The 72,089-nt window shown below is 43.7% G+C and overlaps 1 protein-coding gene and 1 pseudogene across 1 annotated transcript; one reads left to right on the forward strand and one right to left on the reverse strand.

The window, feature by feature from the left end:
- Positions 1–3,299: 3,299 nt before the first annotated feature.
- Positions 3,300–43,403, forward strand: LOC124022891 (transient receptor potential cation channel subfamily M member 1-like; the record flags this gene model as incomplete). Its single annotated transcript, XM_046337585.1, has 9 exons — positions 3,300–3,434; positions 6,039–6,290; positions 18,422–18,596; positions 29,889–29,909; positions 30,378–30,522; positions 33,042–33,247; positions 34,332–34,464; positions 34,881–35,114; positions 42,432–43,403. Coding segments are annotated over 9 exons (2,199 nt in total), but the record flags the coding sequence as incomplete, so codon positions are not given.
- Positions 43,404–65,411: 22,008 nt separating this feature from the next.
- LOC124022892 overlaps positions 65,412–72,089 on the reverse strand; it is a 10,821-nt pseudogene continuing 4,143 nt past the window's right edge.

Here is a 72,089-nt window from a genome sequence, read left to right on the forward strand (position 1 = left end):
TGTGCATACAGTACTTCCATTCATTTTTTCAACTGGTACCAGGGGACCAGGACTTAGATGAGTCTTGTGAGGCTTGTGGACATCCTAAAGCAAAACAACCAACTTCTACGTGTTCGTGAGAGTCTCACTTTTCCACAGATGGGTCAGATTAGTGTGTAACCCAAACGGTTCGGAGGCTACAGACAGAAGTTGTCAGATCAGCTGTACCAACTTCAGAAAAGTCCCAGGATGCTTGTAGGGGTCCTAGAGCAAGTCGGAGAACACCATCTTGTTCATGAGAGACTCATCTTTCCATAGCAGGATTTGTAGGCCACAGACAATTTTATGAGAAGATTGATTTTCAGGATGTCTCATGGTCTGACAAACACCGCGCAGCTCTGTCACCTTCACCGCAGATGGTATGTCTCATGGTCTGACAAACACCGTGGCAGCTCTGTCACCTTTCACCGCAGATGGGATGTCTCATGGTCTGACAAACACCGTGGCAGCTCTGTCACCTTTCACCGCAGATGGGCTGTCTCATGGTCTGACAAACACCGTGGCAGCTCTGTCACCTTTCACCGCAGATGGGATGCGGTGGGTTGAGATGCATCCAATGCAAAAACAGATACACTGCTCGTCGATCATCTCAGTCCAAAATCATGGACGTTAATATGGAGTTTGTCCCCTTGCGGCTATAACAGCCTCCCCTCTTCTGGGAAGACGTTCCACTAGATCCTGTAACATTGCTGAGGTGACACTGTTGTTGGGCGATTAGACCTGGGTCGCAATCGGCATTCCAATTCATCCCAAAGGTGTTCGATGGGGTTGCGGTCAGGGCTCTTCGCAGGCCAGTCAAGTTCATCCACAAAGATCTTGACAAACCATTTCTGTATGGACCTTGCTTTGTACACGGGGCATTGCCATGCTGAAACAGGAAATGGCCTTCCCCTCAAACTGTTGCCATGAAGTTGGAAGCACAGAATTGTCTCAAATGTCATTGTATGCTGTAGTGTTAAGATTTCCTTCACTGGAACGAAGGGGCCTGAACCATGAAAAACAGCCCCGAACCATTATTCCTCGTCCACCAAACTTCACAGTTGGTACTATTGCATTGGGTCAGGTAGCGTTCTCCTGGTATCTGCCAAACCCAGATTTGTCCGTCGGACTGCCAGAGAAGAGAACGCATTTCCACTGCTCCAGAGTCCAATGCCGGTGAGCTTTACACCACTCTAGCCGACGTTTGACATTGCGCATGATGATGTTAGGCTTGTGTGGTTGCTTGGCCATGGAAACCCATTTCATGAAGCTTCCAACGAACAGTTCTTGTGCTGATGTTTTTCCTCAGGCAGTTTGGAACTCGGTAGTGATTGTTGTAACCGAGGACAGACCATTTTTACTGCTACGCGCTTCAGCACTCGACGGTCCCGTTCTGTGAGCTTGTGTGGCCTACCACTTCACGGCTGAGCCGTTGTTGCTCCTAGACGTTTCCACTTCACAATAACAGCACTTACAGCTGATCGGGCCTAGCAGGGCAGAAATGTAATGAACTAATAACTTTCTTTGAAAAGGTGGCATACTATGACGGTGCCACATTGAAAGCCACTGAGCTCTGTCCGTAATGGGTGTGGCTGAAAAAGCCAAATCCACACAATGCTGATGTATGTGGTGTATCTCTAGCTTAAACTAACAGATTTTTATTGGGATTTTTGTATTACTCCTATTGGATTTCCGTAGGGTGCAGACATTGACCTTAAGGGGTTAAAACCTCTACAGGATCTGTGGGTCCCCCGCGGGATGGTTGAGCTAATCTAGGCTAATGTGATTAGCATGAGGTTGTAAGTAACAAGCATATTTCCCAGGATACAGACATATCTGATATTGACAGAAAGCTTAAATTCTTGCTAATCTAAATGCACTGTCCAATTTACAGTAGCTATTACAGTGAAATAATACAATGCTATTGTTTGAGGAGACTGCACAGTTATGAACTTAAAAATGTATATAAACCAATTTGGCACATTTGTGCTTGATACAACATTTTGAACTGAAATGCAGTGGTTCATTGGACGCATCTAAAACTTTGCACATACACTGTTGCCATCTAGTGGGCAAAATCTAAATGCACCTGGGCTGGAATAATACATTATGGCCTTTCTCTTGCATTTCAAAGGTGACGGTACAAAAAAATATTTAAAAACACCTTTTTTTCTTTGTATTATCTTTTACCAGATCTAATATGTTATATTCTCCGACAGTAATTTGACATTTACACAAACTACAAAGTGTGTCCTTTCAAACTGTATCAATAATATGCATATCCTTGCTTCAGGTCCTGAACTACAGGCAGTTAGATTTGTTTATGTTATTTTAGGTGAAAATTGAAAAAAAAGGGTCAGATCCTTTAAGCTAACTCACTGGTAACATTTTACATTAAGCTAACACATTGGTAACATTTTACATTAAGCTAACACATTGGTAACATTTTACATTAGGCTAACATATTGGTAACATTTTACATTAAGCTAACATATTGGTAACATTTTACATTAAGCTAACATATTGGTAACATTTTACATTAGGGTAACATTTTACATTAGGCTAACATATTGGTAACATTTTACATTAGGCTAACATATTGGTAACATTTTACATTAGGCTGACATATTGGTAACATTTTACATTAAGCTAACATATTGGTAACATTTTACATTAGGCTAACATATTGGTAACATTTTACATTAGGCTAACATATTGGTAACATTTTACATTAGGCTGACATATTGGTAACATTTTACATTAGGCTAACATATTGGTAACATTTTACATTAAGCTAACATATTGGTAACATTTTACATTAAGCTAACATATTGGTAACATTTTACATTAGGCTGACATATTGGTAACATTTTACATTAGGCTAACATATTGGTAACATTTTACATTAAGCTAACACACTGGTCACATTTTACATTAGGCTAACATATTGGTAACATTTTACATTAGGCTGACATATTGGTAACATTTTACATTAGGCTAACATATTGGTAACATTTTACATTAAGCTAACACACTGGTCACATTTTACATTAAGGTATACTCAATGTAAAGTATTTGAGTATAAGCTATACTTTATACTAGGTTTGCAAATGATTTATAAGGAGTTTATAGCCCGTTAATAATTGGTTTATAGATGGTTTATAAATATGTAATACACTAATAACTGGTCGAGAATGTGTGGTTTTGTGTCATTTTGGTGCTGGAGACAAATAGCAGTCCAACTGAAATCCTTCTTCTTCTCTCGTCTCTGTGTCCCACAGGTGATATTTGGCATCATTTTCCCACCTTCGATTCTCCTCATGGATTTTCGACTCGGGGAGGAAGTGACATGTCAAGCCCCAGCGGAGAACGAAGAAGAAGCGAAGGACAAAGACGATGACAATAAATCCAGCAAGGTGAACGCTGACAGTAAAGCAATCTGATTGGTTGATTGATTGATTGATTGATTGATTGATTGGTCGGTCGGTCATCAGTGGATTGCTTGATTGGTTTATCTGTTTTTAAATAATACTTAATACTACTTTACATTTAATCCTGTATGTAAATTCATGGCGGTTGTTTCTGTCGACCGTGGTTTCAGGAAGTGAATGTAAATTCATGACGGTTGTTTCTGTCGACCATGCTTTCAGGAATGTAAATTCAATGTTTCTGTCGAAAGTGAATGTAAATTCATGGCGGTTGTTTCTGTCGACCGTGCTTTCAGGAAGTGAATGTAAATTAATGGCGGTTGTTTCTGTCGACCGTGCTTTCAGGAAGTGAATGCATGACGGTTGTTTCTGATGGGGTGCTGATGGGGTGTCCAGAAAGGGGATGAAGAAGAAAGCACCGTAAAAAGAGAAGAGTTCCAATCGGAAAGAAGATCTATGAATTCTACAACACTCCTTTCACCAAATTCTGGTTCAACACAGCAAGTAGACTTTTAATACAAACTAAAAACACCACACACTTTGGAAATTTACTTTTGTGAATCCTTGGTTTTGTTGTTTTGAAATGACTATCAGCATAGAGGTGACAAAGAGACCTTATCCACAGATAATATACTACTATTTAATATAATGATAATATGATATCAGCTAATGTTGATCTGAAGATGTGTGATTATTGATCGACAGCACTTTGTCTTGTGTCCTAAAATACCACTGGTGCCCCGACCTCTGGTCTTGTGTCCTAAAACACCACTGCTGCCCCGACCTCTGGTCTTGTGTCCTAAAACACCACTGCTGCCCGACCTCTGGTCTTGTGTCCTAAAACACCACTGCTGCCCCGACCTCTGGTCTTGTGTCCTAAAACACCACTGCTGCCCCGACCTCTGGTCTTGTGTCCTAAAACACCACTGCTGCCCCGACCTCTGGTCTTGTGTCCTAAAACACCACTGGTGCCCCGACCTCTGGTCTTGTGTCCTAAAACACCACTGGTGCCCCGACCTCTGGTCTTGTGTCCTAAAACACCACTGGTGCCCCGACCTCTGGTCTTGTGTCCTAAAACACCACTGCTGCCCCGACCTCTGGTCTTGTGTCCTAAAACACCACTGTTGCCCCGACCTCTGGTCTTGTGTCCTAAAACACCACTGGTGCCCCGACCTCTGGTCTTGTGTCCTAAAACACCACTGGTGCCCCGACCTCTGGTCTTGTGTCCTAAAACACCACTGCTTCCCCGACCTCTGGTCTTGTGTCCTAAAACACCACTGCTGCCCCGAACTCTGGTCTTGTGTCCTAAAACACCACTGGTGCCCCGACCTCTGGTCTTGTGTCCTAAAACACCACTGGTGCCCCGAACTCTGGTCTTGTGTCCTACATGGTGCTCCTAAAAGCTCTGGTCTTTTCCTAAACCACCAGATCTCCTACCTCTGGCCTACCTGTGTTTGTGTCCAACTACATCATCCTGGTCAAGATGGAACGCTGGTCTTGTGTCCTGCAGGAGTGGATCTGGTCTTCTCTCCTAAATCATCACTCTGGGAATGGAGAAAGTCAGACTGGTCTTGTGTCCTAAAACACCACTGGTGCCCCGACGCCTGGTCTTGTAACGTCCTCAAACACCAATGTCTCAGACAGGTAACTGGTCTTGTGACATGTTCTCCATCATCACAGTCAGACAGGTAACGTGCCTCCTCAGACAGGTACCTGGCCTACCTGTGTTTGTACAACTACATCATCACAGTCAGAGAGGTAACGCTCAGACAGGTAACCCTGACAGGTAACGTGGACAGATAACGCTCTCACATCATCACAGTCAGGGAATGGAGAAGGTAACGTCAGACAGGTAACGTCTCAGACAGGTAACGTCTCAGACAGGTAACGTCTCACATCATCACAGTCAGACAGGTAACGTCTCAGACAGGTAACGCCTCAGACAGGTAACGTCTCAGACAGGTAACGTCTCACATCATCACAGTCAGACAGGTAACGTCTCAGACAGGTAACGCTCACATCATCACAGTCAGACAGGTAACGCCTCAGACAGGTAACGCCTCACATCATCACAGTCAGACAGGTAACGCCTCAGACAGGTAACGCCTCAGACAGGTAACGCTCAGACAGGTCACGCCTCACACCATCACAGTCAGACAGGTAACGCCTCAGACAGGTAACGTCTCAGACAGGTAACGCCTCAGACAGGTAACGCTCACATCATCACAGTCAGACAGGTAACGCCTCAGACAGGTAACGCCTCACATCATCACAGTCAGACAGGTAACGTCTCAGACAGGTAACGCTCAGACAGGTAACGCTCAGACAGGTAACGCCTCAGACAGGTAACGTCTCAGACAGGTAACGCCTCAGACAGGTAACGCCTCAGACAGGTAACGTCTCAGACCATCATTAGAAAGGGAATGTCTAGAACAATTGAAGAAAAGGTTCAGTATGTGGGGTCCTCAAGTTTAAAAAAGACCGGTGTGAGGGCCTCCAGGGAAAATATGGGTCGATGCAGGGGTCTTACGCCCAGGCCCGATTTCTCAGTTCTGATCCTAGTCCGTCCCTGCTGTTGCTGCCCCAATACAGATCCTGATGTCAGAGCCGGGGAAGTTGAAGCAGAAGATCAACGTTTGGGCCGAAGAGTACTGGAACATCACAGACGCGGCGGCCATCTTTACCTTCCTCCTGGGCCTGATGCTGAGGCTGCAGAGCGAGCCCCTGTTGGGCATCGGACGGGTCATCTACTGCGTGGACATCATCTTCTGGTACATCAGGGTGCTCGACATCTTCGGGGTCAACAAATACCTGGGACCCTACGTCATGATGATCGGGAAAATGGTGAGGCTTTGGTTTGGTTTTGACTGTCTTGGCTGGCTATTGTAATATGAAATGTGTGTGTATATATAGGTAATTGTCAAAATAAAGGAAACACCAACATAAAGTGTGTTTATAGGGGCGCTGGGTCACCACCAGTCAGAACAGCTTCAATGCACCTCGTCATAGATTCTACAAGTGTCTGGAACTCTCTATTGAGGGATGAGACACCATTCTATTGGAGGGATGAGGCACCATTCTATTGGAGAGATGAGACACCATTTTATTGGAGGGATGAGACACCATTCTATTGGAGGGATGAGACACCATTCTATTGGAGGGATGAGACACCATTCTATTGGAGGGATGAGACACCATTCTATTGGAGGGATAAGACACCATTCTATTGGAGGGATGAGACACCATTCTATTGGAGGGATGAGACACCATTCTATTGGAGGATGAGACACCATTCTATTGGAGGGATGAGGCACCATTCTATTGGAGGGATGAGACACCGTTCTATTGGAGGGATGAGACACCGTTCTATTGGAGGGATGAGAAACCATTCTATTGGAGGGATGAGACACCATTCTATTGGAGGGATGAGACACCATTCTATTGGAGGGATGAGGCACCATTCTATTGGAGGGATGAGACACCATTCTATTGGAGGGATGAGACACCATTCTATTGGAGGGATGAGACACCATTCTATTGGAGGGAGGGATGAGACACCATTCTATTGGAGGGATGAGACACCATTCTATTGGAGGGATGAGACACCATTCTATTGGAGGGATGAGGCACATTCTATTGGAGGGATGAGACACCATTCTATTGGAGGGATGAGGCACCATTCTATTGGAGGGATGAGGCATCATTCTATTGGAGGGATGAGACACCATTCTATTGGAGGGATGAGACACCATTCTATTGGAGGGAGACACCGTCCTATTGAGGGATGAGACACCATTCTATTGGAGGGATGAGACACCATTCTATTGGAGGGATGATGAGGGATGAGACACCATTCTATTGGAGGGATGAGACACCATTCTATTGGAGGGATGAGACACCATTCTATTGGAGGGATGAGACACCATTCTATTGGAGGGATGAGACCATTCTATTGGAGGGATGAGACACCATTCTATTGGAGGGATGAGACACCATTCTATTGGAGGGATGAGACACCATTCTATTGGAGGGATGAGACACCATTCTATTGGAGGGATGAGGCACCATTCTATTGGAGGGATGAGACACCATTCTATTGAGGGATGAGACACCATTCTATTGGGATGAGGGATGAGACACCATTCTATTGGAGGGATGAGACACATTCTATTGGAGGGATGAGACACCATTCTATTGAGGGATGAGACACCATTCTATTGGAGGGATGAGACACCATTGGAGGGATGAGACACCATTCTATTGGAGGGATGAGACACCATTCTATTGGAGGGATGAGACACCATTCTATTGGAGGGATGAGACACCATTCTATTGGAGGGATGAGACACCATTCTATTGGAGGGATGAGACACCATTCTATTGGAGGGATGAGACACCATTCTATTGGAGGGATGAGACACCATTCTATTGGAGGGATGAGACACCATTCTATTGGAGGGATGAGACACCATTCTATTGGAGGGATGAGACACCATTCTATTGGAGGGATGAGACACCATTCTATTGGAGGGATGAGACACCATTCTATTGGAGGGATGAGACACCATTCTATTGGAGGGATGAGACACCATTCTATTGGAGGGATGAGACACCATTCTATTGGAGGGATGAGACACCATTCTATTGGAGGGATGAGACACCATTCTATTGGAGGGATGAGACACCATTCTATTGGAGGGATGAGACACCATTCTATTGGAGGGATGAGACACCATTCTTCAACGATAAATTCCATCGTTTGGTGTTTTGTTGATGGTGGTGGAAAACGCTGGTCTCAGTCACCACTCCAGAATCATAAGTGTTCAATTGGGTTGAGATCTGGTGACTGAGACGGCCATGGCCTATGGTTTTACATCCTCATATAACCATTCAGTGACCACTCTGCCCTGTGGACGGGGGGCGTCCATGGCCTATGGTTTTACATCCTCATATAACCATTCAGTGACCACTCCTGCCCTGTGGACGGGGGGCGTAGCCATGGCCTATGGTTTTACATCCTCATATAACCATTCAGTGACCACTCCTGCCCTGTGGACGGGGGCATAGCCATGGCCTATGGTTTTACATCGTTTACATCCTCATATAACCATTCAGTGACCACTCCTGCCCTGTGGACGGGGGGCGTAGCCATGGCCTATGGTTTTACATCCTCATATAACCATTCAGTGACCACTCCTGCCCTGTGGACGGGGGGCGTAGCCATGGCCTATGGTTTTACATCGTTTACATCCTCATATAACCATTCAGTGACCACTCCTGCCCTGTGGACGGGGGGCGTAGCCATGGCCTATGGTTTTACATCCTCATATAACCATTCAGTGACCACTCCTGCCCTGTGGACGGGGGGCGTAGCCATGGCCTATGGTTTTACATCCTCATATAACCATTCAGTGACCACTCCTGCCCTGTGGACGGGGGCGAGCCATGGCCTATGGTTTTACATCCTCATATAACCATTCAGTGACCACTCCTGCCCTGTGGACGGGGGCGTAGCCATGGCCTATGGTTTTACATCCTCATATAACCATTCAGTGACCACTCCTGCCCTGTGGACGGGGGCGTAGCCATGGCCTATGGTTTTACATCCTCATATAACCATTCAGTGACCACTCCTGCCCTGTGGACGGGGGGCGTAGCCATGGCCTATGGTTTTACATCCTCATATAACCATTCAGTGACCACTCCTGCCCTGTGGACGGGGGCATAGCCATGGCCTATGGTTTTACATCGTTTTCATCCTCATATAACCATTCAGTGACCACTCCTGCCCTGTGGACGGGGGGGCGTAGCCATGGCCTATGGTTTTACATCGTTTACATGCTCATATAACCATTCAGTGACCACTCCTGCCCTGTGGACGGGGGGGCGTAGCCATGGCCTATGGTTTTACATCGTTTACATGCTCATATAACCATTCAGTGACCACTCCTGCCCTGTGGACGGGGGGGCGTAGCCATGGCCTATGGTTTTACATCGTTTACATGCTCATATAACCATTCAGTGACCACTCCTGCCCTGTGGACGGGGGCATAGCCATGGCCTATGGTTTTACATCGTTTACATCCTCATATAACCATGTAGCCTATTTGAAAGGTTACGCTACACAGACCATGTTTATCAGTTTAAACCTGGAGCCTGGCACACGGTTCACAACGACAGGACCGTTGGCATCACGCTTCCATGATTAGTGAGGATGATTAGAGTAGACTCTCCAAACCAGTTTGTTATTATTATTCATAACCCTAAATAATATACAAGGTCAGAGTATTTTTAAATCTGCCAACTGGTGCTGAAAAGGAGACCAATATGTGTGTATTAACATGGTTTAATTTCATTGAAAAGGAGACCATGGTTTAATTTAATAATATAATAATAATATATGCCATTTAGGTCAAAGCGACTTACAGTCATGTGTGCATACATTCTATTGGCGTGCGCCATGCTCTACCAACTGAGCTACAGAAGGACCATCATTGAAAAGGAGACCAATATGTGTGTATTAACATGGTTTAATTTCATTGAAAAGGAGACCAATATGTGTGTATTAACATGGTTTACATTGAAAAGTTTAATGGTTTAATTTCATTGAAAAGGAGACCAATATGTGTGTATTAACATGGTTTAATTTCATTGAAAAGGAGACCAATATGTGTGTATTAACATGGTTTAATTTCATTGAAAAGGAGACCAATATGTGTGTATTTACATGGTTTAATTTCATTGAAAAGGAGACCAATATGTGTGTATTTACATGGTTTAATTTCATTGAAAAGGAGACCAATATGTGTGTATTTACCTGGTTTAATTTCATTGAAAAGGAGACCAATATGTGTGTATTTACCTGGTTTAATTTCATTGAAAAGGAGACCAATATGTGTGTCATGTTTTGTCTTATATTGTCTTGTCATTTTGCTTTTCCTTCTGTTCGTTTTCCCCCTGCTGGTCTTTTTAGGTTCGTTCCTTTTTTTCTCTCTCCCTCTCTCTCTCTCTTCTCTCTATCGTTCCGTTCCTGCTCCCAGCTGTTCCTATTCCCCTAATCAATCATTTAGTCTTCCCACACCTGTTCCCTATCTTTTCCCCTGATTAGAGTCCCTATTTCTCCCCTTGTTTTCCGTTTCTGTCCTGTCGGATCCTTGTATACTGTTCACCGTGCTGTGTCTTTGTATCGCCCTGTCGTGTCGTGTTTCCCTCAGATGCTGCGTGGTGAGCAGGTGTCTGAGTCTGCTACGGTCAAGTGCCTTCCCGAGGCAACCTGCAGTTCATTATCGAGTCTCCAGTCAGTTCTCGTGATTACGAGTGAAATTGTTTCTTATGCTTTATTTACCGCTCCGATTTGTCTAGGAGTATTGCTATTTCCTTTAACTGGATTAAAGACTCTGTTTTCGCCAAGTCGCTTTTGGGTCCTCATTCACCTGCATAACAGAAGGATCCGACCAAAGAATGGACCCAGCGACTACAGACGCTCGTAACACTGCCGTCGAGATCCAAGGAGCCATGCTCGGCAGACACGAGCAGGAATTGTCTGCTGCTCGTCATGCCATGGAGAACCTGGCCGCTCAGGTTTCCGACCTCTCTGGACAGTTCCAGAGTCTTCGCCTCGTGCCACCTGTTACTTCCTGGTCTGCCGAGCCTCCGGAACCTAGGGTTAATAACCCACCTTGCTACTCCGGGCAGCCCAAGGAGTGCTGCTCGTTTTCTGGAGGGACTCCACGCAGTGGTTAAAGATGAGATTCTCTCCCGGGAGGTTCCTTCCAGTGTGGACTCTTTGATTGCTCTCGCCATCCGCATAGAACGACGGGTAGATCTTCGTCACCAAGCTCGTGGAAGAGAGCTCGCGTCAACGGTGTTTCCCTGCTCCGCATCGCAACCATCTCCCTCCTCTGGCTCAGAGACTGAGCCCATGCAGCTGGGAGGTATTCGCATCTCGACTAAGGAGAGGGAACGGAGGATCACCAACCGCCTGTGCCTCTATTGCGGATTTGATGGACATTTTGTCAATTCATGTCCAGTAAAAGCCAGAGCTCATCAGTAAGCGGAGGGCTACTGGTGAGCGCTACTACTCAGGTCTCTCCATCTAGATCCTGTACTACTATGTCGGTCCATCTACGCTGGACCGGTTCGGGTGCTACATGCAGTGCCTTGATAGACTCTGGGGCTGAGGGTTGTTTCATGGACGAAGCATGGGCTCGGAAACATGACATTCCTTTCAGACAGTTAGACAAGCCTACGCCCATGTTCGCCTTAGATGGTAGTCATCTTCCCAGTATCAGATTTGAGACACTACCTTTAACCCTCACAGTATCTGGTAACCACAGTGAGACTATTTCTTTTTTGATTTTTCGTTCACCTTTTACACCTGTTGTTTTGGGTCATCCCTAGCTAGTATGTCATAATCCTTCTATTAATTGGTCTAGTAATTCTATCCTATCCTGGAACGTTTCTTGTCATGTGAAGTGTTTAATGTCGGCCATCCCTCCCATTTCTTCTGTCCCCACTTCTCAGGAGGAACCTGGCGATTTGACAGGAGTGCCGGAGGAATATCATGATCTGCGCACGGTCTTCAGTCGGTCCCGAGCCAACTCCCTTCCTCCTCACCGGTCGTATGATTGTAGTATTGATCTCCTTCCGGGGACCACTCCTCCTCGGGGTAGACTATACTCTCTGTCGGCTCCCGAACGTAAGGCTCTCGAGGATTATTTGTCTGTGTCTCTTGACGCCGGTACCATAGTGCCTTCTTCCTCTCCGGCCGGGGCGGGGTTTTTTTGTTAAGAAAAAGGACGGTACTCTACGCCCCTGCGTGGATTATCGAGGGCTGAATGACATAACGGTTAAGAATCGTTATCCGCTTCCCCTTATGTCATCAGCCTTCGAGATTCTGCAGGGAGCCAGGTGCTTTACTAAGTTGGACCTTCGTAACGCTTACCATCTCGTGCGCATCAGAGAGGGGGACGAGTGGAAAACGGCGTTTAACACTCCGTTAGGGCATTTTGAGTACCGGGTTCTGCCGTTTGGTCTCGCCAATGTGCCAGCTGTTTTTCAGGCATTAGTTAATGATGTTCTGAGAGACATGCTGAACATCTTTGTTTTTGTCTACCTTGACGATATCCTGATTTTTTCACCGTCACTCGAGATTCATGTTCAGCACGTTCGACGTGTTCTCCAGCGCCTTTTAGAGAATTGTCTCTACGTGAAGGCTGAGAAGTGCTCTTTTCATGTCTCCTCCGTTACTTTTCTCGGTTCCGTTATTTCCGCTGAAGGCATTCAGATGGATTCCGCTAAGGTCCAAGCTGTCAGTGAGTGGCCCGTTCCAAGGTCACGTGTCGAGTTGCAGCGCTTTCTAGGTTTCGCTAATTTCTATCGGCGTTTCATTCGTAATTTCGGTCAAGTTGCTGCCCCTCTCACAGCTCTTACCTCTGTCAAAACGTGTTTTAAGTGGTCCGGTTCTGCCCAGGGAGCTTTTGATCTTCTAAAAGAACGTTTTACGTCCGCTCCTATCCTCGTTACTCCTGACGTCACTAGACAATTAATTGTCGAGGTTGACGCTTCAGAGGTAGGCGTGGGAGCCATTCTATCCCAGCGCTTCCAGTCTGACGATAAGGTTCATCCTTGCGCTTATTTTTCTCATCGCCTGTCGCCATCTGAACGCAACTATGATGTGGGTAACCGCGAACTGCTCACCATCCGCTTAGCCCTAGGCGAATGGCGACAGTGGTTGGAGGGGGCGACCGTTCCTTTTGTCGTTTGGACAGACCATAAGAACCTTGAGTACATCCGTTCTGCCAAATGACTTAATGCTCGTCAAGCTCGTTGGGCGTTATTTTTCGCTCGTTTCGAGTTTGTGATTTCTTACCGTCCGGGTAGCAAGAACACCAAGCCTGATGCCTTATCCCGTCTTTTTAGTTCTTCTGTGGCTTCTACTGATCCCGAGGGGATTCTTCCTTATGGGCGTGTTGTCGGGTTGACAGTCTGGGGAATTGAAAGACAGGTTAAGCAAGCACTCACGCACACTGCGTCGCCGCGCGCTTGTCCTAGTAACCTTCTTTTCGTTCCTGTTTCCACTCGTCTGGCTGTTCTTCAGTGGGCTCACTCTGCCAAGTTAGCTGGTCATCCCGGTGTTCGAGGCACTCTTGCTTCTATTCGCCAGCGCTTTTGGTGGCCGACTCAGGAGCGTGACACGCGCCGTTTCGTGGCTGCTTGTTCGGACTGCGCGCAGACTAAGTCAGGTAACTCTCCTCCTGCCGGTCGTCTCAGACCGCTCCCCATTCCTTCTCGACCATGGTCTCACATCGCCCTAGACTTCATTACCGGTCTGCCTTTGTCTGCGGGGAAGACTGTGATTCTTACGGTTGTCGATAGGTTCTCTAAGGCGGCACATTTCATTCCTCTCGCTAAACTTCCTTCCGCTAAGGAGACGGCACAAATCATCATCGAGAATGTGTTCAGAATTCATGGCCTCCCGTTAGACGCCGTTTCAGACAGAGGTCCGCAATTCACGTCACAGTTTTGGAGGGAGTTCTGTCGTTTGATTGGTGCGTCCGTCAGTCTCTCTTCCGGGTTTCATCCCCAGTCTAACGGTCAAGCAGAGAGGGCCAATCAGACGATTGGTCGCATACTACGCAGCCTTTCTTTCAGAAACCCTGCGTCTTGGGCAGAACAGCTCCCCTGGGCAGAATACGCTCACAACTCGCTTCCTTCGTCTGCTACCGGGTTATCTCCGTTTCAGAGTAGTCTGGGTTACCAGCCTCCTCTGTTCTCATCCCAGCTTGCCGAGTCCAGCGTTCCCTCCGCTCAAGCGTTTGTCCAACGTTGTGAGCGCACCTGGAGGAGGGTGAGGTCTGCACTTTGCCGTTACAGGGCACAGACTGTGAGAGCCGCCAATAAACGTAGGATTAAGAGTCCAAGGTATTGTTGCGGCCAGAGAGTGTGGCTTTCCACTCGCAACCTTCCTCTTACGACAGCTTCTCGTAAGTTGACTCCGCGGTTCATTGGTCCGTTCCGTGTCTCCCAGGTCGTCAATCCTGTCGCTGTGCGACTGCTTCTTCCGCGACATCTTCGTCGCGTCCATCCTGTCTTCCATGTCTCCTGTGTCAAGCCCTTTCTTCGCACCCCCGTTCGTCTTCCCTCCCCCTCCCGTCCTTGTCGAGAGCGCACCTATTTACAAGGTACGTAGGATCATGGACATGCGTTCTCGGGGACGGGGTCACCAATACTTAGTGGATTGGGAGGGTTACGGTCCTGAGGAGAGGAGTTGGGTTCCGTCTCGGGACGTGCTGGACCGTTCACTGATTGATGATTTCCTCCGTTGCCGCCAGGATTCCTCCTCGAGTGCGCCAGGAGGCGCTCGGTGAGTGGGGGGGTACTGTCATGTTTTGTCTTATATTGTCTTGTCATTTTGCTTTTCATTCTGTTCGTTTTCCCCCTGCTGGTCTTTTTAGGTTTGTTCCTTTTTTTCTCTCTCCCTCTCTCTCTCTCTTCTCTCTATCGTTCCGTTCCTGCTCCCAGCTGTTCCTATTCCCCTAATCAATCATTTAGTCTTCCCACACCTGTTCCCTATCTTTTCCCCTGATTAGAGTCCCTATTTCTCCCCTTGCTTTCCGTTTCTGTCCTGTCGGATCCTTGTATACTGTTCACCGTGCTGTGTCTTTGTATCGCCCTGTCGTGTCGTGTTTCCCTCAGATGCTGCGTGGTGAGCAGGTGTCTGAGTCTGCTACGGTCAAGTGCCTTCCCGAGGCAACCTGCAGTTCATTATCGAGTCTCCAGTCAGTTCTCGTGATTACGAGTGGAATTGTTTCTTATGCTTTATTTACCGCTCCGATTTGTCTAGGAGTAGTGCTATTTCCTTTAACTGGATTAAAGACTCTGTTTTCGCCAAGTCGCTTTTGGGTCCTCATTCACCTGCATAACAATGTGTGTATTAACATGGTTTAATTTCATTGAAAAGGAGACCAATATGTGTGTATTAACATGGTTTAATTTCATTGAAAATGAGACCAATATGTGTGTATTAACATGGTTTAATTTCATTGAAAAGGAGACCAATATGTGTGTATTAACATGGTTTAATTTCATTGAAAAGGAGACCAATATGTGTGTATTAACATGGTTTAATTTCATTGAAAAGGAGACCAATATGTGTGTATTAACATGGTTTAATTTCATTGAAAAGGAGACCAATATGTGTGTATTAACATGGTTTAATTTTATTGATCGATATTCTGAACCCGATGTACAGCGCCTTCGGAAACTATTCTGACCCCTTGACTTTTTCCACACGTTGTTACATTACAGCCTTATTCTAAAATGTATTAAATCGTTGTTTCCCCCTCATCAATCTACACACAATGCCCCATTATGACATCACAATGCCCCATTATGACATCACAATGCCCCATTATGACATCACAATGCCCCATTACGACATCACAATGTCCCATTATGACATCACAATGCCCCATTATGACATCACAATGCCCCATTATGACAAAGCAAAAAACGTTTTTTTTAGACATGTATGAAAATGTATTAAAATAAAAAACTGAAATATCACATTTACATAAGTATTCAGACCCTTTACTCAGTACTTTGTTGAAGCACCTTTGGCAGCGATTACAGCATTGAGTCTTCTTGGGTATGATGCTACAAGCTTGGCACAACTGTATTTGTCAAAGTGACCATCGGGTTCTGGATCACCTCCCTGACCAAGGCCCTTCTCCACCGATTGCTCAGTTTGGCCAATCGGACAGCTCTAGGAATAATCTTGATGGTTCCAAACTTCTTCCATTTAACAATGCTGGAGGCCACTGTGTTCCTGGGGACTTTCAATGCTGCAGACATTTTTTTTGGCACCCTTCCCCAGATCTGTGCCTTGACACAATCCTGTCTCAGAGCTCTACGGACAATTCCTTCCACCTCATGGCTTGGTTTTTACTGTCAACTATGGGACCCTGTATAGACAGGTGTTTACCTTTCCAAATCATGTCCAGTCAATTGAAGGTGGACTCCAATCAAGTTGTAGAAAACATCTTAATGATGATCAATGGAAACAGGAAGCACCGGAGGTCAATTTAGTTTATCATCGGGGTCTAACTACTTATGTAATTATGACATTATGGGGTACTGTGTGTAGATTGTGGAGGATTTAAAACATTTTTTTTTAGAATAAGTCAAGGGGTCTGAATACTTTCCAAAGGCACTGTGTATTCCAGTGAGTCTGTAGAGAACATTCTAATTAAAGACACATTGTATTTAAAAGGGTTGGCTTTAGATAAAAGTACTGAAACCCCCATTGAATGAAAACTCTACGAGGAAGTATGTTGGGCCAGCAAGTGGGAGGGGTTTCAGCGGTTTAATTCCATTTATTCAGTGCGTGCAAGGGAACCATGCCTGCAAATCCTGTTAAGCACCTGCATACGGTAAATCTGAATACCAACTACTGAGAAGTGCTTAGATCAACAGGAGTCAAAAAGGAATAGATTTTATCAGTCTGAATCGGCCCCAGATGTGTTCTATTTCTTTAACATTTATTTAACCAGGCAAGTCAGTTAAGAACAAATTCTTATTTTCAATGACGGCCTAGGAACTGCCTGTTCAGGGGCAGAACAACAGATTTGTACCTTGTCAGCTAGGGGGTTTGAACTTGCAACCTTGCGGTTACTAGTCCAACGCTCTAACCACTAGGCTACGCTGCCGCCCCACTAGGCTATGCTGTTTTATGTCCTCCAGATGACAGACATGTTGTGTTCTATGTCCATGTTGTGTTCTATGTCCTCTAGATGATTGACATGTTGTGTTCTATGTCCATGTTGTGTTCTATGTCCTCTAGATGACTGACATGTTGTGTTCTATGTCCTCCAGATGACTGACATGTTGGGTTCTATGTCCATGTTGTGTTCTATGTCCTCTAGATGACTGACATGTTGGGTTCTATGTCCTCCAGATGACTGACATGTTGGGTTCTATGTCCATGTTGTGTTCTATGTCCTCTAGATGACTGACATGTTGTGTTCTATGTCCTCTAGATGACTGACATGTTGTGTTCTATGTCCTCCAGATGACTGACATGTGTTCTATGTCCTCCAGATGACTGACATGTTGTGTTCTATGTCCATGTTGTGTTCTATGTCCTCCAGATGACTGACATGTTGTGTTCTATGTCCATGTTGTGTTCTATGTCCTCTAGATGACTGACATGTTGTGTTCTATGTCCATGTTGTGTTCTATGTCCTCTAGATGATTGACATGTTGTGTTCTATGTCCTCTAGATTACTGACATGTTGTGTTCTATGTCCTCTAGATGACTGACATGTTGTGTTCTATGTCCTCTATATGACTGACATGTTGTGTTCTATGTCCATGACTGACATGTTGTTCTATGTCCTCCAGATGACTGACATGTTGTGTTCTATGTCCTCTATATGACTGACATGTTGTGTTCTATGTCCTCTATATGACTGACATGTTGTGTTCTATGTCCTCCAGATGACTGACATGTTGTGTTCTATGTCCTCCAGATGACTGACATGTTGTGTTCTATGTCCTCTAGATGATTGACATGTTGTGTTCTATGTCCTCTAGATTACTGACATGTTGTGTTCTATGTCCTCTAGATGACTGACATGTTGTGTTCTATGTCCTCTATATGACTGACATGTTGTGTTCTATGTCCTCTATATGACTGACATGTTGTGTTCTATGTCCTCCAGATGACTGACATGTTGTGTTCTATGTCCTCTATATGACTGACATGTTGTGTTCTATGTCCTCTATATGACTGACATGTTGTGTTCTATGTCCTCCAGATGACTGACATGTTGTGTTCTATGTCCTCTATGTGACATGTTGTGTTCTATGTCCTCTATATGACTGACATGTTGTGTTCTATGTCCTCCAGATGATTGACATGTTGTGTTCTATGTCCTCCAGATGATTGACATGTTGTGTTCTATGTCCTCCAGATGATTGACATGTTGTACTTCGTGGTGATCATGCTGGTGGTGTTGATGAGTTTCGGCGTGGCTCGGCAGGCCATCCTGCACCCTGATGAGATCCCAACATGGCGTCTGGCCAGGAACATCTTCTACATGCCTTACTGGATGATCTATGGGGAAGTGTTCGCTGACTCCATAGACCGTAAGAGTAGCATTAATAGTAAGATTCTGTTTCCTGGTTCATGGGCGGATGATCAATTCAATCCTAATCCCATGATGGTTGTGATGGTGGTGTGTTGTCGTAGTCTCAATCCCAGTGGAACAAACCTTGTGTTCTGGTCCTAATCTCTGTAGTCTCAATCCCAGTGGAACAAACCTTGTGTTCTGGTCCTAATCTCTGTAGTCTCAATCCCAGTGGAACAAACCTTGTGTTCTGGTCCTAATCTCTGTAGTCTCAATCCCAGTGGAACAAACCTTGTGTTCTGGTCCTAATCTCTGTAGGCTCAATCCCAGTGGAACAAACCAGGTGTTCTGGTCCTAATCTCTGAGTCTCAATCCCAGTGGAACAAACCTGGTGTTCTGGTCCTAATCTCTGTAGTCTCAATCCCAGTGGAACAAACCAGGTGTTCTGGTCCTAATCTCTGTAGTCTCAATCCCAGTGGAACAAACCAGGTGTTCTGGTCCTAATCTCTGTAGTCTCAATCCCAGTGGAACAAACCTTGTGTTCTGGTCCTAATCTCTGTAGTCTCAATCCCAGTGGAACAAACCAGGTGTTCTGGTCCTAATCTCTGTAGTCTCAATCCCAGTGGAACAAACCTTGTGTTCTGGTCCTAATCTCTGTAGTCTCAATCCCAGTGGAACAAACCTTGTGTTCTGGTCCTAATCTCTGTAGTCTCAATCCCAGTGGAACAAACCAGGTGTTCTGGTCCTAATCTCTGTAGTCTCAATCCCAGTGGAACAAACCAGGTGTTCTGGTCCTAATCTCTGTAGTCTCAATCCCAGTGGAACAAACCAGGTGTTCTGGTCCTAATCTCTGTAGTCTCAATCCCAGTGGAACAAACCAGGTGTTCTGGTCCTAATCTCTGAGTCTCAATCCCAGTGGAACAAACCTGGTGTTCTGGTCCTAATCTCTGTAGTCTCAATCCCAGTGGAACAAACCAGGTGTTCTGGTCCTAATCTCTGTAGTCTCAGTCCCAGTGGAACAAACCAGGTGTTCTGGTCCTAATCTCTGTAGTCTCAATCCCAGTGGAACAAACCTTGTGTTCTGGTCCTAATCTATGTAGTCTCATTCCCAGTGGAACAAACCTTGTGTTCTGGTCCTAATATCTGTAGTCTCAATCCCAGTGGAACAAACCTTGTGTTCTGGTCCTAATCTCTGTAGTCTCAATCCCAGTGGAACAAACCAGGTGTTCTGGTCCTAATCTCTGTAGTCTCAATCCCAGTGGAACAAACCTTGTGTTCTTGTCTGATCTGATCGTGTGTGTGTGTGTGTGTGTGTGTGTGTGTGTGTGTGTGTGTGTGTGTGTGTGTGTGTGTGTGTGTGTGTGTGTGTGTGTGTGTGTGTGTGTGTGTGTGTGTGTGTGTGTGTGTGTGTGTGTGTGTGTGTGTGTGTGTGTGTGTGTGTGGTCCTTTACTTCCTCTGCTGGTTGACTAACACAATATCAATCCATTTAATTCATAGTGATATAACCCCTGTCACACTATAATAATATAATATAACCTGTCACACTATAATAATATAATATAACCTGTGTAATAATATTATAATATAATATAACCTGTGTAATAATATAATAATATAATAATATAATATAACCTGTGTAATAATATAATAATATAATATAACCTGTGTAATAATATAATAATATAATATAACCTGTGTAATAATATAATAATATAATAATATAATATAACCTGTGTAATAATATAATAATATAATAATATAATATAACCTGTGTAATAATATAATAATATAATAATATAATATAACCTGTGTAATAATATAATAATATAATAATATAATATAACCTATGTAATAATATAATAATATAATACTATAATATAACCTGTGTAATAATATAATAATATAATATAACCTGTGTAATAATATAATAATATAATATAACCTGTGTAATAATATAATAATATAATATAACCTGTGTAATAATATAATAATATAATATAACCTGTGTAATAATATAATAATATAATATAACCTGTGTAATAATATAATAATATAATATAACCTGTGTAATAATATAATAATATAATATAACCTGTGTAATAATATAATAATATAATATAACCTGTGTAATAATATAATAATATAATATAACCTGTGTAATAATATAATAATATAATATAACCTGTCACAATATAATAATATAATATAACCTGTGTAATAATATACTAATATAATATAACCTGTGTAATAATATAATAATATAATATAACCTGTGTAATAATATAATAATATAATAATATAATAATATAATAATATAATAATATAATATAACCTGTGTAATAATATAATAATATAATATAACCTGTGTAATAATATAATAATATAATAATATAATATAACCTGTGTAATAATATAATAATATAATATAACCTGTGTAATAATATAATACTATAATATAACCTGTGTAATAATATAATAATATAATATAACCTGTGTAATAATATAATAATATAATATAACCTGTGTAATAATATAATAATATAATATAACCTGTGTAATAATATAATAATATAATATAACCTGTGTAATAATATAATAATATAATAATATAATATAACCTGTGTAATAATATAATAATATAATATAACCTGTGTAATAATATAATAATATAATAATATAATATAACCTGTGTAATAATATAATAATATAATATAACCGGTGTAATAATATAATAATATAGTATAACCTGTGTAATAATATAATAATATAATATAACCTGTGTAATAATATAATAATATAATATAACCTGTCACACTATAATACTATAATATAACCTGTGTAATAATATAATAATATAATAATATAATATAACCTGTGTAATAATATAATAATATAATAATATAATATAACCTGTGTAATAATATAATAATATAATATAACCTGTGTAATAATATAATAATATAATAATATAATATAACCTGTGTAATAATATAATAATATAATATAACCTGTGTAATAATATAATAATATAATATAACCTGTCACACTATAATAATATAATATAACCTGTGTAATAATATACTAATATAATAATATAATATAACCTGTCACACTATAATACTATAATATAACCTGTGTAATAATATAATAATATAATAATATAATATAACCTGTGTAATAATATAATAATATAATATTTACATTACATTTACATTAAAGTCATTTAGCAGACGCTCTTATCCAGAGCGACTTACAAATTGGTGCATTCACCTTATGACATCCAGTGGGACAGTCACTTAACAATAGTGCATCTAAAACTTAGGGGGGGTGGGGTGAGAGGGATTACTTAACCTATCCTAGGTATTCCTTAAAGAGGTGGGGTTTCAGGTGTCTCCGGAAGGTGGTGATTGACTCCGCTGTCCTGGCGTCGTGAGGGAGTTTGTTCCACCATTGGGGGGCCAGGGCAGCGAACAGTTTTGACTGGGCTGAGCGGGAGCTGTACTTCCTCAGTGGTAGGGAGGCGAGCAGGCCAGAGGTGGATGAACGCAGTGCCCTTGTTTGGGTGTAATCAGAGCCTGGAGGTACTGAGGTGCCGTTCCCCTCACAGCTCCGTAGGCAAGCACCATGGTCTTGTAGCGGATGCGAGCTTCAACTGGAAGCCAGTGGAGAGAACGGAGGAGCGGGGTGAAGAGAACTTGGGAAGGTTGAACACCAGACGGGCTAATGAGTTGAAGGGGTTTAATGGCACAGGCAGGGAGCCCAGCCAACAGCGAGTTGCAGTAATCCAGACGGGAGATGACAAGTGCCTGGATTAGGACCTGCGCCGCTTCCTGTGTGAGGCAGGGTCGTACTCTGCGGATGTTGTAGAGCATGAACCTACAGGAACGGGCCACCGCCTTGATGTTAGTTGAGAACGACAGGGTGTTGTCCAGGATCACGCCAAGGTTCTTGGCGCTCTGGGAGGAGGACACAATGGAGTTGTCAACCGTGATGGCGAGATCATGGAACGGGCAGTCCTTCCCCGGGAGGAAGAGCAGCTCCGTCTTGCCGAGGTTCAGCTTGAGGTGGTGATCCGTCATCCACACTGATATGTCTGCCAGACATGCAGAGATGCGATTCGCCACCTGCTCATCAGAAGGGGGAAATATAACCTGTGTAATAATATAATAATATAATAATATAATATAACCTGTGTAATAATATAATAATATAATATAACCTGTCACACTATAATAATATAATATAACCTGTGTAATAATATAATAATATAATATAACCTGTGTAATAATATAATAATATAATAATATAATATAACCTGTGTAATAATATAATAATATAATAATATAATATAACCTGTGTAATAATATAATAATATAATAATATAATATAACCTATGTAATAATATAATAATATAATAATATAATATAACCTGTGTAATAATATAATAATATAATATAACCTGTGTAATAATATAATAATATAATATAACCTGTGTAATAATATAATAATATAATATAACCTGTGTAATAATATCCACCATCAACATACAGTCACGTATTGGTTTAATAACACAGACTCCAGTGTGTTGGAGACAGGTGACAGTGTGTTGGAGACAGGTGACAGTGTGTTGGAGACAGGTGACAGTGTGTTGGAGACAGGTGACAGTGTGTTGGAGACAGTGTGTTGGTGACAGTGTGTTGGAGACAGGTGACAGTGTGTTGGTGACAGGTGACAGTGTGTTGGAGACAGGTGACAGTGTGTTGGAGACAGGTGACAGTGTGTTGGTGACAGGTGACAGTGTGTTGGTGACAGTGTGTTGGTGACAGGTGACAGTGTGTTGGTGACAGGTGACAGTGTGTTGGAGACAGGTGACAGTGTGTTGGTGACAGTGTGTTGGTGACAGGTGACAGTGTGTTGGAGACAGGTGACAGTGTGTTGGAGACAGGTGACAGTGTGTTGGTGACAGGTGACAGTGTGTTGGAGACAGGTGACAGTGTGTTGGAGACAGGTGACAGTGTGATGGAGACAGGTGACAGTGTGTTGGAGACAGGTGACAGTGTGTTGGTGACAGGTGACCGTGTGTTGGAGACAGGTGACAGTGTGTTGGAGACAGTGTGTTGGTGACAGTGTGTTGGAGACAGTGTGTTGGTGACAGTATGTTGAAGACAGTGTGTTGGTGACAGTATGTTGAAGACAGTGTGTTGGAGACAGTGTGTTGGAGACAGTGTGTTGGTGACAGTATGTTGAAGACAGTGTGTTGGAGACAGTGTGTTGGAGACAGTGTGTTGGAGACAGTGTGTTGGAGACAGTGTGTTGAAGACAGTGTGTTGGAGACAGTGTGTTGGAGACAGTGTGTTGGTGACAGTGTGTTGGTGACAGTGTGTTGGAGACAGTATGTTGAAGACAGTGTGTTGGAGACAGTGTGTTGGAGACAGTGTGTTGGTGACAGTGTGTTGGAGACAGTGTGTTGGTGACAGTGTGTTGGTGACAGTGTGTTGGAGACAGGTGACAGTGTGTTGGAGACAGGTGACAGTGTGTTGGAGACAGTGTGTTGGTGACAGTGTGTTGGTGACAAATAAAATAAAATCAAATGTATTTATAAAGCCCTTCGTACATCAGCTGATATCTCAAAGTGCTGTACAGAAACCCAGCCTAAAACCCCAAACAGCAAGCAGTGCAGGTGTAGAGGCACGGTGGCTAGGAAAAACTCCCTAGAAAGGCCAAAACCTAAGAAGAAACCTAGAGAGGAACCAGGCTATGTGGGGTGGCCAGTCCTCTTCTGGCTGTGCCGGGTGGAGATTATAACAGAACATGGCCAAGATGTTCAAATGTTCATAAATGACCAGCATGGTCCAATAATAATAAGGCAGAACAGTTGAAACTGGAGCAGCAGCACGGCCAGGTGGACTGGGGACAGCAAGGAGTCATCATGTCAGGTAGTCCTGAGGCATGGACCTAGGGCTCATGTCCTCAGAGAGAGAGAAAGAAAGAGAGAAAGAGAGAATTAGAGAGGGCATACTTAAATTCACACAGGACACCGGATAGGACAGGAGAAGTACTCCAGATATAACAAACTGACCCTCGCCCCCCGACACATAAACTACTGCAGCATAAATATGGTGACAGTGTGTTGGTGACAGGTGACAGTGTGTTAGTGACAGTGTGTTGGAGACAGGTGACAGTGTGTTGGAGACAGGTGACAGTGTGTTGGAGACAGGTGACAGTGTGTTGGAGACAGTGTGTTGGAGACAGTGTGTTGGAGACAGGTGACAGTGTGTTGGAGTCAGGTGACAGTGTGTTGGAGACAGTGTGTTGGAGACAATGTGTTGGAGACAGGTGACAGTGTGTTGGTAACAGTGTGATGGTGACAGTGTGTTGGTGACAGGTAACAGTGTGTTGGAGACAGTGTGTTGGAGACAGTGTGTTGGAGACAGGTGACAGTGTGTTGGTGACAGTTTGTTGGTGACAGTGTGTTGGTGACAGTGTGTTGGAGACAGTGTGTTGGAGACAGTGTGTTGGAGACAGTGTGTTGGTGACAGTGTGTTGGAGACAGGTGACAGTGTGTTGGTGACAGTGTGTTGGAGACAGGTGACAGTGTGTTGGAGACAGGTGACAGTGTGTTGGTGACAGTGTGTTGGAGACAGGTGACAGTGTATTGGTGACAGTGTGTTGGAGACAGGTGACAGTGTGTTGGAGACAGTGTGTTGGAGACAGGTGATAGTGTGTTGGAGACAGGTGACAGTGTGTTGGAGACAGTGTGTTGGAGACAGGTGACAGTGTGTTGGAGACTGTGTGTTGGAGACAGGTGACAGTGTGTTGGAGACAGTGTGTTGGTGACAGGTGACAGTGTGTTGGTGACAGTTTGTTGGAGACAGTGTGTTGGTGACAGGTGACAGTGTGTTGGTGACAGTGTATTGGTGACAGTGTGTTGGTGACAGTGTGTTGGTGACAGTTTGTTGGTGACAGTGTGTTGGTGACAGTGTGTTGGTGACAGTGTGTTGGAGACAGGTAACAGTGTGTTGGTGACAGTTTGTTGGTGACAGTGTGTTGGTGACAGTGTGTTGGTGACAGTGTGTTGGTGACAGGTGACAGTGTGTTGGTGACAGTGTGTTGGTGACAGGTGACAGTTTGTTGGTGACAGTGTGTTGGTGACAGTGTGTTGGTGACAGTGTGTTGGTGACAGGTGACAGTGTGTTGGTGACAGTGTGTTGGTGACAGGTGACAGTTTGTTGGTGACAGTGTGTTGGTGACAGTGTGTTGGAGACAGGTAACAGTGTGTTGGTGACAGTTTGTTGGTGACAGTGTGTTGGTGACAGTGTGTTGGTGACAGTGTGTTGGTGACAGGTGAAGGTGTGTTGGTGACAGTGTGTTGGAGACAGGTAACAGTGTGTTGGTGACAGTTTGTTGGTGACAGTGTGTTGGTGACAGTGTGTTGGAGACAGGTGACAGTGTGTTGGTGACAGTGTGTTGGAGACAGGTGACAGTGTGTTGGAGACAGGTGACAGTGTGTTGGTGACAGTGTGTTGGAGACAGGTAACAGTGTGTTGGTGACAGTGTGTTGGTGACAGTGTGTTGGTGACAGTTTGTTGGTGACAGTGTGTTGGTGACAGGTGACAGTGTGTTGGTGACAGTGTGTTGGAGACAGGTGACAGTGTGTTGGTGACAGTTTGTTGGTGACAGTGTGTTGGTGACAGTGTGTTGGAGACAGGTGACAGTATGTTGGAGACAGGTGACAGTGTGTTGGAGACAGGTGACAGTGTGTTGGAGACAGTGTGTTGGAGACAGGTGACAGTGTGTTGGAGACAGGTGACAGTGTGTTGGAGACAGGTGACAGTGTGTTGGAGACAGTGTGTTGGAGACAGGTAACAGTGTGTTGGTGACAGTGTGTTGGAGACAGGTGACAGTGTGTTGGTGACAGTGTGTTGGTGACAGTGTGTTGGTGACAGGTGACAGTGTGTTGGTGACAGGTGACAGTGTGTTGGAGACAGGTGACAGTGTGTTGGAGACAGGTGACAGTGTGTTGGAGACAGGTGACAGTGTGTTGGAGACAGGTGACAGTGTGTTGGTGACAGGTGACAGTGTGTTGGAGACAGGTGACAGTGTGTTGGAGACAGGTAACAGTGTGTTGGTGACAGTGTGTTGGTGACAGTGTGTTGGTGACAGTGTGTTGGTGACAGGTGACAGTGTGTTGGAGACAGGTGACAGTGTGTTGGTGACAGTGTGTTGGTGACAGGTGACAGTGTGTTGGTGACAGTGTGTTGGAGACAGGTGACAGTGTGTTGGAGACAGGTGACAGTGTGTTGGAGACAGGTGGCAGTGTGTTGGTGACAGTGTGTTGGTGACAGTGTGTTGGTGACAGTGTGTTGGTGACAGTGTGTAATGGCCTCATAATGATTTGATTGGTCACATGCATCCACTGAGTTAAATCAATTGGACTAAAATGAAAGACTTTAAGGACAGGTTTATTTAAAATGCTATAGTATTTAAAATGGTATAGTATTTAAAATGGCATAGTATTTAAAATGGTATAGTATTTAAAATGGCATAGTATTTAAAATGGTATAGTATTTAAAATGGTATAGTATTTAAAATGGTATAGTATTTAAAATGGTATAGTATTTAAAATGGTATAGTATTTAAAATGGCATAGTATTTAAAATGGCATAGTATTTAAAATGGTATAGTATTTAAAATGGTATAGTATTTAAAATGTTAAAGTATTTAAAACGGTATTGTCACGGTTTTCATATGGTGAAGGAGAGTCGGACCAAACTGCAGCGTGTCGATTGCGATTCATGTTTATTTAAACAACGTAAACACGAATAAACAAACTCTACAAAACAATAAACGTAGTGAAAACCGAAACAGCCTTAACTAGTGCAAACTGACACAGACTAAGGACATCAAGACACTCAGGACAATCACCCACAATACAACCAAAGAATATGGCTGCCTAAATATGGCTCCCAATCAGAGACAACGATAAACACCTGCCTCTGATTGAGAACCACTTAAAACAGCCATAGACTCTCCTAGAACACCCCACTAAGCTACAATCCCACTACATACACACCACATACAAAAACCCATGTCAAACCCTGGCCTGACCAAATACATAAAGAAAAACACAAAATACTTCGACCAGGGCGTGACAGGTATAGTATTTAAAATAGTATAGTATTTAAAACGGTAAAGTATTTAAAACGGTAAAGTATTTAAAATAGTATAGTATATAAAATGGTATAGTATTTAAAATGGTATAGTATTTAAAATGGTATAGTATTTGAAATGGTATAGTATTTGAAATGGTATAGTATTTAAAATGGTATAGTATTTCAAATGGCATAGTATTTAAAATGGCATAGTATTTAAAATGGTATAGTATTTAAAATGGCATAGTATTTAAAATGGTATGGTATTTAAAATGGTAAAGTCCTCCATGAATTATTGCTAACATTAAAACTAACTCTCCATGTATTGTGTGTGTAAGTAAAATGATCAATGATACATATTGATTTATCCTTAATAAGTGATCCCACTAACAAGAAAGTGTGTTTTTCTCTTAACAAATGGAAAAGGATTGGTCCTCTTTTTCCAGTGATCATCTGCCTGCTAGAGATACTGTGTTGTATTCCAAAGTGCACCCTATTCTCTATGTAGCGCACTCTTTTTGACCAGAGGCAATGGGGGAATAGGGTGCCTCTTTGGGATGACGTCACTGCTTCAGATAGTAAAAGGTGTTGTGGTTTTAGTCTCTGCCCAGAGGAAGACAAACCAGTCCCGCATGGAAGAGTCTAATCACATTTTCATTACTCTACAATCCAAGCAATCCATTATAAAACTCTATAGACACAACAACATCGACCAGAGGTCAGACACCAATCCATTATAAAACTCTATAGACACAACAACATCGACCAGAGGTCAGACACCAATCCATTATAAAACTCTATAGACACAACAACATCGACCAGAGATCAGACACCAATCCATTATAAAACTCTATAGACACAACAACATCGACACCAATCCATTATAAAACTCTATAGACACAACAACATCGACCAGAGATCAGACACCAATCCATTATAAAACTCTATAGACACAACAACATCGATCCAGAGATCAGACACCAATCCATTATAAAACTCTATAAACAACATATAGACACAGAGATCAGACATCAATCCATTATAAAACTCTATAGACACAACAACATCGACCAGAGATCAGACACCAATCCATTATAAAACTCTATAGATGGTATAGACCCAACAACATCATCCAGAGGTCAGACACCAATCCATTTAGCTACTGATCTGACATATTGGATGGGATTCTATGGCAATGGAACTTCTCTATAGTTAATCGATTTGATTGGTGAGCAAACTAATGGCATCCATAAATGTTACTGAAGTGAAAACTGAAGGGATGATTATAATTATTTTGTATTACATTGCATTACATTTAATCAAAATGATTTTAATCAAATCAACTACTCAATGGAGAGGCACGGTCCTCCTCTCGGCAGACTCATGTTGGTTATTGATTATTAGTTTTGGTTTTGATTTTTTAAACTCTCTCTCTCTCTCTCTCTCTCTCTCTCTCTCTCTCTGTCTCTCTCTCTCTCTCTCTCTCTCTCTCTCTTGGTCAAACTCTCTCCATAAATGTCTCTCTCTCTCTAATTATTTTGTCTCTCTCTGTCTCTCTCTCTGTTTCTCCCTCTGTCTCTCCCTCTCTCTCTCTCTCTCTCTCTCTCTCTCTCTCTCTCTCCCTTTCTCTCTCTTTCTCTTTCTCTCTCTGTCTCTCTCTCTCTCTTTCTCGCTTTCTCTCTCTCTCTCTCTCTCCCTTTCTCTCTCTTTCTCGCTTTCTCTCTCTCTCCCTCTGTCTCTCCCTCTCTCTCTCTCTATATCTCTCTCTCTCTCTCTCTCTCTCTCCTTTCTCTCTCTTTCTCTTTCTCTCTCTGTCTCTCTCTCTCTCTGTCTCGCTTTCTCTCTCTCTCTCTCTCTCCCTTTCTCTCTCTTTCTCGCTTTCTCTCTCTCTCTCTCTCTCTCTCTCTCTCTCTCTCTCTCTCTCTCTCTCTCTCTCTCTCTCTGTCTCTCTCTCTGTCTCTGTCTCTTTCTCTCTGTCTCTCTCCCTCTTTCTCTTTGTCTCCCTGTCTATCTTTCTTCCTCTCTCTCTCTCTCTGTCTCTCTCTCTGTCTCTGTCTCTTTCTCTCTGTCTCTCTCCCTCTTTCTCTTTGTCTCCCTGTCTATCTTTCTTCCTCTCTCTCTCTCCTTTTTCCACTTCCGTCACATGGTTGATTGGTAGTCTATGCAATGGAAATCAATCGTAAGTATCTAATTGTACAATACACTCATACAATCCAACATGATGTACTACCGCAGTACAAAATATACTGGACAAAACCACCTTTTTGCTTTTATAAAGCAAATGTACAAGTTGTTTTAGCCATTCATTCTGGTATTATTAATTCCCTGCTGGAAGGGCCCTTTGGGGTTCGGAAAAGAGTGTTAAGAATAAATTGTTAAAAATAGTCGCCTATCGAAGTAATCAGACCAGTTATTTTTAATATATTTCACTTTGACTATATTTCACTGCTTTGCTTAAGTAAAACTTTTTTAGAAATTCTTCGATTACCATGAACATATTTTTAAAGAGTATTTTCATGGCAAAGTACTATCTAGTAGTAGTAGTAGTAGTAGTAGTAGTAGTAGTAGTAGTAGTAGTAGTAGTAGTCGTTGTTGATGTAGTAGTAGCAGTAGTAGTACTGTGGACTGACATTGAGCCTGTTTCCAGCACCATGTGGTGATAACATGTACGATGAGGATGGGAAGAAGCTTCCTCCTTGTATCCCCGGAGCCTGGCTCACTCCAGCCATCATGGCCTGCTACCTGCTGGTGGCCAACATCCTCCTGGTCAACTTACTCATCGCTGTCTTCAAGTAAGTCGTGGATCCCACTTCTGACACCAGCGTAACGGAACGGTAGGGAGCAGCACGAGGTCTGAAAGTGAAGTCATAACTTTGTGACGCGCAGTCGGTCCAATGAAAACCCTCTCCATTCAAGGTGTGATAATCACAGTCATTACAGACATTACGGACAGCTACAGTCATTACAGACATTACGGACAGCTACAGTCATTACAGACATTACGGACAGCTACAGTCATTAGAGACATTACGGACAGCTACAGTCATTACAGACATTACAGACATTACAGACAGCTACAGGCATTACAGACATTACAGACATTACAGACATTACGGACAGCTACAGTCATTACAGACATTACGGACAGCTACAGGCATTACAGATATTACGGACAGCTACAGTCATTACAGACATTACAGACAGCTACAGGCATTACAGACATTACAGACATTACAGACATTACGGACAGCTACAGTCATTACAGACATTACGGACAGCTACAGGCATTACAGATATTACGGACAGCTACAGTCATTACAGACATTACAGACAGCTACAGGCATTACAGACATTACAGACATTACAGACATTACGGACAGCTACAGTCATTACAGACATTACAGACATTACGGACAGCTACAGTCATTACAGACATTACGGACAGCTACGGTGATTACAGACATAACGGACAGCTACAGTCATTACAGACATTACGGGCAGCTACAGTCATTACAGACATTACGGACAGCTACAGTCATTAGAGACATTACGGACAGCTACAGTCATTACAAACATTACGGACAGCTACAGTCATTAGAGACATTACGGACAGCTACAGTCATTCGAGACATTACGGACAGCTACAGGCATTACAGACATTACGGACAGCTACAGTCATTACAGACATTACGGACAGCTACAGTCATTACAGACATAACGGACAGCTACAGTCATTACAGACATTACGGACAGCTACAGTCATTACAGACATTACGGACACCTACAGTCGTTACAGACATTACGGACAGCTACAGTCATTACAGACATTACGGACAGCTACAGTCATTACAGACATTACGGACAGCTACAGTCATTACAGACAATACGGACAGCTACAGTCATTACAGACATTACGGACAGCTACAGTCATTAGAGACATTACGGACAGCTACAGTCATTACAGACAATACGGACAGCTACAGTTATTACAGACATTACGGACAGCTACAGTCATTACATACATTACGGACAGCTACAGTCATTACAGACATAACGGACAGCTACAGGCATTACAGACATTACAGACAGCTACAGTCATTACAGACATTACAGACATTACGGACAGCTACAGTCATTAGAGACATTACGGACAGCTACAGTCATTACAGACATTACGGACAGCTACAGTCATTAGAGACATTACAGACAGCTACAGTCATTACAGACATAACGGACAGCTACAGTCATTACAGACATTACGGACAGCTACAGGCATTACAGACATTACGGACAGCTACAGTCATTACAGACATTACAGACATTACGGACAGCTACAGTCATTACAGACATTACGGACAGCTACAGTCATTACAGACATACCGGACAGCTACAGTCATTACAGACATAACGGACAGCTACAGTCATTACAGACATTACGGACAGCTACAGTCATTACAGACATTACGGACAGCTACAGTCATTACAGACATAACGGACAGCTACAGGCATTACAGACATTACGGACAGCTACAGTCATTACAGACATTACAGACATTACGGACAGCTACAGTCATTACAGACATTACGGACAGCTACAGTCATTAGAGACATTACGGACAGCTACAGTCATTAGAGACATTACTGACAGCTACAGTCATTAGAGACATTACGGACAGCTACAGTCATTACAGACATTACGGACAGCTACAGTCATTACAGACATTACGGACAGCTACAGTCATTAGAGACATTACGGACAGCTACAGTCATTAGAGACATTACGGACAGCTACAGTCATTACAGACATTACGGACAGCTACAGTCATTAGAGACATTACGGACAGCTACAGTCATTAGAGACATTACGGACAGCTACAGTCATTACAGACATTACGGACAGCTACAGTCATTAGAGACATTACGGACAGCTACAGTCATTAGAGACATTACGGACAGCTACAGTCATTACAAACATTACGGACAGCTACAGTCATTAGAGACATTACGGACAGCTACAGTCATTAGAGACATTACGGACAGCTACAGTCATTACAGACATTACGGACAGCTACAGTCATTACAGACATTACGGACAGCTACGGTCATTACAGACATTACGGACAGCTACAGTCATTACATCATGCATTCATGTAGTTGACTGTGTTGTGGTGTTGTGCAGGAGACCTGGGGATTTAACCTGGTTCATGCATGTAGTTGACTGTGTTGTGGTGTTGTGAAGATTTAACCTCGTTGGTAAAAAAAAACAGCTCCCTGATTGATCCGCTTTTCCGTCCTGACCTCTGACCAACAGCAACACCTTCTTAGAGGTCAAGTCCGTCTCCAACCAGATCTGGAAGTTCCAGCGTTACCAGCTGATCATGAAGTTCCACGACCGGCCCCTCCTCCCTCCGCCCCTCATCATCTTCAGCCACATCTACATCGTTCTGAAATACGTCTTTCGTCGCTGCAAGAGGAGAACAGAGGGAGAGCAGGACGACAGGGACAACAAAGGACTACGTCAGTGGTTTTCGGGGATATTGGTTTACTGATTGGATGACTGGTTGATTGGTCGACTCTGATTGGATGACTGGTTGATTGGTCGACTCTGATTGGATGACTGGTTGATTGGTCGACTCTGATTGGATGACTGGTTGATTGGTCGACTCTGATTGGATGACTGGTTGATTGGTCGACTCTGATTGGATGACTGGTTGATTGGTCGACTCTGATTGGATGACTGATTTATTGATTGGTTGACTCTGATTGGATGACTGATTGATTGGTTGACTGATTGGTTGACTCTGATTGGATGACTGATTGATTGGATGACTGATTGATTGGTTGACTCTGATTGGATGACTGATTGATTGATTGGTTGACTGATTGGATAACTGGTTGATTGGTTGACTGATTGGATGACTGGTTGATTGGTTGAGTGATTGGATGACTGGTTGATTGGTTGAGTAATTGGATGACTGGTTGATTGATTGAGTGAATGGATGACTGGTTGATTGGTTGAGTGATTGGATGACTTGGTTGATTGATTAGCTAGCTGGCTAACTGGCTGAAATGGTTTTCTGGCTGGCCTGCCGGTTGGTTGGCTGTCTGGTTGGTTGGCTGGGTTGACTGATTGGATGACTGGTTGATTGGTTGACTGATTGGATGACTGGTTGGTTGTCTGGTTGGTTGTCTGGTTGATTGGTTGACTGATTGGATGACTGGTTGATTGGTTGACTGATTGGATGACTGGTTGGTTGTCTGGTTGGTTGTCTGGTTGATTGGATGACTGATTGGATGACTGGTTGGTTGTCTGGTTGGTTGTCTGGTTGATTGGATGACTGATTGGATGACTGGTTGATTGGTTGACTGATTGGATGACTGGTTGGTTGTCTGGTTGGTTGTCTGGTTGATTGGATGACTGGTTGGTTGTCTGGTTGGTTGTCTGGTTGATTGGATGACTGGTTGCTTGTCTGGTTGGTTGGCTGGGTTGACTGATTGGTCCTTCCGAGACAGATGTCAGTGCGTTCTACCAGGTTTCAGAAGCAGTTGAACTCCACCAACCCCGGCTCCAGCGTGTGACGTGTGCTTCTCTCTCTGACAGAGCTGCTGCTGAACGCTGAGGAGCTGAAGGCTCTGTATGACTTCGAGGAGCAGTGTGTGGAGGAGTATTTCAGAGAGAAGGAGGACGAGGAGCAGTCGTCTAGCAACGAACGCATCCGGGTCACATCGGAGAGGTCGGAGACCGGACAGCTATGGTCTTTCCTCTTTGGGGGAACTACTTACATTTAAATTAGCCTTGTAGAACTGTCTCAGTATTCGCTACGGTTATTCATATTTATTAGTAATACATTTGGTGTAATCCCAATACATTTGGTGTAATCACAAGACATTTGGTGTAATCCCAATACATTTGGTGTAATCCCAATACATTTGGTGTAATCCCAATACATTTGGTGTAATCCCAATACATTTGGTGTAATCCCAATACATTTGGTGTAATCCCAAATCATTTGGTGTAATCCCAATACATTTGGTGTAATCCCAATACATTTGGTGTAATCACAATATATTTGGTGTAATCACAATACATTTGGTGTAATCGGCAGGGTGAGTAAAGAGTTGTGGTACCGTTGACTCTCTCTCCTCTCAGGGTAGAGAACATGTCGATGCGTCTGGAGGAGGTGAACGAGAGGGAGCACTCCATGAAGGCTTCCCTGCAGACGGTGGACCTGCGACTGGGTCAGCTGGAGGAGTTCTCTGGACGTATGATGAACGCCCTGGAGAAGCTGGCCGGGGTGGACCACAACGACCTGGTCAGAACCCAGTCGGGGGTCTCCTCGGTCTGCGACACGTCCTCTCTGCTCCGTCACAGCTCCATCAACAGGTTCATTAACAACTTTAATGACTCCAGATGAGAAAGACGGAATGGTCTGCTCTGTCATGTACAGTACAGTAGTCTAGTGTTTATTAAGGATGATGTTTACTGATGATCAGTACAGTAGTCTAGTGTTTATTAAGGATGATGTTTACTGATTGTCATGCAGGTGAAAGAGGACCCAAAAGCGACTTGGCGAAAACAGAGTCTTTAATCCAGTAAAGTAAATACAAACAAAAAACACAACTTTCACTCGAAATGACGAGGACAAACTGGAGACTCGATCTTGAACAGCAGGTGAACAGCAGGTTGCCTCGGGAAGGCACTTGAACCAGACAGACTCAGACACCTGCTCACCACGCAGCATCTGAGGAAAACACGACACGACAGGGCGATACACAAACACAGCACGGTGAATTCTAGACAAGGAACCGACAGGACAGGAACGGAACACAAAGGAAGAAATAGGGACTCTAATCAGGGGAAAGGATCGGGAACAGGTGTGGGAAGACTAAATGATTGATTAGGGGAATAGGAACAGCTGGGAGCAGGAACGGAACGATAGAGAGAAGAGAGAGCGAGAGAGTGAGAGAGGGAGGGGGAGAGAGAGGGATAGAAAGAGGGAAAGAACCTAATAAGACCAGCAGAGGGAAACGAATAGAATGGGAAGCACAGGGACAAGACAAGATAATAAATGACAAAACATGACAGTACCCCCCACTCACCGAGCGCCTCCTGGCGCACTCGAGGAGGAATCCTGGCGGCAACGGAGGAAATCATCAATGAGTGAACGGTCCAGCACGTCCCGAGACGGAACCCAACTCCTCTCCTCAGGACCGTAACCCTCCCAATCCACTAAGTATTGGTGACCCCGTCCCCGAGAACGCATGTCCATGATCTTATGTACCTTGTAAATAGGTGCGCTCTCGACAAGGACGGGAGGGGGGAGGGAAGACGAACGGGGGTGCGAAGAAAGGGCTTAACACAGGAGACATGGAAGACAGGATGGACGCGACGAAGATGTCGCGGAAGAAGCAGTCGCACAGCGACAGGATTGACGACCTGGGAGACACGGAACGGACCAATGAACCGCGGAGTCAACTTACGAGAAGCTGTCGTAAGAGGAAGGTTGCGAGTGGAAAGCCACACTCTCTGGCCGCAACAATACCTTGGACTCTTAATCCTGCGTTTATTGGCGGCTCTCACAGTCTGTGCCCTGTAACGGCAAAGTGCAGACCTCACCCTCCTCCAGGTGCGCTCACAACGTTGGACAAACGCTTGAGCGGAGGGAACGCTGGACTCGGCAAGCTGGGATGAGAACAGAGGAGGCTGGTAACCCAGACTACTCTGAAACGGAGATAACCCGGTAGCAGACGAAGGAAGCGAATTGTGAGCGTATTCTGCCCAGGGGAGCTGTTCTGCCCAAGACGCAGGGTTTCTGAAAGAAAGGCTGCGTAGTATGCGACCAATCGTCTGATTGGCCCTCTCTGCTTGACCGTTAGACTGGGGATGAAACCCGGAAGAGAGACTGACGGACGCACCAATCAAACGACAGAACTCCCTCCAAAACTGTGACGTGAATTGCGGGCCTCTGTCTGAAACGGCGTCTAACGGGAGGCCATGAATTCTGAATACATTCTCGATAATGATTTGTGCCGTCTCCTTAGCGGAAGGAAGTTTAGCGAGGGGAATGAAATGTGCCGCCTTAGAGAACCTATCGACAACCGTAAGAATCACAGTCTTCCCCGCAGACAAAGGCAGACCGGTAATGAAGTCTAGGGCGATGTGAGACCATGGTCGAGAAGGAATGGGGAGCGGTCTGAGACGACCGGCAGGAGGAGAGTTACCCGACTTAGTCTGCGCGCAGTCCGAACAAGCAGCCACGAAACGGCGCGTGTCACGCTCCTGAGTCGGCCACCAAAAGCGCTGGCGAATAGACACAAGAGTGCCTCGAACACCGGGATGACCAGCTAACTTGGCAGAGTGAGCCCACTGAAGAACAGCCAGACGAGTGGAAGCAGGAACGAAAAGGAGGTTACTAGGACAAGCGCGCGGCGACGCAGTGTGCGTGAGTGCTTGCTTAACCTGTCTTTCAATTCCCCAGACTGTTAACCCGACAACACGCCCATAAGGAAGAATCCCCTCGGGATCAGTAGAAGCCACAGAAGAACTAAACAGACGGGATAAGGCATCAGGCTTGGTGTTCTTGCTACCCGGACGGTAAGAAATCACAAACTCGAAACGAGCGAAAAACAACGCCCAACGAGCTTGACGGGCATTAAGTCGTTTGGCAGAACGGATGTACTCAAGGTTCTTATGGTCTGTCCAAACGACAAAAGGAACGGTCGCCCCCTCCAACCACTGTCGCCATTCGCCTAGGGCTAAGCGGATGGCGAGCAGTTCACGGTTACCCACATCATAGTTGCGCTCAGATGGCGACAGGCGATGAGAAAAATAAGCGCAAGGATGAACCTTATCGTCAGACTGGAAGCGCTGGGATAGAATGGCTCCCACGCCTACCTCTGAAGCGTCAACCTCGACAATGAATTGTCTAGTGACGTCAGGAGTAACGAGGATAGGAGCGGACGTAAAACGTTCTTTTAGAAGATCAAAAGCTCCCTGGGCGGAACCGGACCACTTAAAACACGTCTTGACAGAAGTAAGAGCTGTGAGAGGGGCAGCAACTTGACCGAAATTACGAATGAAACGTCGATAGAAATTAGCGAAACCTAAAAAGCGCTGCAACTCGACACGTGACCTTGGAACGGGCCAATCACTGACAGCTTGGACCTTAGCGGAATCCATCTGAATGCCTTCAGCGGAAATAACGGAACCGAGAAAAGTAACGGAGGAGACATGAAAAGAGCACTTCTCAGACTTTACGTAGAGACAATTCTCTAAAAGGCGCTGTAGAACACGTCGAACGTGCTGAACATGAATCTCGAGTGACGGAGAAAAATCAGGATATCGTCAAGATAGACAAAAACAAAGATGTTCAGCATGTCTCTCAGAACATCATTAACTAATGCCTGAAAAACAGCTGGCGCATTGGCGAGACCAAACGGCAGAACCCGGTACTCAAAATGCCCTAACGGAGTGTTAAACGCCGTTTTCCACTCGTCCCCCTCTCTGATGCGCACGAGATGGTAAGCGTTACGAAGGTCCAACTTAGTAAAGCACCTGGCTCCCTGCAGAATCTCGAAGGCTGATGACATAAGGGGAAGCGGATAACGATTCTTAACCGTTATGTCATTCAGCCCTCGATAATCCACGCAGGGGCGCAGAGTACCGTCCTTCTTCTTAACAAAAAGAACCCCGCCCCGGCCGGAGAGGAAGAAGGCACTATGGTACCGGCGTCAAGAGACACAGACAAATAATCCTCGAGAGCCTTACGTTCGGGAGCCGACAGAGAGTATAGTCTACCCCGAGGAGGAGTGGTCCCCGGAAGGAGATCAATACTACAATCATACGACCGGTGAGGAGGAAGGGAGTTGGCTCGGGACCGACTGAAGACCGTGCGCAGATCATGATATTCCTCCGGCACTCCTGTCAAATCGCCAGGTTCCTCCTGAGAAGTAGGGACAGAAGAAACGGGAGGGATGGCAGACATTAAACACTTCACATGACAAGAAACGTTCCAGGATAGGATAGAATTACTAGACCAATTAATAGAAGGATTATGACATACTAGCCAGGGATGACCCAAAACAACAGGTGTAAACGGTGAACGAAAAATCAAAAAAGAAATAGTCTCACTGTGGTTACCAGATACTGTGAGGGTTAAAGGTAGTGTCTCAAATCTGATACTGGGAAGATGACTACCATCTAAGGCGAACATGGGCGTAGGCTTCTCTAACTCTCTGAAAGGAATGTCATGTTTCCGAACCCATGCTTCGTCCATGAAACAACCCTCAGCCCCAGAGTCTATCAAGGCACTACATGTAGCACCCGAACCGGTCCAGCGTAGATGGACCGACAAAGTAGTACAGGATCTTGATGGAGAGACTTGAGTAGTTGCGCTCACCTGTAGCCCTCCGCTTACAGATGAGCTCTGGCTTTTACTGGACATGAATTAACAAAATGTCCAGCAACTCCGCAATAGAGGCACAGGCGGTTGGTGATCCTCCGTTCCCTCTCCTTAGTCGAGATGCGAATCCCTCCCAGCTGCATGGGCTCAGACTCTGAGCCAGAGGAGGGAGATGGTTGCGATGCGGAGCAGGGAAACACCGTTGATGCGAGCTCTCTTCCACGAGCCCGGTGACGAAGATCTACCCGTCGTTCTATGCGGATGGCGAGAGCAATCAAAGAGTCCACATCTGAAGGAACCTCCCGGGAGAGAATCTCATCCTTAACCACTGCGTGGAGTCCCTCCAGAAAACGAGCGAGCAGCGCCGGCTCGTTCCACTCACTAGAGGCAGCAAGAGTGCGAAACTCAATAGAATAATCCGTTATGGACCGTTCACCTTGGCATAAGGAAGCCAGGGCCCTAGAAGCCTCCCTACCAAAAACTGAACGGTCAAAAACCCGAATCATCTCCTCTTTAAAGTTCTGGAACTTGTTAGAGCAATCAGCCCTTGCCTCCCAGATAGCTGTGCCCCATTCTCGAGCCCGGCCAGTAAGGAGTGAAATGACGTAAGCAACCCGAGCTCTCTCTCTAGAGTATGTGTTGGGTTGGAGAGAGAACACAATCTCACACTGCGTGAGAAAGGAGCGGCACTCAGTGGGCTGCCCGGAGTAGCAAGGTGGGTTATTAACCCTAGGTTCTGGAGGCTCGGCAGGCCAGGAAGTAACAGGTGGCACGAGACGTAGACTCTGGAACTGTCCAGAGAGGTCGGAAACCTGAGCGGCCAGGTTCTCCACGGCATGGCGAGCAGCAGACAATTCCTGCTCGTGTCTGCCGAGCATGGCTCCTTGGATCTCGACGGCAGTGTAACGAGCGTCTGAAGTCGCTGGGTCCATTCCTTGGTCGGTTCCTTCTGTCATGCAGGTGAAAGAGGACCCAAAAGCGACTTGGCGAAAACAGAGTCTTTAATCCAGTAAAGTAAATACAAACAAAAAACACAACTTTCACTCGAAATGACGAGGACAAACTGGAGACTCGATCTTGAACAGCAGGTGAACAGCAGGTTGCCTCGGGAAGGCACTTGAACCAGACAGACTCAGACACCTGCTCACCACGCAGCATCTGAGGAAAACACGACACGACAGGGCGATACACAAACACAGCACGGTGAATTCTAGACAAGGAACCGACAGGACAGGAACGGAACACAAAGGAAGAAATAGGGACTCTAATCAGGGGAAAGGATCGGGAACAGGTGTGGGAAGACTAAATGATTGATTAGGGGAATAGGAACAGCTGGGAGCAGGAACGGAACGATAGAGAGAAGAGAGAGCGAGAGAGTGAGAGAGGGAGGGGGAGAGAGAGGGATAGAAAGAGGGAAAGAACCTAATAAGACCAGCAGAGGGAAACGAATAGAATGGGAAGCACAGGGACAAGACAAGATAATAAATGACAAAACATGACACTGATTATCAGTACAGTAGTCTAGTGTTTAATAAGGATGATGTTTACTGATGATCAGTACAGTAGTCTAGTGTTTAATAAGGATGATGAGAGGATGATGTTTACTGATGATCAGTACAGTAGTCTAGTGTTTAATAAGGATGATGAGAGGATGATGTTTACTGATGATCAGTACAGTAGTCTAGTGTTTAATAAGGATGATTATCAGTACAGTAGTCTAGTGTTTATTAAGGATGATGAGAGGATGATGTTTACTGATGATCAGTACAGTAGTCTAGTGTTGAATAAGGATGATGTTTACTGATTATCAGTACAGTAGTCTAGTGTTTAATAAGGATGATGTTTACTGATTATCAGTACAGTAGTCTAGTGTTTAATAAGGATGATGTTTACTGATTATCAGGACAGTAGTCTAGTGTTTATTAAGGATGATGTTTACTGATTATCAGTACAGTAGTCTAGTGTTTAATAAGGATGATGTTTACTGATTATCAGTACAGTAGTCTAGTGTTTAATAAGGATGATGTTTACTGATTATCAGTACAGTAGTCTAGTGTTTAATAAGGATGATGTTTACTGATTATCAGTACAGTAGTCTAGTGTTTATTAAGGATGATGTTTACTGATGATCAGTACAGTAGTCTAGTGTTTATTAAGGATGATGAGAGGATGATGTTTACTAATTATCAGTACAGTAGTCTAGTGTTTAATAAGGATGATGTTTACTGATTATCAGTACAGTAGTCTAGTGTTTATTAAGGATGATGTTTACTGATGATCAGTACAGTAGTCTAGTGTTTAATAAGGATGATGAGAGGATGATGTTTACTGATTATCAGTACAGTAGTCTAGTGTTTAATAAGGATGATGTTTACTGATTATCAGTACAGTAGTCTAGTGTTTAATAAGGACGATGTTTACTGATTATCAGTACAGTAGTCTAGTGTTTAATAAGGATGATGTTTACTGATTATCAGTACAGTAGTCTAGTGTTTAATAAGGATGATGTTTACTGATGATCAGTACAGTAGTCTAGTGTTTAATAAGGATGATTATCAGTACAGTAGTCTAGTGTTTAATAAGGATGATGTTTACTGATTATCAGTACAGTAGTCTAGTGTTTAATAAGGATGATGTTTACTGATGATCAGTACAGTAGTCTAGTGTTTAATAAGGATGATTATCAGTACAGTAGTCTAGTGTTTATTAAGGATGATGTTTACTGATTATCAGTACAGTAGTCTAGTGTTTAATAAGGATGATGAGAGGATGATGTTTACTGATTATCAGTACAGTAGTCTAGTGTTTAATAAGGATGATGTTTACTGATTATCAGTACAGTAGTCTAGTGTTTATTAAGGATGATGTTTACTGATGATCAGTACAGTAGTCTAGTGTTTAATAAGGATGATGAGAGAATGATGTTTACTGATGATCAGTACAGTAGTCTAGTGTTTAATAAGGATGATTATCAGTACAGTAGTCTAGTGTTTAATAAGGATGATGAGAGGATGATGTTTACTGATGATCAGTACAGTAGTCTAGTGTTTAATAAGGATGATGTTTACTGATGATCAGTACAGTAGTCTAGTGTTTAATAAGGATGATTATCAGTACAGTAGTCTAGTGTTTAATAAGGATGATGAGAGGATGATGTTTACTGATGATCAGTACAGTAGTCTAGTGTTTAATAAGGATGATGTTTACTGATGATCAGTACAGTAGTCTAGTGTTTATGGACGATGTGAGGATGATATTTACTGATTATATATCTGTCTGTGTGTCTGTCTGTCCATCAGCTCTGACGGCTACAGTCTGTACCGGTACCACCTGGAGATGGGAGATGACACCCGCTCTGAGGCTGGGGACATCAGGAGCCCTGAGAGGAAGGGTAGCCAGAGGAAGGTGGTTGAGAGGAAACGGAGTATGAGAGAAACCACGACCAGCATCACGGCCTCTGTGAAGGAGTACGGAGCCACGTTAGACGTGGTGGGCCCCAGAGAGAGGAATCATTCCAGCTCCAGTGTCTCTGTCTGCGAAGGGGCGAAGGAAACCCCAACCCAGAGGCCTGAGGTTCCTACAGAGGCTTCTCCACCGCCCTGCAGCCCTGCAGCCTCGATGGACGCGGCCCTGGAGAAGGCAGGCGTGACCACGGAGAAGATCAAGCTAGAAGCAGCCATCTCATACCCTCTGGAGAGGGTCAGGTCCCTGCAGTACCAGTCACCCGAGACCCACAGTGACTGTCTCACCTCCAGGCCCAGATCCAGGAGCACTATGGTGTACAACCCAGCCGATGGGGGAGATGAGGGGGCTACTTGGGCCACAGACGTCAACAACCCCCTCACTGGGGAACTGGAAACGGTTACCTCCAGATCTCCAACCATGGGTCACTGGGCAGCGCGCTTCGAGTACAGAGTCCACCCCTGCCCGTTCGGCCACATGCCCAAAGTCTCCATGGAGAAGCTAGTCCCCACCACCACAGATACAAAGGACGAGGCAGAGGCAGACAGTGAACCACAGGAACCAGGGAAGAGCAAGTCAGAGAGCAACCAAGATGGAGGTGAGGAGAAGCAGGAAGCTGAGGCTAAAGATACTGGTGGAGGCCTTCTGCTTGTGGCAGAGGACAGGATGTATCCATCACTGAGGTCTAAGAGCCTGAACACCAACCCCACAGAGAACCAAGTCAGACAGTATTAAAGACCTAACAGCTATGTTAGGAGGGACTGGGCACAAAGGACCAAGTCAGACAGTAGTGGAAAAGACCTAACAGCTATGTTTGGAGGGACTGGGCACAAAGGACCAAGTCAGACAGTAGTGGAAAAGACCTAACAGCTATGTTAGGAGGGACTGGGCACAGAGAACCAAGTCAGACAGTATTAAAGACCTAACAGCTATGTTAGTAGGGACTGGGCACAGAGAACCAAGTGAGACAGTATTAAAGACCTAACAGCTATGTTAGTAGGGACTGGGCACAGAGAACCAAGTCAGACAGTATTAAAGACCTAACAGCTATGTTAGTAGGGACTGGGCACAGAGAACCAAGTCAGACAGTATTAAAGACCTAACAGCTATGTTAGGAGGGACTGGGCACAGAGAACCAAGTCAGACAGTAGTGGAAAAGACCTAACAGCTATGTTAGGAGGGACTGGGCACAGAGAACCAAGTCAGACAGTATTAAAGACCTAACAGCTATGTTAGGAGGGACTGGGCACAGAGAACCAAGTCAGACAGTAGTGGAAAAGACCTAACAGCTATGTTAGGAGGGACTGGGGAGACAGAGACAGAGGTAGAGACTGACAGACAGTATTAAAGACCTAACAGATATGTTAGTAGGGACTGGGGAGACAGAGGTAGAGACTGACAGACAGTATTAAAGACCTACCAGCTATGTTAGTAGGGTCTGGGGAGACAGAGACAGAGGTAGAGACTGACAGACAGTATTTAAGACCTAACAGCTATGTTAGTAGGGACTGGGGAGACAGAGACAGAGGTAGAGACTGACAGACAGTATTAAAGACCTAACAGCTATGTTAGGAGGGACTGGGGAGACAGAGATAGAGACTGACAGACAGTATTAAAGACCTAACAGCTATGTTAGTAGGGACTGGGGAGACAGAGACAGAGGTAGAGACTGACAGACAGTATTAAAGACCTAACAGCTATGTTAGTAGGGACTGGGGAGACAGAGACAGAGGTAGAGACTGACAGACAGTATTAAAGACCTAACAGCTATGTTAGGAGGGACTGGGGAGACAGAGACAGAGGTAGAGACTGACAGACAGTATTAAAGACCTAACAGCTATGTTAGTAGGGACTGGGGAGACAGAGACAGAGGTAGAGACTGACAGACAGTATTAAAGACCTAACAGCTATGTTAGGAGGGACTGGGGAGACAGAGATAGAGACTGACAGACAGTATTAAAGACCTAACAGCTATGTTAGTAGGGACTGGGGAGACAGAGACAGAGGTAGAGACTGACAGACAGTATTAAAGACCTAACAGCTATGTTAGAAGGGACTGGGGAGACAGAGACAGAGGTAGAGACTGACAGACAGTATTAAAGACCTAACAGCTATGTTAGAAGGGACTGGGGAGACAGAGACAGAGGTAGAGACTGACAGACAGTATTAAAGACCTAACAGCTATGTTAGTAGGGACTGGGGAGACAGAGACAGAGGTAGAGACTGACAGACAGTATTAAAGACCTAACAGCTATGTTAGTAGGGACTGGGGAGACAGAGACAGAGGTAGAGACTGACAGACAGTATTAAAGACCTAACAGCTATGTTAGGAGGGACTGGGGAGACAGAGACAGAGGTAGAGACTGACAGACAGTATTAAAGACCTAACAGCTATGTTAGTAGGGACTGGGGAGACAGAGACAGAGGTAGAGACTGACAGACAGTATTAAAGACCTAACAGCTATGTTAGTAGGGACTGGGGAGACAGAGACAGAGGTAGAGACTGACAGACAGTATTAAAGACCTAACAGCTATGTTAGAGGGACTGGGGAGACAGAGACAGAGGTAGAGACTGACAGACAGTATTAAAGACCTAACAGCTATGTTAGTAGGGACTGGGGAGACAGAGACAGAGGTAGAGACTGACAGACAGTATTAAAGACCTAACAGCTATGTTAGTAGGGACTGGGGAGACAGAGACAGAGGTAGAGACTGACAGACAGTATTAAAGACCTAACAGCTATGTTAGTAGGGACTGGGGAGACAGAGACAGAGACTGACAGACAGTATTAAAGACCTAACAGCTATGTTAGGAGGGACTGGGGAGACAGAGACAGAGGTAGAGACTGACAGACAGTATTAAAGACCTAACAGCTATGTTAGTAGGGACTGGGGAGACAGAGACAGAGGTAGAGACTGACAGACAGTATTAAAGACCTAACAGCTATGTTAGTAGGGACTGGGGAGACAGAGACAGAGGTAGAGACTGACAGACAGTATTAAAGACCTAACAGCTATGTTAGGAGGGACTGGGGAGACAGAGACAGAGGTAGAGACTGACAGACAGTATTAAAGACCTAACAGCTATGTTAGTAGGGACTGGGGAGACAGAGACAGAGGTAGAGACTGACAGACAGTATTAAAGACCTACCAGCTATGTTAGGAGGGACTGGGGAGACAGAGACAGAGGTAGAGACTGACAGACAGTATTAAAGACCTACCAGCTATGTTAGTAGGGACTGGGGAGACAGAGACAGAGGTAGAGACTGGGGACAGACAGTATTAAAGACCTACCAGCTATGTTAGTAGGGACTGGGGAGACAGAGACAGAGGTAGAGACTGACAGACAGTATTAATGACCTAACAGCTATGTTAGTAGGGACTGGGGAGACAGAGACAGACAGACAGTGTTTAAGACCTAACAGCTATGTTAGAAGGGACTGGGGAGACAGAGACAGAGGTGGAGACTGACAGACAGTATTTAAGACCTAACAGCTATGTTAGTAGGGACTGGGGAGACAGAGACAGAGGTAGAGACTGACAGACAGTATTAAAGACCTAACAGCTATGTTAGGAGGGACTGGGGAGACAGAGGTAGAGACTGACAGACAGTATTAAAGACCTAACAGCTATGTTAGTAGGGACTGGGGAGACAGAGACAGAGGTAGAGACTGACAGACAGTATTAAAGACCTAACAGCTATGTTAGGAGGGACTGGGGAGACAGAGATAGAGACTGACAGACAGTATTAAAGACCTAACAGCTATGTTAGTAGGGACTGGGGAGACAGAGACAGAGGTAGAGACTGACAGACAGTATTAAAGACCTAACAGCTATGTTAGGAGGGACTGGGGAGACAGAGATAGAGACTGACAGACAGTATTAAAGACCTAACAGCTATGTTAGTAGGGACTGGGGAGACAGAGACAGAGGTAGAGACTGACAGACAGTATTAAAGACCTAACAGCTATGTTAGGAGGGACTGGGGAGACAGAGACAGAGGTAGAGACTGACAGACAGTATTAAAGACCTAACAGCTATGTTAGTAGGGACTGGGGAGACAGAGACAGAGGTGGAGACTGACAGACAGTATTAAAGACCTACCAGCTATGTTAGGAGGGACTGGGGAGACAGAGACAGAGGTAGAGACTGACAGACAGTATTAAAGACCTAACAGCTATGTTAGTAGGGACTGGGGAGACAGAGACAGAGGTGGAGACTGACAGACAGTATTAAAGACCTACCAGCTATGTTAGGAGGGACTGGGGAGACAGAGACAGAGGTAGAGACTGACAGACAGTATTAAAGACCTACCAGCTATGTTAGTAGGGACTGGGGAGACTGACAGAAAGACAAAAAGCCTCAAAGACAGAACACCTGTGAATGACTTCTGATGATGTCTGACTGGCATGACTCACTGTGGAATGGAATAAACTAGCCAATGGTGTGTGGTGGAGCTGAGCAGCGCTGAACTACTGTCTGAGAACCCAGGAACGTTGCATATCTTGGTTTTTCCAAATCATACCAGTCGATGGGGACAGCTTTGAGCGAGCGAATGGCGAAAGTGCGGTGATAATTGAGTTGTTGTTAAATGTTAATTTGTTTATTAAATGTTTATTGTATTAAATGTTGATTGTATTAAATGTATTTCATGTTGATTAATCAGGTAAATAACATTGCAGATACAGACAGACATCTTATAAAGATAAGGGATATTTGTATTAATCTCAAAATGGAAATCATGACACAAACAAGGTAAGAGACAAGGCATAGTTTTTCCAAACATTTGTTTGATCCTAAAAAATGGGTAAAAAAAGGGACAATTATAACGACCTCTGTGTCACACAGATTGAATAACGTTGTATTCTGAAATTAAAAAATATTGTAATTATTTGAATTACAGTTGTGTTGAGTATCAGCATGTCGGTCTATCTGTGAGTTAAAATGTTGTAACAGCGCCATCTAGAGCTCAGCTGAGGATTCAAAGGACCTTAATTACATCAACAATCCACATGGGAAGAACATACAGCAGGGATGAGCAGCTCCAGTCCTCGGGGCCTGATTTATAACACACTTTTGGCCCAGTCCAAGCTGGTAAACCTGACGCTAAGAATCAACTAATCATGGGTCGCGTTCCCCTATCCAGGTGTTGTAATATCTACTATGTGTCAGCAGCTTTCTGAGACGGGGAACACAGTCTGAGTCGGGGAACACAGTCTGAGACGGGGAACACAGTCTGAGACGGGGAACACAGTCTGAGACGGGGAACACAGTCTGAGTCGGGGAACACAGTCTGAGACGGGGAACACAGTCTGAGACGGGGAACACAGTCTGAGGCGGGGAACACAGTCTGAGAACACAGTCTGAGACGGGGAACACAGTCTGAGAACACAGTCTGAGACGGGGAACACAGTCTGAGTCTGGGAACACAGTCTGAGTCGGGGAACACAGCCAAAGTCTGAGACGGGGAACACAGTCTGAGTCTGGGAACACAGTCTGAGTCGGGGAACACAGTCTGAGTCGGGGAACACAGTCTGAGTCGGGGAACACAGTCTGAGTCGGGGAACACAGTCTGAGACGGGGAACACAGTCTGAGACGGGGAACACAGTCTGAGTCGGGGAACACAGTCTGAGACGGGGAACACAGTCTGAGAACACAGTCTGAGTCGGTCAGTTAGTACCATACTATATACAGGGTCAGTAAATACCATACTATATACAGGGTCAGTTAATACCATACTATATACAGGGTCAGTTAATACCATACTATATACAGGGTCAGTTAATACCATACTATATACAGGGTCAGTTACTATATACAGGGTCAGTTATACTACTATATACAGGGTCAGTTAATACCATACTATATACAGGGTCAGTTAGTACCATACTATATACAGGGTCAGTTAATACCATACTATATACAGGGTCAGTTAGTACCATACTATATACAGGGTCAGTTAGTACCATACTATATACAGGGTCAGTTAATACCATACTATATACAGGGTCAGTTAGTACCATACTATATACAGGGTCAGTTAATACCATACTATATACAGGGTCAGTTAATACCATACTATATACAGGGTCAGTTAATACCATACTATATACAGGGTCAGTTAATACCATACTATATACAGGGTCAGTTAATACCAGACTATATACAGGGTCAGTTAGTACCATACTATATACAGGGTCAGTTAATACCATACTATATACAGGGTCAGTTAATACCATACTATATACAGGGTCAGTTAATACCATACTATATACAGGGTCAGTTAATACCATACTATATACAGGGTCAGTTAATACCATACTATATACAGGGTCAGTTAATACCAGACTATATACAGGGTCAGTTAGTACCATACTATATACAGGGTCAGTTAATACCATACTATATACAGGGTCAGTTAATACCATACTATATACAGGGTCAGTTAATACCATACTATATACAGGGTCAGTTAATACCATACTATATACAGGGTCAGTTAATACCATACTATATACAGGGTTAGTTAATAATACTATATACAGGGTCAGTTAATACCATACTATATACAGGGTCAGTTAATACCATACTATATACAGGGTCAGTTATACTATATACAGGTCAGTTAATACCATACTATATACAGGGTTAGTTAATACTATATACAGGGTCAGTTAATACCATACTATATACAGGGTCAGTTAATACCATACTATATACAGGGTCAGTTAGTACCATACTATATACAGGGTCAGTTAATACCATACTATATACAGGGTCAGTTAACACCATACTATATACAGGGTCAGTTAGTACCATACTATATACAGGGTCAGTTAATACTATATACAGGGTCAGTTAATACCATACTATATACAGGGTCAGTTAATACCATACTATATACATGGTCAGGTTAATACCATACTATATACAGGGTCAGTTAATACCATACTATATACAGGGTCAGTTAATACCATACTATATACAGGGTCAGTTAATACCATACTATATACAGGTCAGTTAATACCATACTATATACAGGGTCAGTTAATACCATACTATATACAGGGTCAGTTAATACCATACTATATACAGGGTCAGTTAAAACCATACTATATACAGGGTCAGTTAATACCATACTATATAGACAGGGTCAGTTAATACCATACTATATACAGGGTCAGTTAATACCATACTATATACAGGGTCATTTAGTACCATACTATATACAGGTCAGTTAATACCATAATATATACAGGTCAGTTAATACCATACTATATACAGGGTCAGTTAATACCATACTATATACAGGGTCACTATATACAGGATCAGTTAATACCATACTATATAGACAGGGTCAGTTAATACCATACTATATACAGGGTCAGTTAATACCATACTATATACAGGGTCAGTTAATACCATACTATATACAGGGTCTGTTAATACCATACTATATACAGGGTTAGTTAATACTATATACAGGGTCAGTTAATACCATACTATATACAGGGTCAGTTAATACCATACTATATACAGGGTCAGTTAATACCATACTATATACAGGGTTAGTTAATACTCAGGGTCAGTTAATACCATACTATATACAGGGTCAGTTAATACCATACTACATTTACATTTACATTTAAGTCATTTAGCAGGGTCAGTTAATACTACTATATATATACAGGGTCAGTTAATACCATACTATATACAGGGTCAGTTAATACCATACTATATACAGGGTCAGTTATACATACTATATACAGGGTCAGTTAATACCATACTATATACAGGGTCAGTTAATACCATACTATATACAGGGTCACTATATACAGGGTCAGTTAATACCATACTATATACAGGGTCAGTTAGTACCATACTATATACAGGGTCAGTTAATACTATATACAGGGTCAGTTAATACCATACTATATACAGGTCAGTTAATACCATACTATATACAGGACAGTTAATACCATACTATATACAGGGTCAGTTAATACCATACTATATACAGGGTCAGTTAAAACCATACTATATACAGGGTCAGTTAATACCATACTATATACAGGGTCAGTTAATACCATACTATATTAGACAGGGTCAGTTAATACCATACTATATACAGGGTCAGTTAATACCATACTATATACAGGGTCAGTTAATACCATACTATATACAGGGTCAGTTAATACTATATACAGGGTCAGTTAATACCATACTATATACAGGGTCAGTTAATACCATACTATATACAGGGTCAGTTAAAACCATACTATATACAGGGTCAGTTAATACCATACTATATAGACAGGGTCAGTTAATACCATACTATATACAGGGTCAGTTAATACCATACTATATACAGGGTCAGTTAATACCATACTATATACAGGGTCAGTTAATACTATATACAGGGTCAGTTAGTACCATACTATATACAGGGTCAGTTAGTACTACTATGGGTCAGTTAATACCATACAGGGTCAGTTAATACCATACTATATACAGGGTCAGTTAATACCATACTATATACAGGGTCAGTTAATACCATACTATATACAGGGTCAGTTAATACCATACTATATACAGGGTCAGTTAATACCATACTATATACAGGGTCAGTTAGTACCATACTATATACAGGATCAGTTAATACCATACTATATAGACAGGGTCAGTTAATACCATACTATATACAGGGTCAGTTAATACCATACTATATACAGGGTCAGTTAATACCATACTATATACAGGGTCAGTTAATACCATACTATATACAGGTCAGTTAATACCATAATATATACAGGTCAGTTAATACCATACTATATACAGGGTCAGTATATACAGGGTCAGTTATTACCATACTATATACAGGGTCAGTTAATACCATACTATATACAGGGTCAGTTAATACCATACTATATACAGGGTCACTATATACAGGGTCAGTTAATACCATACTATATAGCAGGGTCAGTTAATACCATACTATATACAGGGTCAGTTAATACCATACTATATACAGGGTCAGTTAATACCATACTATATACAGGGTCAGTTAATCAGGGTCAGTAATACCATACTATATACAGGGTCACTATATACAGGGTCAGTTAATACCATACTATAGACAGGGTCAGTTAATACCATACTATATACAGGGTCACTATATACAGGGTCAGTTAATACCATACTATATACAGGGTCACTATATACAGGGTCAGTTAATACCATACTATATACAGGGTCAGTTAATACCATACTATATACAGGGTCAGTTAATACCATACTATATACAGGGTCACTATATACAGGGTCAGTTAATACCATACTGTAGACAGGGTCAGTTAATACCATACTATATACAGGGTCACTATATACAGGGTCAGTTAATACCATACTATATACAGGGTCACTATATACAGGGTCAGTTAATACCATACTATATACAGGGTCACTATATACAGGGTCAGTTAATACCATACTATAGACAGGGTCAGTTAATACCATACTATAAACAGGGTCAGTTAATACCATACTATATACAGGGTCAGTTAATACCATACTATATACAGGTCAGTTAATACCATAATATATACAGGTCAGTTAATACCATACTATATACAGGGTCAGTTAATACCATACTATATACAGGGTCACTATATACAGGGTCAGTTAATACCATACTATAGACAGGGTCAGTTAATACCATACTATATACAGGGTCAGTTAATACCATACTATATACAGGGTCAGTTAATACCATACTATATACAGGTCAGTTAATACCATAATATATACAGGTCAGTTAATACCATACTATATACAGGGTCAGTTAATACCATACTATATACAGGGTCACTATATACAGGGTCAGTTAATACCATACTATATACAGAGTCAGTTAATACCATACTATATACAGGGTCAGTTAATACCATACTATATACAGGGTCAGTTAATACCATACTATATACAGGGTCAGTTAATACCATACTATATACAGGGTCACTATATACAGGGTCAGTTAATACCACACTATATACAGGGTCAGTTAGTACCATACTATATACAGGGTCAGTTAATACTATATACAGGGTCAGTTAATACCATACTATATACAGGTCAGTTAATACCATACTATATACAGGACAGTTAATACCATACTATATACAGGGTCAGTTAATACCATACTATATACAGGGTCAGTTAATACCATACTATATACAGGGTCAGTTAATACCATACTATATACAGGGTCAGTTAATACCATACTATATACAGGGTCAGTTAATACCATACTATATACAGGGTCAGTTAATACCATACTATATACAGGGTCAGTTAATACTATATACAGGGTCAGTTAATACCATACTATATACAGGGTCAGTTAATACCATACTATATACAGGGTCAGTTAATACCATACTATATACAGGGTCAGTTAATACCATACTATATAGACAGGGTCAGTTAATACCATACTATATACAGGGTCAGTTAATACCATACTATATACAGGGTCAGTTAATACCATACTATATACAGGGTCAGTTAATACCATACTATATACAGGGTCACTATATACAGGGTCAGTTAATACCACACTATATACAGGGTCAGTTAATACCATACTATATACAGGGTCAGTTAATACAATACTATATACAGGGTCAGTTAATACCATACTATATACAGGGTCAGTTAATACCATACTATATAGACAGGGTCAGTTAATACCATACTATATACAGGGTCAGTTAATTCCATACTATATACAGGGTCAGTTAGTACCATACTATATACAGGATCAGTTAATACCATACTATATAGACAGGGTCAGTTAATACCATACTATATACAGGGTCAGTTAATACCATACTATATACAGGGTCAGTTAATACCATACTATATACAGGGTCAGTTAATACCATACTATATACAGGTCAGTTAATACCATAATATATACAGGTCAGTTAATACCATACTACATACTATATACAGGGTCAGTATATACAGGGTCAGTTATTACCATACTATATACAGGGTCAGTTAATACCATACTATATACAGGGTCAGTTAATACCATACTATATACAGGGTCACTATATACAGGGTCAGTTAATACCATACTATATACAGGGTCAGTTAATACCATACTACTATACAGGGTCAGTTAATACCATACTATATACAGGGTCAGTTAATACCATACTATATACAGGGTCAGTTAATACCATACTATATACAGGGTCAGTTAATACCATACTATATATATACAGGGTCAGTTAATACCATACTATAGACAGGGTCAGTTAATACCATACTATATACAGGGTCACTATATATACAGGGTCAGTTAATACCATACTATATACAGGGTCACTATATACAGGGTCAGTTAATACCATACTATATACAGGGTCAGTTAATACCATACTATATACAGGGTCAGTTAATACCATACTATATACAGGGTCACTATATACAGGGTCAGTTAATACCATACTATAGACAGGGTCAGTTAATTAATACCATACTATATACAGGGTCACTATATACAGGGTCAGTTAATACCATACTATATACAGGGTCAGTATATACAGGGTCACTATATATATAGGGTCAGTTAATACCATACTATATACAGGGTCACTTATATACAGGGTCAGTTAATACCATACTATAGACAGGGTCAGTTAATACCATACTATAGACAGGGTCAGTTAATACCATACTATATACAGGGTCAGTTAATACCATACTATATACAGGTCACTTAATACCATAATATATACAGGTCAGTTAATACCATACTATATACAGGGTCACTATTACAGGGTCAGTTATACCATACTATATACAGGGTCACTGATACAGGGTCAGTTAATACCATACTATAGACAGGGTCATACCATATAATACCATACTATATACAGGGTCAGTTAATACCATACTATATACAGGGTCAGTTAATACTATATACAGGGTATATACTATATACAGGGTCAGTTAATACCATAATATATATCAGGTCAGTTAATACCATACTATATACAGGGTCAGTTAATACCATACCATACTATATACAGGGTCACTATATACAGGGTCAGTTAATACCATACTATATACAGAGTCAGTTAATACCATACTATATACAGGGTCAGGTTAATAGTACTGCATCTTGTTTACATACCCTACATTACTCATTTCATATGTATATACTGTACTCTATACCATCTACTGCATCTTGTTTACATACCCTACATTACTCATCTCATATGTATATACTGTACTCTATACCATCTACTGTATCTTGTTTACATACCCTACATTACTCATCTCATATGTATATACTGTACTCTATACCATCTACTGTATCTTGTTTACATACCCTACATTACTCATCTCATATGTATATACTGTACTCTATACCATCTACTGCATCTTGTTTACATACCCTACATTACTCATCTCATATGTATATACTGTACTCTATTACCATCTACTGCATCTTGTTTACATACCCTACATTACTCATCTCATATGTATATACTGTACTCTATACCATCTACTGCATCTTGTTTACATACCCTACATTACTCATCTCATATGTATATACTGTACTCTATTACCATCTACTGCATCTTGTTTACATACCCTACATTACTCATCTCATATGTATATACTGTACTCTATACCATCTACTGCATCTTGTTTACATACCCTACATTACTCATCTCATATGTATATACTGTACTCTATTACCATCTACTGCATCTTGTTTACATACCCTACATTACTCATCTCATATGTATATACTGTACTCTATACCATCTACTGCATCTTGTTTACATACCCTACATTACTCATCTCATATGTATATACTGTACTCTATACCATCTACTGCATCTTGTTTACATACCCTACATTACTCATCTCATATGTATATACTGTACTCTATACCATCTACTGCATCTTGTTTACATACCCTACATTACTCATCTCATATGTATATACTGTACTCTATTACCATCTACTGCATCTTGTTTATATACCCTACATTACTCATCTCATATGTATATACTGTACTCTATACCATCTACTGTATCTTGTTTACATACCCTACATTACTCATCTCATATGTATATACTGTCCTCTATACCATCTACTGTATCTTGCCTATGCCGTTCTGTACCATCACTCATTCATGTATTTTTACGTACATATTCTTATTCATTCCTTTACACTTGTGTGTATAAGGTAGTTTCTGTGAATGGTCGAAACTAGAAGCACAAGCATTTCGCTACACTCGCATTAACATCTGCTAACCATGTGTATGTGACAAATACAATTTGATTTCTTGGGCACAGGGACTATGGTGGTCTGCTTGAAACATGTTGGTATTACAGACTCAGACAGGGAGAGGTTGAACATGTCAGTGAAGATACTTGCCAGTTCGTCAGCACGTCCTGGTAATCCGACTGAAACTCAAAGTGGCTGCAGAGAGTGTGATCACACAGTCATCCGGAACAGCTGATGCTCTCATGCATGTTTCAATGTTATTTGCCTCGAAGCGGTCCTAGAAGTTATTTAGCTTCTGGTTGGGTTATGTACGTACCGTCACCATGGGGACAACATCCTCTATGTACTTATTGATAAAGCCAGTGACTGATGTGGAACCAGACTAGTGGAGGTCTACAATTTTTTTCTGAGGTCTTGGCTGATTTCTTTTGATTTTCTCCATGATGTCAAGCAAAGAGGCACTGAGTTTGAAGGTAGATCTAGAAATACATCCACAGGTACACCTCCAATTGACTCAAATGATGTCAATTAGCCTATCAGAAGCTTCTAAAGCCATTACATCATTTTCTGGACTTTTCCAAGCTGTTTAAAGGCACAGTCAATTTAGTGTATGTAAACTTCTGACCCACTGTTAATGTGATACAGTGAATTATAAGTGAAACAATTGTTGTAAAATGTACTTGTGTCATGCACAAAGTAGATGTCCTCACCGACTTGCCAATACTATAGTTTGTTAACAAGAAATTTGTGAAGTGGTTAAAAAAACAAGTTTTAATGACTCCAACCTAAGTGTATGTAAACTAGTTTTAATGACTTTAATGACCAACCTAAGTGTATGTAAACTAGTTTTAATGACTCCAACCTCAGTGTATGTAAACTAGTTTTAATGACTCCAACCTCAGTGTATGTAAACTAATGACTTTTGTAATAAACTAGTTTTACTCCAACCTCAGTGTATGTAAACTAGTTTTAATGACTCCAACCTCAGAGTATGTAAACTAGTTTTAATGACTCCAACCTCAGTGTATGTAAACTAGTTTTAATGACTCCAACCTCAACTAGTTTTAATGACTCAACCTGTGTATGTAAACTAGTTTTAATGACTCCAACCTCAGTGTATGTAAACTAGTTTTAATGACTCCAACCTCAGTGTTTGTAAACTTCCGATAAGGAAGAGAACCAATAAGTAAACAAACAAACAAACAACACCCACACTGGATTTAATAAAAAGACTAAAGTTATTTAATTTTTATACAATATCAGTTCACACTGATCAGATCGCTATGTTACAGAGTTGACAAAAAATGAGCCGGAAGACAAGGTAACAAGCTGTTTGTACAAAGTACGTTGATAAGGAGAAAAGACCACATTCAGATCTGAAGAGAAAGAACGCCAAGACAAATGGGAGGAATGCTTTCATTGTTACACCAACGTGATAGAAAACAAATGGGAGGAATGCTTTCATTGTTACACCAACGTGATAGAAAACAAATGGGAGGAACGCTTTCATTGTTACACCAACGTGATAGAAAACAAATGGGAGGAATGCTTTCATTGTTACACCAACGTGATAGAAAACAAATGGGAGGAATGCTTTCATTGTTACACCAACGTGATAGAAAACAAATGGGAGGAATGCTTTCATTGTTACACCAACGTGATAGAAAACAAATGGGAGGAATGCTTTCACTGTTACACCAACGTGATAGAAAGTATTCTAGAATGTCTGGACATGATGCTACATGACGTTCCCATGAGAATTCATTCCCTCACCCTCACTGCATCACAACAACAGCAGCTCTCTATCAGAAAACTAACATGTAGTAACTCAAGCCTTCACGCATCGTTCCACAAAAAACAAATGGGATTATACCGACAGTCTCTGTTACACCCCCGTGTTAGAAAACAAATGCCCCGGAGGAATGTCTCTCCCCGCCCCCCGTGTTACACCGGCCCCCGTGATAGAAAACCCCCCCGTCATGGGAGGAATGCTTTCCCTGTTACACCCCCGTCATCTCAAACACACTATTACAATTCTTCATCCTTTTAAAGTAACTGTCCAATGTTTACAAATATCTATGAAATATGATCTATAAAATGTATTTGTTTTTCTTCCAAAAATGGGTAATTAACATTGAAAAGCAGCTTTTCGGTGTGGAGGTAACCCCAACAACAGAACGGTGTGAGAACAGTATCCCCAACAACAGAACGGTGCATACAACAACAGAACAGTGTAGGTAACCCCAACACAGAACGGTGTGGAGGTAAACAGAACAGTGTGGAGGTAACCCCAACAACAGAACGGTGTAGAGGTATCCCCAACAACAGAACAAGTGGTGTGGAGGTATCCCCCAACAGAACGGTGTAGAGGTATGCCCACAACAACAGAACGGTGTGGAGGTAACCCCAACAACAGAACAGTGTGGAGGTAACCCCAACAACAGAACGGTGTGGAGTCCCCCAACAGAACGCCCCAACAGAACTGTGGAGGTAACCCCCAACAGAACGTGTAGAGGTATCCCCAACAACAGAACGGTGTGGAGGTAACCCCAACAACAGAACGGTTGGAGTAACTGTCAACAGAACGGTTTAACCCCAACAACAGAAATATGAGGTATCCCCAACAATGAACGGTGTTTTATCCCCAACAAAGAACGGGTAATTAAGTAACCCCAACAACAGAACGGTGTGGAGGTAACCCCAACAACAGAACGGTGTGGAGGTATCCCCAACAACAGAACGGTGTGGAGGTATCCCCAACAACAGAACGGTGTGGAGGTATCCCCAACAACAGAACGGTGTGGAGGTAACCCCAACAACAGAACGGTGTGGAGGTAACCCCAACAACAGAACGGTGTGGAGGTAACCCCAACAACAGAACAGTGTGGAGGTAACCCCAACAACAGAACGGTGAACGGTGGAGGTAACCCCAACAACAGAACGGTGTGGAGGTATCCCCAACAACAGAACGGTGTGGAGGTATCCCCAACAACAGAACGGTGTGGAGGTAACCCCAACAACAGAACAGTGTGGAGGTAACCCCAACAACAGAACGGTGTGGAGGTAACCCCAACAACAGAACGGTGTAGAGGTATCCCCAACAACAGAACGGTGTGGAGGTAACCCCAACAACAGAACGGTGTAGATAACCCCAACAACAGAACTGTGTGGAGGTAACCCCAACAACAGAACGGTGTGGAGGTATCCCCAACAACAGAACGGTGTGGAGGTAACCCCAACAACAGAACGGTGTGGAGGTAACCCCAACAACAGAACGGTGTGGAGGTAACCCCAACAACAGAACGGTGTGGAGGTAACCCCAACAACAGAACGGTGTGGAGGTATCCCCAACAACAGAACGGTGTGGAGGTATCCCCAACAACAGAACGGTGTGGAGGTAACCCCAACAACAGAACGGTGTGGAGGTAACCCCAACAACAGAACGGTGTGGAGGTAACCCCAACAACAGAACGGTGTGGAGGTAACCCCAACAACAGAACGGTGTGGAGGTAACCCCAACAACAGAACGGTGAGTTAACAGAACGGTGTGGAGGTAACCCCAACAACAGAACGGTGTGGAGGTATCCCCAACAACAGAACGGTGTGGAGGTATCCCCAACAACAGAACGGTGTGGAGGTATCCCCAACAACAGAACGGTGTGGAGGTAACCCCAACAACAGAACGGTGTGGAGGTAACCCCAACAACAGAACGGTGTGGAGGTAACCCCAACAACAGAACGGTGTGGAGGTAACCCTAACAACAGAACGGTGTGGAGGTAACCCCAACAACAGAACGGTGAGTTAACAGAACGGTGTGGAGGTAACCCCAACAACAGAACGGTGTGGAGGTATCCCCAACAACAGAACGGTGTGGAGGTATCCCCAACAACAGGACAGTGTGGAGGTAACCCCAACAACAGAACAGTGTGGAGGTAACCCAAACAACAGAACGGTGTAGATAACCCCAACAACAGAACGGTGTGGAGGTAACCCCAACAACAGAACAGTGTGGAGGTAACCCCAACAACAGAACGGTGTGGAGGTAACCCAAACAACAGAACGGTGTAGATAACCCCAACAACAGAACGGTGTGGAGGTAACCCCAACAACAGAACAGTGTGGAGGTAACCCCAACAACAGAACGGTGTGGAGGTAACCCCAACAACAGAACGGTGTGGAGGTAACCCCAACAACAGAACGGTGTGGAGGTAACCCCAACAACAGAACGGTGTGGAGGTATCCCTAACAACAGAACGGTGTAGAGGTAACCCCAACAACAGAACGGTGTGGAGGTATCCCCAACAACAGAACGGTGTGGAGGTAACCCTAACAACAGAACAGTGTGGAGGTATCCCCAACAACAGAACGGTGTGGAGGTAACCCTAACAACAGAACAGTGTGGAGGTAACCCTAACAACAGAACGGTGTGGATAACCCCAACAACAGAACTGTGTGGAGGTATCCCCAACAACAGAACAGTGTGGAGGTAACCCCAACAACAGAACGGTGAGTTAACAACAGAACTGTGTGGAGGTATCCCCAACAACAGAACAGTGTGGAGGTAACCCTAACAACAGAACGGTGAGTTAACAGAACGGTGTGGAGGTAACCCTAACAACAGAACGGTGTGGAGGTAACCCTAACAACAGAACGGTGTGGAGGTAACCCTAACAACAGAACGGTGTGGAGGTAACCCTAACAACAGAACGGTGTGGAGGTAACCCTAACAACAGAACGGTGTGGAGATAACCCTAACAACAGAACGGTGAGTTAACAGAACGGTGTGGAGGTAACCCTAACAACAGAACGGTGAGTTAACAGAACAGTGTGGAGGTAACCCCAACAACAGAACGGTGTGGAGGTAACCCTAACAACAGAACGGTGAGTTAACAGAACGGTGTGGAGGTAACCCCAACAACAGAACTGGACAGTTACTTTAAATAAGAATGGTTTTGACCAATCAACCATGACCATCACACACAACAGTTATATGTTGAAAATGGATTGGAGTTGCTTTCTACTGTCTTTTACAATCTTTTACAATCAACCTGGAAATAACCATCCCGGCTTACTTTACAGTGGTATTTACAGAGTATGATCTCCTTCAAATTCATTCCATCACAAAAAAAGTCGCTTTAAAAAAAAAAGTGTTTTCAGAAAAAAATTAAGTTAGGTTTGACAGCTAGACTAACCGTAAATTAAAATAAAAAATAAAATAAATCCTATCTGGTGTGTCTTTTGTCGTGACATGGAGTGGTACAGACATCAATTTACCTTCAATACACACAATCCTCATCAAACTACTGACCCTTCACATGAAATATAGATGTGTTAGAAGCACCTTCAATCTGAACACACACACGCACACGCACACACACACACGCACGCACGCACGCACGCGCACACACGCACGCACACACGCGCACACGCGCACACACACACACACAGAAGATAAAGTGCAGCAGATCAGAATAATACAACCGTGGTTTTATAAACCAGAAAGACCAGGATGTAACAGCACAGAGCAGATATAAGGATATTAATATGAACTGGAAAAAGTGTCCTAATCAACATGTTTTTGTTTGGCGATATAATAAAGAGCTAATCAAATGAAACATGTAGAAAGTGGTTTTCCTTGTGGTTTCACAAAGCATGCTGGGAGTAAACGCCAGTGTCCAATGTCTTATCGGATACCGTACAAAAATATAATACCATAAACAACATTTGCGTGAACGAACCAACGACAGAAGACAAGAGGTTTTTTGCTTGTTGCTACTTTTCGAAAGGACTTGTATGAGTCGGTATCTGCTACCGTGGGGGTTGTGGTCGTTGTATGAGTCGGTATCTGCTACCGTGGTGGTTGTATGAGTCAGTATCTGCTACTATGGTGGTTGTATGAGTCAGTATCTGCTACTATGGTGGTTGTATGAGTCAGTATCTGCTACCGTGGTGGTTGTATGAGTCAGTATCTGCTACCGTGGTGGTTGTATGAGTCAGTATCTGCTAACCTGGTGGTTGTATGAGTCAGTATCTGCTACCGTGGTGGTTGTATGAGTCAGTATCTGCTACCGTGGTGGTTGTATGAGTCAGTATCTGCTACTGTGGTGGTTGTATGAGTCAGTATCTGCTAACCTGGTGGTTGTATGAGTCAGTATCTGCTACTGTGGTGGTTGTATGAGTCAGTATCTGCTACCGTGGTGGTTGTATGAGTCAGTATCTGCTAACCTGGTGGTTGTATGAGTCAGTATCTGCTACCGTGGTGGTTGTATGAGTCAGTATCTGCTACCGTGGTGGTTGTATGAGTCAGTATCTGCACCCTGGTGGATGTATGAGTCAGTATCTGCTACCCTGGTGGTTGTAGTCATTGTATGAGTCAGTATCTTCTACCATGGTGGTTGTGGTCGTTGTATGAGTCAGTATTTGCTACCCTGGTGGATGTATGAGTCAGTATCTGCTACCGTGGGGGTTGTGGTGGTTGTATGAGTCTGTATCTTCTACCGTGGTGGTTGTATGAGTCTGTATCTTCTACCGTGGTGGTTGTATGAGTCTGTATCTTCTACCGTGGTGGTTGTATGAGTCTGTATCTGCTACCGTGGTCGTTGTATGAGTCGGTATCTGCTACCGTGGTGGATGTATGAGTCCGTATCTGCTACGGTGGGGGTTGTCGTGGTTGTATGAGTCAGTATCTGCTACTGTGGGGGTTGTGGTCGTTGTATGAGTCGGTATCTGCTACCGTGGTGGTTGTATGAGTCAGTATCTGCTACCATGGTGGTTTTATGAGTCGGTAACTGCTACGGTGGGGGTTGTATGAGTCAGTAACTGCTACCCTGGTGGTTGTATGAGTCAGTATCTGCTACCCTGTTGGATGTATGAGTCGGTATCTTCTACCATGGTGGTTGTAGTCATTGTATGAGTCAGTATCTGCTACTGTGGGGGTTGTGGTCATTGTATGAGTCGGTATTTGCTACCTTGGTGGTTGTGGTCATTGTATGACTCAGTATCTGCTACCGTGGTGGTTGTATGAGTCGGTATATGCTACCGTGGTGGTTGTATGAGTCAGTATCTGCTACCGTGGTGGTTGTGGTCAATGTATGAGTCGGTATCTGCTACCGTGGTGGTTGTGGTCGTTGTATGAGTCGGTATCTGCTACCGTGGGGGTTGTGGTCGTTGTATGAGTCTGTATCTGCTACCGTGGGGGTTGTGGTCGTTGTATGAGTCGGTATCTGCTACCGTGGGGGTTGTGGTCATTGTATGAGTCGGTATCTGCTACCGTGGGGGTTGTGGTCGTTGTATGAGTCGGTATCTGCTACCGTGGGGGTTGTGGTCATTGTATGAGTCAGTATCTGCTACCGTGGTGGTTGTATGAGTCAGTATCTGCTACCGTGGGGGTTGTGGTCGTTGTATGAGTCGGTATCTGCTACCGTGGGGGTTGTGGTCGTTGTATGAGTCGGTATCTGCTACCATGGTGGTTGTGGTCGTTTCTTCAGAAAGGTCTGTCAACTCAAATCAGTGCTGCAAACTGAGGCCCGTTTTCAGTGAATAAAATGGGAGAAAGTCTGAACTTCAAAACACACAACAACAACAACAACATTCAAGGCTTTAAAAAGACAAAGCACAGAGGCTGCTCAGTGGTTTTAAGTTTAGTAGAGGCTGCTCAGTGGTTTTAAGTTTAGTAGAGGCTGCTCAGTGGTTTTAATTTTAGTAGAGCCTGCTCAGTGGTTTTAAGTTGAGTAGCGGCTGCTCAGTGGTTTTTAAGTTGAGTAGAGGCTGCTCAGTGGTTTTAAGTTGAGTAGAGGCTGCTCAGTGGTTTTAAATTGGAGTAATTGAGAAACCTCCTTCTGTAAGTGCATTACTAAGTAACAACATTAAAACTAGTCATTCATTACGTCCAATTGAGTGAAGCCAATTCTGAGACCGTCATCAGTTGAAGTGCCGAGCAATGAGCGGTTCTGAAGAGCGGCTCTGAATCTAGCCTTTAGTGCTCTGGACCAGGGATGCATCGTCGAATGACTGCAGCGTCCTTTTTGACAGAGGCGGTGTTTTAACAATCCTTGAAACATCCATAACGATCTCCAGTGCGATTATCATAAAGATTATATAAAACTAAAAGATAAAAAAAATAAAAAATAAAGACATTGGTGAAACAACCACCACAATGAAGTCATCAGCTTTGGTAGAATACTAAACAACAGTTACATTTTCCTTTCTAGTGTGGGCAGAACATGCAGTACAATCCTCTCTTCATCTCTCCCTGCAGTCATGTTCATTCATCACTTTAAAAAATGACTATATTCTTCTCTAATAGCAAACCAACCCGAGATCCACGTCAAACAAACTCTTCCAATCCTTCAGGTGTCAATCTTTTTTCCCGCAGAAAGATAAAGGCAGGTAAAGAAAGACAAGACACGCGACAACAAAAGAAAAAGTTAACTGTGCATCGAGTGGATACAGGGGAAAGGCAGCTTCAGCTAAACAGGAAGCCAGGGGAAAGGCAGCTTCAGCTAAACAGGAAGCCAGGGGAATGGCAGCTTCAGCTAAACAGGAAGCCAGGGGAAAGGCAGCTTCAGCTAAACAGGAAGCCAGGGGAAAGGCAGCTTCAGCTAAACAGGAAGCCAGGGGAAAGGCAGCTTCAGCTAAACAGGAAGCCAGGGGGAAGGCAGCTTCAGCTAAACAGGAAGCTGAACAAACAACAAAGCGTTTCCAGGGGTGAGTTAAAGAACACAGAAGACAGGGTTCAACTGTCAATCAGAGCTGTTGGGGGAGAGGGGAGAAATGTACTGCATCCAGAATGCCACCCTATTCCCTATGTAGTGCACTACTTTTGACCAGGGCCTGCATAATAGGGCTCTGGTGAAGAGTAGTGCACTACATAGGGAATAGGATTCCATTTGGGACGCAAGACTAGACTAACTCCTTTGGGGAAGGGAGAGAGAGGGGTGCAGTTGAGGGGCATTCCTTGTTCTTTTCAGAATTGTTTTGGGTTCTCTAACGTGTCATTTTTAAAAATGGGATGGCGAGTCACTTTCCTCTGTAGCCTACAGAATAGCCAGGCAGTTCAGCAGCAATAAGTAGCCTAGCCTGGCCAAGACCCAGTGCTTTGTAGGTAGCCTGGTACCAGGCCTGGTGAGGGGTTGGAGGAGTGCTAGGTAGGTAGCCTGGTGAGGGGTTGGAGGAGTGCTAGGTAGGTAGCCTGGTACCAGGCCTGGTGAGGGGTTGGAGGAGTGCTAGGTAGGTAGCCTGGTAGCCAGGCCTGGTGAGGGGTTGGTAGGTAGCCTGGTAGGTAGGTAGGCCTGGTGAGGGGTTGGAGGAGTGCTAGGTAGGTAGCCTGGTACCAGGCCTGGTGAGGGGTTGGAGGAGTGCTAGGTAGGTAGCCTGGTACCAGGCCTGGTGAGGGGTTGGAGGAGTGCTAGGTAGGTAGCCTGGTACCAGGCCTGGTGAGGGGTTGGAGGAGTGCTAGGTAGGTAGCCTGGTGAGGGGTTGGAGGAGTGCTAGGTAGGTAGCCTGGTACCAGGCCTGGTGAGGGGTTGGAGGAGTGCTAGGTAGGTAGCCTGGTTTCAGGCCTGGTGAGGGGTTGGAGGAGTGCTAGGTAGGTAGCCTGGTACCAGGCCTGGTGAGGGGTTGGAGGAGTGCTAGGTAGGTAGCCTGCTACCAGGCCTGGTGAGGGGTTGAAGGAGTGCTCGGTAGGTAGCCTGGTACCAGGCCTGGTGAGGAGTTGGGGGTGTGCTAGGTAGGTAGCCTGCTACCAGGCCTGGTGAGGGGTTGGAGGAGTGCTAGGTAGGTAGCCTGGTAGCCAGGCCTGGTGAGGGGTTGGAGGAGTGCTCGGTAGGTAGCCTGGTACCAGGCCTGGTGAGGGGTTGGGGGTGTGCTAGGTAGGTAGCCTGCTACCAGGCCTGGTGAGGGGTTTAGGGTGTGTTAGGTAGGTAGCCTGCTACCAGGCTTGGTGAGGGGTTGGAGGAGTGCTAGGTAGGTAGCCTGGTGAGGGGTTGGAGGAGTGCTAGGTAGGTAGCCTGGTACCAGGCCTGGTGAGGGGTTGGAGGAGTGCTAGGTAGGTAGCCTGCTACCAGGCCTGGTGAGGGGTTGTAGGAGTGCTAGGTAGGTAGCCTGGTACCAGGCCTGGTGAGGGGTTGGGGGTGTGCTAGGTAGGTAGCCTGGTACCAGGCCTGGTGAGGGGTTGGAGGAGTGCTAGGTAGGTAGCCTGGTAGCCAGGCCTGGTGAGGGGTTGGAGGAGTGCTAGGTAGGTAGCCTGGTTCCAGGTGAGGGGTTGGAGGAGTGCTAGGTAGGTAGCCTGGTTCCAGGTGAGGGGTTGGAGGAGTGCTAGGTAGGTAGCCTGGTTCCAGGTGAGGGGTTGGAGGAGTGCTAGGTAGGTAGCCTGGTTCCAGGTGAGGGGTTGGAGGAGTGCTAGGTAGGTAGCCTGGTTCCATGTGAGGGGTTGGGGGTGTATTCTGCTCAGCTCCAGGGGGAAGCGGCAGGGCAGGTAAAGGCTGTATCAGTCCAAGGAAAGGAGAGGACGGATCCACTAGAACAGTGAACATCTGAAGAAGTTGCTCTTCTTTGACCGGGTCTCTGTGATCTTGACCGGCCCACCTCCTCCTGGAGGACTGTTGTCGTTCTAAAGCGGAGGGGGGGGGGTGAAAGGGTTTGTGTCAAAGGTCAATTACCACTCTTAAGATCCCATTGCTGTCAACAACAGTTGGAACCTACGTTCTGGATAAGAATACAGCACATCATATGAGCATCATCATCTGCAAAACAACAAACATAAACTCACTATTTTTCTGTTGAGTCTCGTCATTATGTCTCTTCCCAGTGTGAAAAAGGACTGTGTTTCAAAAACAAAACAAAATGTATACTTCAGGAACACGTTGATTAGAGGGAGAAAAAAAAAAGTCCTGTTTTCAATGGAAAAAGACTGAGAGAAGAATGAATAAATAGGTATAAATGAATAGTATGGAACAGAACTCACCTCTTCCACGTTCTGGCTGGATTTGGCGCTCGTTTCTAAGAACTTGATGCCGTAATCAATCGCCAACTGTGACAAATAAAACATTATGAGAACAATTCATGTTAATAACAGATGTACCTTTAAAAAGAATCAACAGCAGCACCCCCCCCTCCCCTCCCATGCAACACATTCCAAGAGGCATAGCACAGAACGTAAAAGTGATGGTACCTTTCTGTTACAAAAGGGAATTGTACTACATCATGAAGGGAGAACTGGGCTGGCTATGACAGACAATAGATCATACTGTATATTATGGGTATTGTCAAACATACAACTGGGAGTACATTTACACCAAAGATACTATGAAGAGCAGTGTGGGGGTTTCTCCAAAGAGACTATGAAGAGCAATGTGGGGGTTTCACCAAAGAGACTATGAAGAGCAGTGTGGGGGTTTCACCAAAGACACTATGAAGAGCAGTTTCACCAAAGACACTATGATGGGTGTTTTCACCAAAGACACTATGAAGAGCAATGTGGGGGTTTCACCAAAGAGACTATGAAGAGCAGTGTGGGGGTTTCACTCCAAAGAAGAGCAATACTATGAAGAGCAGTGTGGGGGTTTCTCCAAAGAGACTATGAAGAGCAGTGTGGGGGTTTCTCCAAAGAGACTATGAAGGGCAGTGTGGGGGTTTCTCCAAAGAGACTATGAAGGGCAGTGTGGGGGGTTTCACCAAAGATACTATGAAGAGCAGTGTGTGGGTTTCTCTTTTATCTGGAACGTAATCACATTGTTTCCAACGCACCCTGCAACAAGACATCTCAGACTCGTCAGTGCTTATTTGAAACACACAGAGACCCTGAAACTCGGAGACCCTCCATACCTTTTCTCCTCGTTCTTTTGACACCTGTCTTTTGTCGTTCATGTCACACTTGTTTCCTAGGATCATCCTCTCCACGTCAGAGGATGCTACAGATAGACAGAATGAGAGAAGACTCAGAGTTGCTACAGACAGAATGAGAGAAGACTGAGTATTGCTACAGACAGAATGAGAGAAGACTGAGTATTGCTACAGACAGAATGAGAGAAGACTGAGTATTGCTACAGACAGAATGAGAGAAGACTGAGTATTGCTACAGACAGAATGAGAGAAAGACTGAGATTGCTACAGAAGACAGAATGAGAGAAGACTGAGTATTGCTACTACAGACAGAATGAGAGAAGACTGAGACATTGAAGACAGAATGAGAGAAGACTGAGTATTCCTACTGACAGACAGAATGAGAGAAGACTGAGTATTGCTACTGATTGTTTCTAGGCTACCTGCTGTGGTAGCTTCACACCTGATTGCTGCGGTAGCTTCACATCTGATTGTTGCTAGGCTACCTGCTGCGGTAGCTTCACACCTGATTGTTTCTAGGCTACCTGCTGCAGTAGCTTCACACCTGATTGTTTCTAGGCTACCTGCTGCGGTAGCTTCACACCTGATTGTTTCTAGGCTACCTGCTGCGGTAGCTTCACACCTGATTGTTTCTAGGCTACCTGCTGCGGTAGTTTCACACCTGATTGTTTCTAGGCTACCTGCTGCGGTAGCTTCACACCTGATTGTTTCTAGGCTACCTGCTGCGGTAGCTTCACACCTGATTGTTTCTAGGCTACCTGCTGCGGTAGCTTCACACCTGATTGTTGCTAGGCTACCTGCTGCGGTAGCTTCACACCTGATTGTTGCTAGGCTACCTGCTGCGGTAGCTTCACACCTGATTGTTGCTAGGCTACCTGCTGCGGTAGCTTCACACCTGATTGTTTCTAGGCTACCTGCTGCGGTAGCTTCACACCTGATTGTTGCTAGGCTACCTGCTGCGGTAGCTTCACACCTGATTGTTGCTAGGCTACCTGCTGCGGTAGCTTCACACCTGATTGTTGCTAGGCTACCTGCTGCGGTAGCTTCACACCTGATTGTTGCTAGGCTACCTGCTGCGGTAGCTTCACACCTGATTGTTTCTAGGCTACCTGCTGCGGTAGCTTCACACCTGATTGTTTCTAGGCTACCTGCTGCGGTAGCTTCACACCTGATTGTTTCTAGGCTACCTGCTGCGGTAGCTTCACACCTGATTGTTGCTAGGCTACCTGCTGCGGTAGCTTCACACCTGATTGTTTCTAGGCTACCTGCTGCGGTAGCTTCACACCTGATTGTTTCTAGGCTACCTGCTGCGGTAGCTTCACACCTGATTGTTTCTAGGCTACCTGCTGCGGCTAGCTTCACACCTGATTGTTGCTAGGCTACCTGCTGCGGTAGCTTCACACCTGATTGTTTCTAGGCTACCTGCTGCGGTAGCTTCACACCTGATTGTTGCTAGGCTACCTGCTGCGGTAGCTTCACACCTGATTGTTGCTAGGCTACCTGCTGCGGTAGCTTCACACCTGATTGTTGCTAGGCTACCTGCTGCGGTAGCTTCACACCTGATTGTTTCTAGGCTACCTGCTGCGGTAGCTTCACACCTGATTGTTTCTAGGCTACCTGCTGCGGCAGCTTCACACCTGATTGTTGCTAGGCTACCTGCTGCGGTAGCTTCACACCTGATTGTTGCTAGGCTACCTGCTGCGGTAGCTTCATACCTCTTCAATGTTCCTGATCCAGTTCTTGATGTTCTCGAAGGACTTCTCGTTAGTGATGTCATACACTAGCATGATACCCTGTTGGACAAAGGACAGGAAGTGACGTCAGAGGAAGTGACACGCCGTGACATTAACAGGAAAAGACCCAACCTAGCGCCATTCCAGACATGACCCGGTGAAATGTCTGTATGTCTGTGCTGTAGTCAAGTAAGGGTCTTGGGTCTTGGCTGTTATCACCACAAGCTTGAAGCCCTTATAAACCCAGAATAATCTGCCTCGATAAAATAATAATAGGTTGTTTTTCCAAACATGTATTTACATATATATAAAGTTGACATATATAGAACCTGGTTAGTAAGCAAAACATAAGAACAGTACATTTTCTAACCGGACACACAGCCATGAATAAGGTGGAATAGACATCGTTCTGACTATTCTACTAGAACTCTGAGGCAGTGGAACTGACCACAGGATACATCTTCTTAAGGATCCGCCCCCTTTTATTCAATTTTCACCTAAAATGACTCATACCCAAATCTAACTAGCCTAGTGGTTGGAGTGTTGGACTAGTAACCGGAAGGTTGCAAGTTCAAATCCCCGAGCTGACAAGGTACAAATCTGTCGTTCTGCCCCTGAACAGGCAGTTAACCCACTGTTCCCAGGCCGTCATTGAAAATAAGAATTTGTTCTTAACTGACTTGCCTGGTTAAATAAAGGTAAAATAAAATTTAAAAAATAACTTCCTGTAGCTCAGGACCTGAAGCAAGGATATGCATATTCTTGGTACCAATTGAAAGGAAACACTTTGAAGTTTGTGGAAATGTGAAAGAGATGTAGGAGAATTTAACACAATAGATCTGGTAGAAGAAAATACAAAGACAAAACCAACCATTTGTTTTTCTGTCACCATCTTTGAAATGCAAGAGAAAGGTCACAGCTAAAGCCATCACTCTGGTTGTAATTCGGATAGTGTCCACAAGATGGCAGCAGAGGGTATGTGCAACTTTTCAGACAGATAACTTGAAGTATGAGTGAACTACAAGACTTTTAGTCCCCCTGGGACATTTGGGCAAATCGTGAAGGAGACATTCGCATTCATATAAAAAAAATTATGCAAGAATATTGTCAAATCTGTTTACTTGGACTTTGATTTAACTTTCCAAGTATTAGTAGCCATATTATTCAAGTTCAACATTTGCAAAACAACTAGTTTTCGTAACTTCATAACTCTTAATATTCTTATACTTTGTGTCCAAAAAAATGATGTCGCAAAAGGTTAGCGCCAACATTTAGCAACAGAGAAGGGGTTTCCTGATACTCCCGTAAAGCCCAGCTCATTGGCTATCTAGCTAGCTTTGTTTTGACCCCCAATTGGTGCTTATTTTGACAAAGAAAGTCAATAAATGAAGACCGGCCGTATCATCGGCACGCCATGAAGACGTCGCTCTCTGACCAAATATGGTGTCCTATAGGATATACTAGACCCCTAATGATATAGTGAAGTCTGGTTACGTTCTAGGATCTCTGATATGGTGTCCTATAGGATATACTAGACCCCTAATGATAGAGTGAAGTCTGGTTACCTTCTAGGATCTCTGATATGGTGTCCTATAGGATATACTACACCCCTAATGATAGAGTGAAGTCTGGTTACGTTCTAGGATCTCTGACATGGTGTCCTATAGGATATACTAGACCCCTAATGATATAGTTTAGTCTGGTTACGTTCTAGGATCTCTGACATGGTGTCCTATAGGATATACTACACCCCTAATGATAGAGTGGAGTCTGGTTACGTTCTAGGATCTCTGAGGAATAAATACGAACGTGATATGATTGGTTGAAACAACTTTCAGGGTGAGATTTTCACAGATTCCTTTCTTTGCAAATTGAACGAGTGGAAATACAAAATCAATCGTGCATGCTATATGGACCTTTTTAGGTTTTGAAAAAAGGATTCTAGCTAACCGTGTGTAGAACAGCAGGGAGGAGGAGACAGAGTAGAGTTAGTAGAGGTCATGTAGTGTAGAACAACAGGGAGGAGACAGAGTAGAGTTAGTAGAGGTCATGTAGTGTAGAACAGCAGGGAGGAGGAGACAGAGTAGAGTTAGTAGAGGTCATGTAGTGTAGAACAGCAGGGAGGAGGAGACAGAGTAGAGTTAGTAGAGGTCATGTAGTGTAGAACAGCAGGGAGGAGACAGAGTAGAGTTAGTAGAGGTCATGTAGTGTAGAACAACAGGGAGGAGGAGACAGAGTAGAGTTAGTAGAGGTCATGTAGTGTAGAACAGCAGGGAGGAGACAGAGTAGAGTTAGTAGAGGTCATGTAGTGTAGAACAGCAGGGAGGAGGAGACAGAGTAGAGTTAGTAGAGGTCATGTAGTGTAGAACAGCAGGGAGGAGGAGACAGAGTAGAGTTAGTAGAGGTCATGTAGTGTAGAACAGCAGGGAGGAGACAGAGTAGAGTTAGTAGAGGTCATGTAGTGTAGAACAGCAGGGAGGAGACAGAGTAGAGTTAGTAGAGGTCATGTAGTGTAGAACAACAGGGAGGAGGAGACAGAGTAGAGTTAGTAGAGGTCATGTAGTGTAGAACAGCAGGGAGGAGGAGACAGAGTAGAGTTAGTAGA

The sequence above is a fragment of the Oncorhynchus gorbuscha genome, unplaced genomic scaffold, assembly GCF_021184085.1.
Source record: "Oncorhynchus gorbuscha isolate QuinsamMale2020 ecotype Even-year unplaced genomic scaffold, OgorEven_v1.0 Un_scaffold_1473, whole genome shotgun sequence".
In the NCBI taxonomy this organism is placed as follows: Eukaryota; Metazoa; Chordata; class Actinopteri; order Salmoniformes; family Salmonidae; genus Oncorhynchus; species Oncorhynchus gorbuscha.